A 72,089-nucleotide genomic window follows, 5' to 3' on the forward strand; every position below is an offset into this window, starting at 1 on the left:
CAGCCGGACAAACCTTGTTCAAATCCGTGTAATCCACACACATACGCCAAGTGTTATTCTTCTTAAGCACTAGTACCGGGTTAGCCAACCACTCAGGATGAAAAACTTCAACAATGAACCCAGCCGCCAAGAGCCAGCCACTTCTTCGCCAATGGCTTTACACCTCTCTTCATTAAGACAACAAATAAACTTCTTAACTGGTTTAAACTTCGGGTCAATATTAAGAGTGTTCTCAGCGAGTTCCCTCGGTACACCTGGCATGTCAGAAGGTTTCCATGCAAAGATGTCCCAGTTCTCACGGATGAACTCGATGAGCGCGCTTTCCTATTTCGGATCCAGATTAGCACTGATGCTGAACTGCTTGGATGAATCGCCAGGAATGAAATCAACTAGCTTAGTGTCATCTGCCGACTTAAACATCAAGATCGGGTCATGCTCCGTAGTTGGCTTCTTCAAAGATGTCATACCAGCCGGGTCAACATTATCTTTGTAAAACTTCAATTCCTCTGTTGTGCAGACGGACTCAGCATAGGCTGCATCACCTTCCTCGCACTCCAAAGCTATCTTCCAAATTCCATGCACCGTGATGGTCCCCTTGTGACCCGGCATTTTGAGCTGTAGATAAACATAACAAGGCCTTACCATAAACTTAGCATAAGCGAGCCGTCCAAACGGAGCATGGTAAGGGCTCTTGATCTTCACAACTTCAAAGGTCAATGTCTCAGACCTGGAATCATAATCATCCCCAAATGCAACCTCCAGAGCTATTTTTCCAACCGGGTATGCCGACTTACCAGGCACCACACCATGAAAGACAGTGTTTGACGGCTTAAGATTTTTATCAGTTAACCCCATGTTACGAAAGGTTTCATAATAAAGGATATTGATGCTGCTCCCTCCGTCCATGAGTACCTTAGTGAATTTATATCCTCCAACCTGAGGCGCTACCACCAAAGCCAAGTGACCCGGACTATCAACCCGGGGCGGGTGATCCTCACGACTCCACATAATGGGATGCTCAGACCAATGCAAGTAACGGGGAACTGCCAGCTCAACGTCGTTCACAGCCCTTTTATGGAGCTTCTGGTCCCGCTAGCATAAAATCGTGGTGAAGACGTGGTACTGCCCACTATTCAATTGCATAAACGCAGGTTGGACCGCCTTGGTATTAGATCCGATAATCGACGGATTCCACTTTACACAAGTCCTGATGGACGGCGACAGTGGTCTAAACCTGCTATATCAGGACACAGTCCGCAAAATGGGGATGGATCCAACAAAAATTCGCCATAGCAACACTTCCTTTAAAGGAGTAATGCCAGGCCCGGATGCCCATTGCACGGGTTCTCTCCTGCTAGAAGTCATGTTCGGTTCCCCCGATAACTTCCGCCGCGAAAAGCTAACCTTCCACATTGCCCCATTTTCAAGTGGCTATCAAGCACTACTGGGACGCGAAGCTTTCGCCCGCTTTAACGCAATACCGCATTATGCATCTTTCATGCTTAAGATGCCCGGCCCACAAGGCATCATCTCACTAAAGGGAAACATTGAATGTTCCTCACGCGCAGAAGACTATACGGCTGCCTTGACAGCCACACATTAAAACAGCTTCACCAACAAAAGCATCTAACATGTCATTAAGACCACGGACACGGCTAGGCGAGTCCGGAGCAAACTCATAATTGATCAAGGTTTTTGTAGTCGTACACCCCTGTACAAGGGGCTCCGTATATGTAAAATAAGCGACAATAAGGCTGAATTTTCCCCATCTTGAATTATACTTTGTTTACTTAGTACAACATATATTTCACACGGCTATTCTTCTTTCAACTAAGTTCCTCTCTTTTATAGATGAACACCGTGCTACGCCCGTCCAGGACACGGCGCAACGGAGACACAGGCGCAGACGTGTAGCAGGGACCCGTCCCAAGGATTCTCTTTAGATTAAGACCCTGCGTAAACCTTTTTGATTGTCTCTTGTTGATGCACATTCCCCGGATTCACAGTATAACCGAGGAGGAGGCTGGCGTCTTGGCATGTGGCCACGTCAGAATTTCGCACGTACCTGGACACCAGGGGCTTATTATCATGGGCGCTGCTCAGCCCGTTTTTATAAAGACCAAATACCTTAGGGAGTGTTCGGCGTCGCGAGTTTGGCCTTATATGCATCAGCTCCGAATCATGTCTTTGGTCAAATGTTGGGTTTGCCTGGCTCCTGTGTTTTGCTGCCTTACGTTCCAGTCTATCAGCTAAGGCGGCACCATGAGAATTGTGCCCCGGTTCAGCCAGGCGAGCACCTCAATAGAGAAAGCCGAAAACTGACTGTCATGATATAGCGTGAGACTGGTCAACCACTCAATGACCTATCGGAGTCTTCGGGATTCCTCCGCATTAACGAAGGGCCATTTCCTGGCCAAGCACACACGCGCCCCGAGTTCGGGTGAGCGCGGCGCCACCAGGGGCTATATAGTAGCCCCCCTGTCAAACTCCTATGGTTAAGTGAAAGTGATAAAGCATTATAGTCCGATTGCCTAGTTCGTTGCGCTATCACCTCCTTCATGGACCAAGACGTTGGATCAAGTGTGAGAATGTGCCTTCTGCGAACACCCCCGCATTACATGCGTGGGGGCTGAACCCGACGACTGCCATCTTTCAGATTATATACACATATACCTCAACGGCCGCACAGGAGGCATTATAATACTTGCAGGCACAAGTATAAAAAGCTTCTACAATTCATCCAAATATTGTTTTACAATAATACACGTTATTCAAACATAATATCCTTCGAGCACTATGTCTCTATCAAACGAGCGCCTTGCAGAACTTCCTGAAAATAGTGCTCAACAGGTATTCGGCCTCCGTCCGAATCTTGGGATGCAACAGCGGCGGCCTCATTCTCCGCCCAGTATGTCTTGACACGGGCAAGGGCCATCCGCGCACCCTCTATGCATGTTGACCTCTTCATCGCATTGATATGCGGCACTGCACCAAGGAACTGCTGCACCAAGCTAAAATAACTATTCGGCTTTGGCCTTTCCGGCCACAGATGATTAACGACATCCTTCATGGCGAGTCTGGACAACCTATTCAGTTCGGCCCGTTCGGCCAAATGATCGATCAACGGAAGCGGACGCTCCGGATTGTTGAACTGTGACCAGAAGAGCTTCTCCACTTCGCTATCTTTCCGATCTCGGAAATGTTCGGTCGCATCAGCGGCACTCGCAGCTAAATCCAGATATGCGTCCGCCGAACTCCACATCCAGTCCAACGGAGCGTATTTAGGATCTCCGAACTTCATCCGCAGCATAAAGGGCTTTCCAGCTGCGATATCTCCGGCCTGACGCAGCTCCTCCTTTATCGCTCTCATCGCAGAACGAGCATCCTTGGCCGCTGTAGTGGCCTTCTCCAGGTCTGTCCGCTCCGCCCGATCTTCTTTTTCAAGAAGCTTGCAGCGGTCAGCAGTGTTCTTTAACTTCACAACCATTTCGGCCATTTCCTTCTTGCTTCAGCAGTGAGCAGCATGTTCGGCATTCAGCTCTTCAATGGCCTTTACGTCAGCCGCATCACTTCTCCTGGCTTGCTCCTTTGCTCGGGCAAGTTCCGCCCGAAGGTTCTCCATGGCAACGACCCCATCTGCATCAAGCGCACACACTGTAAGATACTGGCATCAAGCTCCTCTTACCAGGTGTCTCCGGAGAAATTACATACCTTGTGCCTTGTCAAGCCGCTTGTTGACAAGCGCGATGTCCGCATCTTCCACGTCAAGTTGCCGCGTTATCTCGGCAAATTCATGAGTCCAGCTGGCCACCGGACACTTCGCCACCTACATAGGAAGGCGGTAAAATTACACCTGGGACTATGATCCTCTGTGTGTTGTCATCTTCGACAACACACAGAGTCTGAGGGGCTACTATCTACACAGGGCGCATCTTATATGCAGAACTGTCAAAAGGTACATCACCTCGCGTACCTCAAAACCTGTCAGTAAACTCCTAATGGCCTCGTGCAACCCGCTTTCAGCAGACGAAATCCTTTCAATTACCATACCCATCAACGTACGATGTTCCTCTGAGATAGACACTCGCCCTAACAGATCCTTCAGTTCATCCGACCGAGCACCAGGCGGTGCCGGACTCGTTCGATGGCCTTTTTCAAAGACCGGACACGAATGGCCTTGGGGTGCATATGACTGCCCTCCAGCCCTGCCGGATTCGTAGAAACCCTCCACAACGATACCTCAGGATCGCCCGCCTCGTAAGGCGGTACGGCAGGGGGAGGCATTCCGCTCTCCATCATCTCCGGAAGAAGATCCCCCGAAGATGAGCTCTGCTGAGAAGGGCTGAGATCCGAACTACAAGGTAAAATTTCAGTTATTTTCCTCAGAAATAAAACAAGGATTTCTCTCATTTTAAATCTCCCCACTCTACTTACGGCTCGGTGGAGGGCTGATCCCCTTAAGGGCGTAGTACGGCCGAGGTATCCCCCGGCACAGGACCCTCTGGCGAAGATTTCTTCCCCGCTTTGAGACCATGGACTCCGGGTCTTCAGAGGCAGTCCTCTTCCTCCCCTGAGTAGAGGAATTTTCGATTCCTCCTTTCCAAACAGCCTCCTTCGGGGAGGAAGCAACTTCTTTGTCCACCCCTTCGCTTTCTTCCGAAGGCACGATCTCCAGCATCCTGGTTAACACGGGATCCGGCGAGGTCTCAGGAAGGGGGGCCGGACACCTGATTAACTTCGCCTTCGCTACCCACTCCTGTTTCAGAGACAACTCCTTTAAGGGTGATGTTGTGATAAATGAACGGATGGTGTGCCCGGGCACAGGGCTACTTACTTGAGTATCCAGACGATTGCAACTCAGACCTGCATCCTCCGTAGAATCCGGACACACTACTTGTGGTTCGAAGAACAATTTGTACATCTCCACGGGCGTCATGCCAAGAAAATGTTGGAGAGCTCGTGGTCCCTCCGGGTTGAACTCCCACAGGCGGAGGGGGCGACGTTTGCAGGGCAGAACTCGGCGAATTAACATAACCTGCGTCACCACGACCAGACTGATGTCTCTTTCTAGGAGATCTCGGATGCGGCCCTGCAACAGGGGCACGTCCTTTCCTGACCCCCAGTCCAGCCCCTTATTGACCCATGACGCCAGTCGTGGCAGGGGATCCGAGCGGAAAGTAGGCGGCGCCACCCACTTGGTGCCCCTGGGAGCTGTGATATAAAACCACTCTTGTTGCCATAAGCTAAACTCCTCTTGAAAAGAGCCCTCGGCCATGGAGCGTCAGCATTCTTGCTTATAACAGCGCCTCCGCACTCCGTGTGCTGTCCCTCGATCATCTTCGGCTCTACTTTAAATGTCTTAAGCCACAGTCCGAAGTGAGGAGTAATATGGAGGAAGGCTTCGCACACGACAATGAACGATGAGATGTGGAGGATGGACTCCGGAGCTAAGTCGTGAAATTCCAGCCCATAATAAAACATGAGCCCCCTCACGAAGGGATCCGTCACGAAGCCTAGCCCTCGGAGGAAGTGAGACACGAACACCACGGTCTCACCAGGCTTGGGAGTAGGAATAACCTGCCCGTGAGCAGGCAGCCTATGCGAGATTTCGCCGGTCAAAAACCTGGCCTCTCTCAGCTTTAGCACGTCTTCCTCCATGACGGAGGAAGGCGTCCATCAGCCTCGAAGGTCGGAGCCGGACATCGTCGAAGGTCCGAAGCGCCTGAAATCTGGGGCCTTGGGTGTTGGAACTCGAGGCGAAGGGCGAATTCGATTGACATCAAAAGGAAGGAGTAAGGCCTTGGTCTCTTTATACGAGGTTGAATACCAAGAGCCCTCCCCGTGACCGTTTGGGACTCGCCTTTGATCGAGGAGACACACCAACAGGCACGATTGGGTTACCCACGCCCGTATTGATGAGAATCCCGGGATAAGGGGACATGATCTCTGCTTCGTCAAGACGTGCCAAGGAAACCGCCTCGCTAAACGCGCTAAGGTGGGACAGTAAAAATGGTTCAAATAAAGGCTTGGATGTGGCGTGATGACACGCTACGGAATACGTTAGCAGATTAGATTTGTGTAAACATTATTCTCTCTATGACAGTATGTGGAACTTATTTTGCAGAGCCGAACACTATCCTTGTGTTCAAAATCTTCTATGAAGTATTCGGAGGAGGAACCCGCCTTGCAATGCCGAAGACAATCTGCGCGCTAGACTCGTCGTCATTGAAGCCTGTTTCAGGGGCTACTGAGGGAGTCCTGGATTAGGGGGTGTCCGGATAGCCGGACTATAACATTTGGCCGGACTCTTGGACTATGAAGATACAAGATTGGAGACTTCGTCCCGTGTCCGGATGGGACTTTCCTTGGCGTGGAAGGCAAGCTTGGCAATACGGATATGTAGATCTCCTCCCATTGTAACCGAGTTTGTGTAACCCTAGCCCTCTCCGGTGTCTATATAAACCGGAGGGTTTTAGTCCATAGGACGAACAACAATCATACCATAGGCTAGCTTCTAGGGTTTAGCCTCTTTGGTCTCGTGATAGATCTACTCTTGTACTACCCATATCATCAATATTAGTCAAGCAGGAGTAGGGTTTTATCTCCATTGAGAGGGCCCGAACCTGGGTAAAAACATTGTGTCCCTTGTCTCCTGTTACCATCCGCCTAGACGCACAGTTCGAGACCCGCCCCCCCGAGATCCGCCGGTTTTGACACCAACAGCTGGTAGCCCCTTTAACCAGGTACGAGTCGTTCCTTCCAACATCATGGTGAAATACTTAGCACATGCAGCATCATCGACATCCAACAACTCCATTGCCATCTCATAACTTTCAATCCATGTTTCAAGGGGTAAGTCAGCTGTGTAGTTGGGCACTTTACGAGGACCCTTCAAATCCTTGGGCAGTTGTACGTTACATAGAGCCGGTACCAAACAAGGTACTCACAAGGATCTGGAAGTCACGCCTAACTCCACCGAAGTTACCGTATGAACCGGAGACGGTTGACGAATTTTCTGAGCCGCCATCTCAGGGTCGCGACATACTCTATCCTGATCCATCAAGGCCTGAGTATTGTGGGGCAGGTCATGTCCACTTGGCGGCTTACGACGCTCCTCGCTGCTTGACACTGCCGAGGAGTCCATGTGTCTGCTATAACTCCGGTTTGGGCGAGGGGTTGAATGGACCCTCTCGCGATTGTAAGAATAAGCTTCCTGCTGCACCAATGTTGCCTGAAGAAGCTCTCTAGCCCTCCGTGTTTCAACCGCAGCTGGAGACTCGCCTTCGACTGAGAGAGCCGCCAATCGCACCGCCACAGCAATCATGTTATCCAAAGGGTTAGAGTAATGACCCAGTGGTGTAGGCACATGTTGTAGCATATTATTCTGACGAGGTAGACCTGTCGTGCGCGGTTGAGCCGATGCTCCAGCCCCAGTCGCAGTTACTGCCCGGTTTACCCCTGGCTGGCCACTGGGCCCTGCACCATGTGTGTTGAAGAAATTTCTTGCCTCGTAAACCGGAGGCAGATGACTTCGGTGCCTTCTCCTCAAAACTTCATTTGACGCGTTTTGATCCAACGAGATCTGGAAGGAATCGGCCTGGATTCTTTGCGCCTGATCCTCCAAGATGGTTCTTTCCGTAGTCATCCTCGCGTCCTCCACCGCCAGATCCTCCTTCGCTTGAGCTATCTCATCTCGCAGCTTCGCAACTTCCGTGTTATGCTGAGCTTGATTGGCCGGGTTAATATCTGTTGTATGTTGTCAAAGTATCCAGTAAATCGGACATGACCTGAGCAGGCGAGCGCACGGGGCCTCCTGCCCCGGCCGCCGTCTACACTGCTGAATCAGAAACCATTGCTGCCGCAGTTGAAGAATTTTGTACTGGCTGCGTACCGGCCATGAAAATCGCGACCCGGTTCGGTGGCTCATAGGGGTCCGGAATACTGTCGCCATCGGAACAGCCCCCAAGCCCGCCGTCCAGCAGTTGATACAATGAAGTAGTCTCGCCCGTGGATGACTCACCATCAGAGTACATCTCTGTCTCACCGCCAAACACGGATCCTTCCTCAAATTTTGCTCCATGGATGAATCCCACGAAGGCACGTTTCATGGCGGGCTGAACTCAGGCAGGTCTCGCATGCTGAGACGTCTCGATGATGTCGGTGCAGATGTCCGGCTCAGGGCCCGGTTCACCAATCTTGCCGATGAAAACGTGGATTCCGCCAAAGGGGACCCAATACCCGTACTCAATTGAGCCGGCCTCGGGGCCCCAGCCTGCATCATCGATGTAGAGCTTGCCACGACGACTCTTGGTCATCCGGCCCACAGCGTAACCCTTGGTCCCTTCGAATTTGCCCTTCAAGAACTCAAAACCATTGTGCGCTGGCCCCACGATGGGCAGCAACTGTCGTGGAATTGGCACGCCAGATGTCCTAGTATGAGGACTTAGTTGTGGAGCCATCGCACTAGGTTAGCTTAAAGGGCTTAAATGGGACAAAGGACACAGGAGTTTATACTGGTTTGGCCCCTTGTGGTGAAGGTAAAAGGCCTACTCCAGTTGAGGTGGTATTGCTTATGTCTCGATTACCAGGGAGCAAATACACTTGACCTAGCTTTCGATCTCTTGTCTCTTGCCCTAAATCACCGTTGGGTCGTCCCTTTATATAAAAAGTTTGACGCCCACCGGCTTTGCACAGTCCCGGCCGGCTCATATAACGTGTCCGGCTCGGTGACCAAATACACATGCCTTACAATACAAGTCATACATATATGGCGGTTTACGCTTATGTGATTTAAGCCGCCTCTGGTCCTTGGGCCTTTTAACGAGTCTTCATAGTGAACCGCCATCCTCAGTGCCTTTATGGGCTTTGTCTTGATAGACTGTCGTGGATTAACCCGACCCCTCCTGGGCGGGTTAACCCAATAGTTACATCTCCAACAGTATTGAAGTGGATGAAGCTAAGGTTGATGCAATTGGGAAAATTCCATGTCCTAAAGATATCAAAGGTATTCGTAGTTTCCTTAGTCATGTTGGCTTCTATAGGAGATTTATCAAAGACTTTTATAAAATTTCTAGAACCCTTACGAATCTTTTGCAAAAGGATATTCCTTTTGTTTGTGATGATGATTATTTAGAAGCCTTTGAAACACTCAAGAAAGCCTTAATTTCTACACCTATTGTTCAACCACCTGATTGGAACTTGCCTTTTGAAATTATGTGTGATACAAGTGATTATGTTGTTGTTGTTGTTCTAGGACAAAGAGTTGATAAGAAACTGAATGTCATTCATTATGCTAGTAAAACTCTACATAGTACTCAACGAAATTATGCTACTACTGAAAAAGAATTCTTAACAGTGGTGTTTTCTTGTGATAAATTTAGACCTTACATTGTTAATTCAAAAGTAATTGTTCACACCGATCATGCTGCCATTAAATATTTTATGGAAAAGAAAGATTCTAAACCTAGACTTATTCGATGGGTTCTCTTGCTACAAGAATTTGATTTACATATCACTGATAGAAGAGGAGCTGAGAACCTCGTAGATGATAACTTGTCTAGGCTTGAAAATGTGCCTGATGACCCATTACCCATTGATGATAGTTTTCCTGATGAGCAATTAGCTGCAATAAATGGTGCTCACAACACTCCTTGGTATGCTGACTATGCTAATTACATTGTTGCTAAATATTTACTACCTAGTTTTAAATATCAACAAAAGAAAAAAATCTTCTATGATTTAAGACACTACTTTTGGGATGACCCACATCTTTATAAAGGAGTAGATGGTATTATTAGACGTTGTGTACCTGAGCATGAACAGGGACAAATCCTTCAGAAATGTCACTCCGGAGCTTATGGAGGGCATCATGCTGGAGATAGAACTGCTCAAAAGGTATTGCAATCTGGATTTTATTGGCCTACTCTCTTCAAGGATGCCTGTAAGTTCGTCTTATCTTGTGATGAATGCCAAAGAATAGCTAATATATTTAAGCGTCAAGAATAGGCTATGAATTATTCACTTGCTGTTGAACCATTTGACGTTTGGGGATTTGATTACATGGGACCTTTTCCTTCCTCAAATGGGTATACACATATTTTGGTTGTTGTTGATTATGTTACTAAATAGGTAGAAGCTATTCCAACCAGTAGTGCTGATCACAACACCTTTATTAAAATGCTTAAGGAAGTTATTTTCCCAAGGTTTGGAGTCCCTAGATATTTACTGACTGATGGTGGTTCACACTTTATTCATGGTGCTTTCCGTAAAATGCTTGCCAAGTATGATGTTAAGCATAGATTTGCATCACCTTATCATCCTCAGTATAGTGGTCAAGTTGAACTTAGCAATAGAGAAATAAAATTAATTTTGCAAAAGACTGTCAATAGGTCCTGAAAGAATTGGTCTAAGAAATTAGATGACACACTTTGGGATTATATAAAAGCATATAAAAATCCTATGGGTATGTCTCCTTATAAAATGGTTTGTGGAAAAGCTTGTCATTTGCCTCTTGAATTAGAACATAAAGCATACTGGGCAATCAAATAACTCAACTATGATTTAAAACTTGCTGGTGAAAAGAGGATATTTGATATTTGCTCATTAGATGAATGGAGAACCCAAGCTTATGAAAATGCCAAGTTGTTTAAAGAAAAATTCGAAAGGTGGCATGATAAGAGAATCCAAAAGCATGAGTTTAAAGTAGGAGAATATGTTCTTTTATACAGCTCTCATTTCAGATTCTTTGCAGGAAAACTCCTCTCAAAATGGGAAGTCCCCTTTGTCATCGAGGAGGTTTATCGTTCTGGAGCTATCAAAATAAATAATGCCGAAGGTACTAACCCTAAGGTTGTTAACGGGCAACGGATAAAACATTATATCTCAGGTACGTCCATTAACACTAAAAGTAGTATTATCCAAACTATGACACTGGAAGAACACATAAAAGAGTCCTTCCAGAACACTCTAGAACCGTGAAAATAAGGAGGTACGTGATACGATAAGTAAACGGACTCCGAAAAATCCGCAAAAATATTTTTTGTTAGTTTTGGAATATTTAGAAAATTAGGAAAATAAGAAACTTCTACGAAGCGTACCCGGGTGGGCTTCCTAGACACCAGGCGCGCCTAGGTGGGTTGTGCCCACCTGGGGTACCTTCCGGACTCCGTTTTTCTACAATTTGCTTGTTTCCCAAGATAAAAAATCTTTATATACCCCCAAACCTATTGACCAATGTATCGCGGAGAAATCTTCAGCTGTCTTCCCTTGCTGTTTTCCTGATAGATCTGAAAATATGTCATCCCAAGATTCTAAGGGTGAAAGCTATGTTCCTGATTTTGTCGCAAACCCCAAGTCCTATGGGGATGGGAGAACTATAGCTAGGCTTCCGAAAAACAAGAAGATGATGAATCAGTTCCTCCTTATTTCAAAAACGAAAGAATAGAGGTATAATGCAAGAGGAAAATAAAGCTAGAGATGGGAAACGATGAATTGAGGATAGACAACTTTATTCTCCGACATAAGCTGGAAAAGGAGAAGAAGGACAAGATCCTTTCTTCATCACCACCACCACCTTCTTCTTCATCACCAAAAGAGAATTGAGTATCGGGTATGGTCACTCCCCTTGGCTTCCGCCAAGCTTGGGCGAGGTGCCCCAGTAAAGTTGCCTTTACTTATTTTGGTTCAATCTTTTGCTTTAGATGAATAAAAGTTCAGTTTGATCCTTTCTTTTCGAGAGTTTGCTTAGTGATCTATCTTTCTAATCTTTTGCTTTAGATGAATAAAAGTTTAGTTTGAGTTTTTGCTTTCTTTATTTTTATGTTGCAACTAAAAGAAAGGAAACAATTAAAAGGAAAGGAAATAAATCACGAAGATCATATGCTAATGTTATGGTAGGTGATGACACCACATAAGGAAAAGTATAAATAGAAAAATTTGTTAGAGATTGACAAACATAACATTAGACAATGATGCAACTCAAGAAAGAATTAATAAGGGAAGAGATGATTCACATATAAATATACTTTCCTAGAAATCTTTTTTGATTGTGAGCCCTCATCAAAATATTATATGCCAAAATTGCTGGCGTTGGACAAGGAAGACAACCTAGTGGTTCATGTTTGTTTATATTCACATAGAAGTCACATTGTCAAATATCCTTTAACATGTGGTGCTTGCCCCATACCTTTGCTAGCCAAAAAATATGCACTAAGTAGAGATACTACTTGTGCATCCAAAAACCCTTAAACCCAAATCTTATTTTCAACAGTCCACCATACCTACCTAAGGATTGAGCAAGATCCCTCAAGTAAGTTGCCATCGACGCAAAAAGGCAATAAAAATTGCTTCTAAAAGTGTGTGTTCATTTAGAGTAAGAGAAAATTGAGTGTTGCACAAACTTGTGATGGTGAAGAATAAAAGTGACAGACTACATAATAAAGGTCGCTATCACAAGGGGCAATGCAACATGACGTTCTTTTGCAATAAGGGGTTGAGCATACAAACAAATAAGCACATGGAAACCTCTGCTTCCCTCTGCTAAGGGCCTATCTTTTACTTTTATGTATTTACTTTTATGCAAAGAGTCAAAGTGTTCACTCTATTCCTTTTTATTTTCTCCTTTGGCAAGCATCATGTGGCGAGGAAAGATCTAGACACATATGTCCAGTTGAATATAGATAGCATGAGTTATTATTTTTGACATCACCCTTGAGGTGAATACGTTGGGAGGCGAAACTACAAGCCCCTATGTTTCTATGTGTCCGGTTGAAACGTTTTGCTCATGTGTACGTGGTGAGTGCTAGCAATCATGGAGGACTATATGATGGTTGAGTATGTGGACTTGCCCAAAGGCTCTGACATGTGACCCTTCCTAAAAAGATGATGAATTGTAGTTGCAAAGTTGACTGAGAACATAGTTTGTTGGTTTCTAATAGAGTTTTTGCTTTATACTTCAATAGTGTGATAAATTATCACTTATTCATGAGAAGTCTATGATAAACGTTCTTTGATAAAAATCTTATGTTTAAGTTTATTGTTGTCATAATAATGAACATGATGCTTTTATGTCCGTATTTTGTTTTTATCGACACCTCTCTCTCTAAGCAAGTGGACATGTTTTTCGACTTTGGTTTTCGCTTGAGGACAAGCGAGGTCTAAGCTTGGGGGAGTTAATATGTCCATTTTCCATCATGTTTTCCTACTGTTATTTATGATGTTTTTATCCATAATAATTCTTTCTTGAGTAATTCTAATGCCTTTTCTCTCATAGTATGCAAGGTATACACAAAGAAGGAGAATTCCGGCAGCTGGAAATCTGGACCTGGAAAAGCTACGTCAGGCTACCTATTCTGCACAACTCCAAACAAGCTGAAACTTCACGGAGAATTTTTATGGAATATGTGAAGAATATTGGAGCAAATAAGGAGGCCCACCAAGTGGGCACAACCCACCTGGGCGCGCCAGGGAGCCCAGGCGCGCCCTGGTGGGTTGTGCTCACCCAGGCCCACCTCTGGTGCCCATCTTCTGGTATATAAGTCATTTTGACCTAGAAAAAATAAGGAGAGGACTTTCATTACGGAGCGTCGCCGTCTCGAGGCGGAACTTGGGCAGGAGCACTTTTTCCCTCCGGCAGACCGATTCGGCCGGGGGAACTTCCCTCCCGGAGAGGGAAATCATCGTCATCATCATCACCAACAACTCTCCCATCTTGGGGAGGGCAATCTCCATCATCATCTTCAACAGCACCATCTCATCTCAAACCCTAGTTCATCTCTTGTGTTCAATCTTGTTACCGGAACTATAGATTGGTGCTCGTGGGTGACTGGTAGTGTTGATTACATCTTGTAGTTGATTACTATATGGTTTATTTGGTGGAAGATTTTATGTTCAGATCCAATACGCTATTTAATACCCCTCTGATCTTGAGCATGATTATCATTTGTGAGTAGTTACTTTCGTTCTTGAGGTCACATGATAAATCATGTTGCAAGTAATCATGTGAACTTGGTATGTGTTTGATATTTTGATACTATGTATGTTGTGATTCCCTTAGTGGTGTCATGTGAATGTCGATTACATGACACTTCACCATATTTGGGCCTAAGGGAATGCATTGTGGAGTAGCAACTAGATGATGGGCTGCGAGAGTGACAGAAGCTTAAACCCCAGTTTATGTGCTATTCCGTAAGGGACTGATTGGATCCAAAAGTTTAATGCTATGGTCAGAATTTATTCTTAATACTTTTCTCGTAGTTGCATATGCTCGCGGGAGGGTTAATCATAAGTAGGATGTTCGTTCAAGTAATAACAACACCTAAGCACCGGTCCACCCACATATCAAATTATCAAAGTAGCAAACACGAATCAAACCAACATGGTGAAAGTGACTAGATGAAAATCCCATGTACCCTCAAGAACGCTTTGCTTATCATAAGAAACCGTTTTGGCCTGTCCTTTGCCTCAAAAGGATTGGGCTACCTTGCTTCACTTTCGCTACCATTATCGTTACTTGCTCGTTACAAATTTTCTTGCTATCAAACTACTCTGCTACTTACAATTTTAGCACTTGCAGACATTACCTTGTTGAAAACCACTTGTCATTTCCTTCTGCTCCTCGTTGGGTTCGATGCTCTTACTTATAGAAAAGAGCTACAACTTATCCCCTATACTTGTGGGTCATCACTTACCATACCATGGGATTACTTGATGCCTCTCGGTACATCTTCTACGCTTTGTGTGTTGATCAACTTGAATCACTCTCTCTACTTAGTCTTGATCAACCTTGAATCTTTCAAACTCTCTTCATTAGATGATTTCTTGAAGGTAAACATGAATGATCACACAATCTTCTTCTTCAAGACATGCATGCAATACGCTCAACACTCACATGACCAATCTTTGGATACTTCCTTAATAGCACCTTGGTCAACTCATAAACTCCTTAAAACCAACACATGGACTTCAAGAAATGCCTGTGGACAAATCCTTCAAATATAACTCAATGCAACCATTAGTCCATAGATAATGTCATCAATTACCAAATCCACACATGGTGGAACCACATGTTCTTTCAACGCTCCAAGAAAAACACATATCATGTGGTGAATAAAAATATAGCGTCAAGTAAATTTACCGATAGACGAAGACGAAAGAGGAGATGCCTTCCGGGGTACCCCAAGCTTAGGCTCTTGGTTGTCCTTGAATATTACCTTGGGGTGCGTTGGGAATCCCCAAGCTTAGGCTCTTTCCACTCCTTATTCCATAGTCCATCAAATCTTTACCCAAAACTTGAAAACTTCACAACACAAAACTCAATAGAAAATCTCATGAGATCCGTTAGTATAAGAAATAGAATCACCACTTTTGGTACTGTTGTGAACTCATTCTTTATTTATATTGGTGTAATATATACCGTATTGCAACTTCTCCATGGTTCATACCCCCCGATAATACCCATAGATTCATCAAAATAAGCAAACAACACATAGAAAACAGAACCTGTTAAAAACAGAATAGTCTGTAGTAATCTGTAACTCACGAATACTTCCATAACTCCAAAAATTATGAAAACTTAGGACAACCTGGGAAATTTGTATATCAATCTTCTGCAAAAATAATCAGTATTTTTATCATGCTTCTGTTAAAAATGAGAATTATTTTCCTAGGCACAAAAGTATCTTTTTTCAGCAAGATCAAATCAGCTATCACTGTAAGCCATGCCAAAGGTCTTACTTGGCACAAACAATAATTAAAACACAAAAAACATCTAAACAGAGGCTAGATGAATTATTTATTAGAAAACAGAACCAAAAAAGCAAGAAGAAAAATAAAATTGGTTTGCCTCCCAACAAGCGCTATTGTTTAACGCCCTTAGCTAGGCACAAAAATATAGATCTAAGTATTGTCATCTTTGGTGTGCAATCCATAAATAGCTCTCATAATAGATTCATATCATCATATGGCAACTTAATTTTCTTTATTGGAAACGGTTCCATGCCTTCCTTAACGGAAATTGAAATCTAATGTTTCCTTCTTTCATATCAATAATTGCACCAATCGTTCTAAGGAAATATCTACCAAGAATTTTTTTTTGACTGGATGGTCTACTAAGAATAATAGGACATGTAGGATTGCAATCTATATCAAGAACAATGAAATCAACGGGCACATAATTCCTATTTGCAACAATAAAAACATCATTAATCCTTCCCATAGGTTTCTTAATAGTGGAATCCGCAAGATGCAAATTTAAAGAACAATCATCAAATTCATGGAAATCTAACACATCACATAAAGTTTTTGGAATCGTGGAAACGCTAGCACCCAAATCACACAAAGCATGGCACTCATAATCTTTAATCTTAATCTTAATAGTAGGTTCCCACTCATCATAAAGCTTTGTAGGGATAGAAACTTCTAATTCAAGTTTTTCTTCAAAAGATTTCATCATAGCATCAACAATATGTTTAGTAAAAGCTTTATTTTGACTATAAGCATGAGGAGAATTCAACATGGATTGCAACAAGGAAATACAATCTATTGAAGAACAATTATCATAATTAAATTCCTTGAAATCCAAAAGAGTGGGTTCATCACTACTTAAAGTTTTTACCTCTCCAACCCCACTTTTATCAATTTTTGCATCAAGATCTATAAACTCAGAATAATTGGGATGCCTTCTAGCAAAAGTTGACTCATCTCCAGTCCCATCTTTATCAAGATTTATATTAGAAAACAAATATTCAATAGGAGTCGCATCAATCACTTTAAGATCTTCATCATTATTTAAAGACTCTGGTTTAGCGGTTATTTTTTAATAAGGTAGCTTGTTTATCAGAAATCCGGCCTACTAACTTTTCCAGATGAGAAAACTGAGATTTCAAACCATAAAATTTCTTAGGCATATCATCGAGCTCTTTATTCATATAGTCCATCAAAGTTTTCTTCTCCTTAAGCTCGTTACTAAAGAAATTATTATGCTCAAATTGTAAAGACATGAAGCTCCTAACATTATTTTCAATTTCTTCCAACCTTCTAGAGTAAGGATCAAAATTCTTGGGTTGAGCCATAAGGGCAAGCAAACATGCCAATACACGAGCAAACAAAAGGCAAACGAAAAGACGAACGGAAGAAGGGCGAAGAAAAGGCAAATCTTTTCGAAAATCTTTTTAGAAGTGGGGGAGAGGAAAACGAGAGGCAAATGGAGAATAATGTAATGCAAGAGATGAGAGTTTATGATGGGTACTTGGTAGGCTTGGCGTAGATCTCCCCGGCAGCGGCGCTAGAAATTTTTCCTACTACTTCTTGAGCTTGCGTTCATTTTTTCCTTAAAGAGGAAAGGGTGATGCAGCACAATAGAGATAAGTATTTCCCTCTGTTAAGAACCAAGGTATCAATCCAGTAGGGGAAACACGCAAGTCCCGAATAGGTGCACCTGCACAAACAATCAAACACTTGCACCCAACGCGGTAAAGGGGTTGTTAATCCCTTCACAACCACTTGCAAAGGTGAGATCTGATAGAGATAAATAGAACTGAACAAAAGAATATTTTTGGGTTTTTTGGTTTATAGATCTGAAAACAAAAGATTGCAAAATAGTAGATCGGAAACTAACATGATGGAAAATAGACCTGGGTGGCATAGGTTCACTAGAGGCTTCTCTCTTGAAGGCGAATAATACGGTGGGTGAAAAAATTGCTGTCGAGCAATTGATAGAAAAGCGCAAAGTTATGATGATATCCAAGGCAATGATTATGCAATATAGGGATCACGTCCGTGTCAAGTAGACCGACTCCTGCCTGCATCTACTACTATTACTCCACACATCGACCGACTCCTGCCTGCATCTAGAGTATTAAGTTCAAGAGAACATTGTAATGCCTTCAGTAAAATGACATGATGTAGAGGGATAAACTCAAGCAATATGATGAAAACCCCATCTTTTTATCCTTGATGGCAACAATACAATACGTGCCTCGCTACCCCTACTTTGTCACTGGGTGAGGACACTGCAATATTGAACCCAAAACTAAGCACCTCTCCCAGTGCAAGAAAAACCAATCTAGTTGTCCAAACCAAACCGATAATTCGAAGAGAAATACAAAGATATCAAATCATGCATATAAGAATTCAGAGAAGATTCAAATAATATTCATAGATAAGCTGATCATATATCCACAATTTATCAGATCTCGATGAACACACCGCAAAAGAAGATTACATCGGATAGATCTCCAAGTACATCGAGGAGAACATGGTATTGAGAATCAAAGAGAGAGAAGAAGCTATCTAGCTACTAGCTATGTACCCGTAGGTCTTTGGTAAACTACTCACGCTTCATCGGAAGGGCTGATACGTCTCCAACGTATCTATAATTTTTTATTGTCCCATGTTGTTATATTATCAATCTTGGATATTTTATAATCATTTTATAGTAATTTTATATCATTTTTTGGTACTAACCAATTGACATAGTGCCAAGTGCCAGTTCCTATTTTTTCCATATTTTTTAAATCGCAGAAAATCAATATCAGACAGAGTCCAAATGCCACAAAACTTTATGGAGATTTTTTATGGACCAGAAGGAACAAGTTGGGCCCTGGTAGCACCTGGGGGGTCCCGAGGAGGGGACAACCCACCAGCGCGCGCCAGGAGGCCCAGGCGCGCCCTGGTGGGTAGTGCCCACCTCGGGTGCCCCCCGGTTCGCCTCTTTGCTCTATAAATACACAAATATTCCCAAAACCCTAGGGGGTCAACAAAATATTCATCGAGCCACCGCAGAGTCCAGAACCACCAAATCCAATCTAGACACCATCTCCGATGGGGTTCACCACCTCCATTGGCGCCTCTCCGATGATGCGTGAGTAGTTCTTTGTAGACCTTAGGTTCTGTAGTTAGTTGCTAGATCGCTTCATCTCTCTCTCTTGATTCTCAATTCTCTTGGAGATCCATATGATGTAACTCTTTTTGCGGTGTGTTTGTTGGGATCTGATGAAATTTGAGTTTATGATCAGCCATATCTTTTTATATCCATGAAAGTTATTTGAGTTTCTTTGATCTTTTATATGCATGATCTCTTATAGCCTCGTATTTCTTCTCCGATATTTGGGTTTTGTTTGGCCAACTTGATCTATTTATCTTGCAATGGGAGGAGGTGCCCGGTAGTGGGTTCGATCTAACGGTGCTTGATCCCTGTGACAGAAAAGGGAACCGACACGTATGTAACGTTGCTACTAAGGATAAAAAGACGGGATATATATCTAAGCAATACATAAACGGATCTTGTCTACATCATGTCATCATTCTTATTGCATTAGTCCGTTTTTCCATGAACTTAATACAGTAGATGCATGCTGGATAGCGGTCAATGTGTGGAGTAATAATAGTAGATGCAGGCAGGAGTCGGTCTACTAATCTTGGACGTGATGCCTATGTAAGGATCATTGCCTGGATATCGTCATATTTATTTGAGGTTCTATCAATTTCCCAACAGTAATTTGTTTACCCACCGTTTGCTATTTTTCTCGAGAGAAGCCACTAGTGAAACCTACGGCCCCCGGGTCTTCTTCCTCATATATTTTCTTGCGATCTACTTTTCCTTTACATTTTTATTCAGATCTATTAAACTAAAAATAAAAAAAATACTTTGCTTCAATTTATTTTATTTGTGATCTATTATTTCAATCTACTACAATTTTCTGGCATCGTTACCCGAAAGGGATTGACAACCCCTTTAACACGTCGGCTTGTGAGGTGTTGTTATTTGTGTGCAGGTGTTGTTTACGTTGTGTTGCTTAGTTCTCCTACTGGTTCGATAAACTTGGTTTCTTCACTTGGGGAAATACCTACCGTCGTTGTGCTGCATCATCCCTTCCTCTTTGGGGAAATACTGACGTAGTCCTAGCAGACAAGAGCTTTTCTGGCACTATAGTCAGAGAGCGATCAAGGGCAATAGAGTTGATGTAGATGCCCTCCGTGATCGAATCCCCCTCCGGCAAGATGCCAGAAAAGGCCCCAAGATGGGAACTCACGGGAACACAAGGTTGCGGCGATGGAAAAGTGTTTCCGTGGATGCTTCTGAGGGTTTTGGATTATATGTGAATATATAGGACGAAGATCTAGGTCAGGGGGTCACCAAGGGGCCCACAAGGTAGGGGGCACCCGCCACCCTTGTCGCCACCTCGTGGCTCTTCTGACTTGCACTCCAAGTCCCCTGGTGTCTTCTGGTCCAAGAAAAATCATTGTGAAGATTTATTCCGTTTGGACTCTGTTTAGTATTCCTTTTCTACGAAGCTCAAAAACAAGGAAAAAACATAAACTGGCACTGGGCTTTAGGTTAATAATTTAGTCCCAAAAATATTATAAAATAGCATATTAATGCATATAAAATATCCAAAATAGATAATATAATAGCATGGAACAATAAAAAATTATAGATACATTGCAGACGTATCATGGAGGATGGTTGATGCTGACGAAGACGAAAGATCCCCCTCTCCGGAGCCCCGAACGGACTCCAGATCTGGCCTCCCGATGACGAACAGGTGGCGGCGGCTCCGTATCGTAAAATGCGATGAAACTTCCTCTCCAAAATTTTTCTCGAGAAAATAGGAATTTATAGAGTTGGAGTTAGGGTCAGCGAAGCCTCGAGGGGCCCACTACCCGCCAGGGAGCGCTAGAGGGGTTGGCGCACCTTGGTGCCTAGTGGGCAGTGATATGTCCATTTTGCATCATGTTTTTCTACTATTATTTATGGTGTTTTATTCAATATAACACTATATGGAGTAATTCTAATGCCTTTTCTCTCATAATATGCAAGGTTTACACAAAGAGGGAGATTTCCAGCAGCTGGAATTCTGGACCTGAACAAGCTATGTCAGAGATACCTATTCTTCACATCTCCGAATGAGCTGAAATTTTACGAGATTTATTTTGGAATATATAATAAATGTTGGAGAAAAGAAATACCAAAGGGGGCCACCCAGGTGCCCACTAGGCATGAGGGCATGCCTGCCCCCCTGGCGTCCCTGGTTGGTAGTTGGCCCCTTGGCCAGCCTCCAATGCCCATCTTCTGGTATATAAGGTCATTTTCCCTAGAAAAAAATAAGGAGAGGACTTTCGGGATGGAGCGCCGCCGTCTCAAGGAGGTACTTGGGAAGGAGGACTTTTGCTCTCCGGTGGAGCGATTCCGCCGGGGATACTTCCCTCCGGGAGTGGGAAACAAAAGATATCGTCATCATCTACAATGCTCTCCTCATGGGAGAGTCAATCTCCATCAACATCTTCAACAACACCATCTCATCTCAAAACCCTAGTTCATCTCTTGTGTTCAATCTTTGTATCAAAACCTCAGATTGGTACCTATGGGTGACTAATAGTATTGATTACATCTTGTAGTTGATGCTAGTCGGTTATTTGGTGGAAGATTATATGTTCAGATCTATTATGATATTCAATACCCCTTTCTCCTTGAGCATGAATATGTTGTGTGAGTAGTTACTTTTGTTCTTGAGGACATGGGAGGAGTCTTGTCATAAGTAATCATGTGAATTTGATATTCGTTCGATATTTTGATGATATATATGTTGTGATTCCCTTAGTGGTATTATGTGTGAACATCGACTACATGACACTTCACCATATTTTGGCCTATGGGAATGCATTGTGGAGTAGTTATTAGATGATGGTTTGCTAGAGTGACAAAAGCTTAAACCATAGTTTTTGCATTATTCCGTAAGGGGCTGATTTGGATCCATATGTTTAATGCTATGGTTGGATTTTATCTTAGTCCTTGTTTCGTAGTTGTGGATGCTTGCGAGAGTGGTCAATCATAAGTGGGAGGCTTGTTCAAGAAAGAACAGCACCCAAGCACTGGTCCACCCACATATCAAATTATCAAAGTAGCGAACGTGAATCAAACAAACATGATGAAAATGACTAGATGAAATTCCCGTGTGTCCTCAAGAACGCTTAGCTTACTATAAGAGACTGTTTTAGCCTGGCATTTGATACAATAGGATTGGGCTACCTTTCTGCACCTATTGTTACTATAGCTACTTATTAGTTGTTACAAATTATCTTGCTATCAAACTATCTGTTACCGACAATTTCAGTACAATTAATCCCCTATATTAGTTGGGTTCGACACTATTACTTATCGAAAGGACTACGATTGATCCCCTAAACTTGTGGTTCATCAAGACTCTTTTCTGGCACCGTTGCCGAGGAGTGAAGCGCTCTTGGTAAGTGAAAATTGGAAGGAAAAATTTATATAACATGCTAAAATTCACTATTACTTGTTACTATGGAAAACAATCTTTTGAGGGGTTTGTTCGGGGTATCTTCACCTTGACCGGAAGTAAATAGAGTTGCTCCTCAACCTACTACACCTACTGAAAATATTGGTTATGATATCCTTTCGGGTATGATAGAGAAACTGCTAGCTAATCCTTATGTAGGAGATGGAACACTACATCCTGATATGCACCTAATCTATGTGGATGAAGTTTGTGGATTATTTAAGCTTGCGGGTTAAGAAGAAGGTTTTCCCTTTATCTTTGGGGGTGAGAATTGGCATGGTATAGGCTATGTGATGATATTGCAGCTTGGGATTGGAATCAATTGAAATTGGAATTTTACCAAAAGTTTTATCCTATACATCTAGTTCATCGTGATCAGAATTATATATATACTTTTGGCCTCGTGAAGGAGAAAGTATCGCTCAAGCTTGGGGGGGGCTTAAATAGATACTATTTTCATGCCCCAATCATGAGCTCTCAAGAGAAATTATTAAACAAAAAAATTATGCTTGGCTTTCTTATGATGATCAATCCATGCTCGACACTTCTTGTACTAGTTCTTTTATGAATAAGACTATTGAATTCAAGTGGGATCTTTTGGAAAGAATTAAGCGCACTCTGAAGATTGGGAAATCGACGAAGGTAAAGAGTCTGGTACAAAGCTTGAGTTTGATTGTGTTAAATCTTTTATGGATACCGATGCTTTTCACAAGTTTAGCACAAAATATGGACTTGACTCTCAAATAGTGGCCTCTTTTTGTGAATCATTTGCTACTCATGTTGATCTCCCTAATGAGAAGTGGTTTAAATAGCATCCCCCTATTAAAAAAAGGAATCATGAACCGGTTATAGTTTAAAATGAAACTATCATTTATAATCTTGACCTAGTTGTGCCTACCGCTTATATTGAAAACCCACCTTTCCTTGTTAGGATGAAGGAACATGCTAACGTATCAACTGTGGTTAACAAAAAGTAATATTAGAACACCTAGACCTTCTGAACAAATTAAAGTAGAACCTAGTATTGCTATGGTTAAAGATCTCTTGGTCGATAATATTGATGGGCATGTTACTTATTTCTGTGATGAAGCTGCTAGAATTGCCAAACGAGATATTAAAGATAAGAATAAACTCGTTGTCGGCATGCCAGTTGTCTCAGTTAAAATAGGAGAGCATTGCTATCATGGTTTATGTGATTTGGATACTAGTGTGAGTGCTATGCCTTTTACTTTATATCAAGAAATTATGAATGATGTAGCACCCACTGAAATAGAAGATATTGATGTTACTATTAAACTTGCAAATAGAGACACCATCACACCACTTGGGATTGGTAGAGATGTTCATGTCTTGTGTGGGAAAATAAAATACCCTACTGATTTTCTAGTTCATGGTTCTCCACAAGATGACTTTTGTCCCATAATAATTGGTAGACCTTTCTTGAACACTATTAATGCTAACATAGATTGCCATGCAAGAAATGAAATAGATAAAATATTTCCTGCTTGATTATATTGAATTGTATAGGATGATTACAGAGTCGATGTACCATAAGATCATATGAACTAAACCCTAGATGAGTAGGATGATGGTTGTTCTTCTAGGCTCTACGAACTAATCCCTCTGCTTTATATAGGCACCAGGGGACTATGGTTACATGCGGTCGGTTATGACGAAGTAATAAACATGTCAATTCTCTTATCGTGACTTGGAGGACACACCACGGCTTCAAAGGTTTACTGTCCGGATACAGAGTCACCTTATAGCTCGGCCTTCAGGAGGTTTGATAACCCACAAGTATAGGAGATCAGTTGTAGCCTCTTTCAATAAGTAAGAGTGTCGAGATCAATTGTAGCCTCTTTCGATAAGGTAAAACCCAACCATAGCATTAAACTATCAAGTCCTCTTTACTCCCATACGCAAACAACCTACTTAATTGGGTTTGTGCTTTTGTCACTCACGCCACCCACCAAGCAAACCATGAACATATCGCAAACCCTACAGTGGGGATCCCTCACACTTGCACGACACGGAGATCACCATAGGACAGCACCAAAAATAAAACATGCAACTCAAACCAATCACGATCATCAATCAACCCATAGGACAAAAAGGATCTACTCAAACATCATAAGATAGCCATACATCATTGGGATATAATATATAGCTTTGAGCAACATGTTTAAGTAGAGATTACAGCGGGGAGAAGGGGTGTTACACCGCTGCATAGAGGGGAGAGAGTTGGTGATGACGGCGATGAAGTTGTTGGTGTAGATCGTCGTCACAATGATGGCCCCAGCGGCGTTCCGGTGCCACCGGGAGAGAGGGGGTAAGAGCCTGTTGGGGATCGTAGCAGAAATTTAAAATTTTCTACGCATCACCAAGATCAATCTATGGAGTAACCTAGCAACGAGGGGAAGGAGAGTGCATCTACATACCCTTGTAGATCGCTAAGCGGAAGCGTTCAAGTGAACGGGGTTGATGGAGTCGTACTCGTCGTGATCCAAATCACCGTTGATCCTAGTGCCGAACGGACGGCACCTCCGCGTTCAACACACATACAGACCGGTGACGTCTCCTACGCCTTGATCCAGCAAGGGGAGAAGGAGAGGTTGGGGAAGACTCCATCCAGCAGCAGCACGACGGTGTGGTGGAGGTGGAGGAGAGCGGGACTCTAGCAGGGTTTCACCAAGCACTACAAGAAACGAGGAGGAAGAGGGGTAGGGCTGCGCCAACAGGGGGAAGGACTTCATGTGTTGGGTTGCCCCTTTGCCTCCACTATATATAGGGGGAGAGGGAGGGTTGTGCCCCCACCTAGGGTTTCCACCCTAGGGGTGGCGGCAGCCCCAATCCCCATCTGGGGTGGCGGCCAAGTGGGGGGGAGAGGGAGGCGCACCAGGCATGGGCCTTAGGGCCCATCTGCCATTAGGGTTTGCCCCCTCGTCCCCTTAGGCGCATGGGACTTGGTGGGGAGGCGCCCCAGCCCACCTAGGGACTGATCCCTTCTCACACTTGGCCCATGTATGCCTCCGGGGCCCGTGGCCCCTCCCGGTGGACCCCCGGACCCCTCCGGTGGTCCCGGTACACTACCGGTGATGCCCGGAACACTTCCGGTGGCCAAAACCATACTTCCTATATATCAATCTTTACCTCCGAACCATTCCGGAACTCCTCGTGACGTCCGGGATCTCATCCGGGACTCCGAAAAACATTCGGTAACCGCGTACATACTTTCCCTATAACCCTAGCGTCATCGAACCTTAAGTGTGTAGACCCTACAGGCTCGGGAGTCATGCAGACATGGCCCAGACAACTCTCTGGTCAATAACCAACAGCGGGATCTGGATACCCATGTTGGCTCCCACATGTTCCACGATTATCTCATCGGATGAACCACGATGTCAAGGATTCAATCAATCCTGTATTCAATTCCCTTTGTCCAGCGGTACGATACTTGCCCGAGATTCGATCGTCGGTATCCCGATACCTTGTTCAATCTTGTTACCGGCAAGTCTCTTTACTCGTTCCGTAACACATCATCTCGTGATCAGCTCCTTGGTCACATTGTGCACATTATGATGATGTCCTACCGAGTAGGCCTAGAGATACCTCTCCGTTTACACAGAGTGACAAATCCCAGTCTCGATTCGTGCCAACCCAACAGACACTTTCGGAGATACCTGTAGTGAACCTTTATAGCCACCCAGTTACGTTGTGACGTTTGGCACACCCAAAGCACTCCTACGGTATCCAGGAGTTGCACAATCTCATGGTCTAAGGAAATGATACTTGACATTAGAAAAGCTTTAGCATACAAACTACACGATCTTTGTGCTAGGCTTAGGATTGGGTCTTGTCCATCACATCATTCTCCTAATGATGTGATCCCGTTATCAACGACATCCAATGTCCATGGTCCGGAAACCGTAACCATCTATTGATCAACGAGCTAGTCAACTAGAGGCTTACTAGGGACATGGTGTTGTCTATGTATCCACACATGTATCTGAGTTTCCTATCAATACAATTCTAGCATGGATAATAAACGATTATCATGAACAAGGAAATATAATAATAACCAATTTATTATTGCCTCCAGGGCATATTTCCAACAGTCTCCCACTTGCACTAGAGTCAATAATCTAGTTCATATCGCCATGTGATTAACACTCACAGGTCACATCGCCATGTGACCAACATCCAAGAGTCTACTAGACTCAATGATCTATGTGATAAACACTCAAAGAGTTTTGGGTTTGATCATGTTATGCTTCTGAGAGAGGTTGTAGTCAACGGGTCTTGCCATATTCAGATCCCTATGTATTTCGCAAAACTTTATATCATAGATGCTGCTACCATGTTCCACTTGGAGCTATTCCAAATTGTTGCTCCATTATACGTATCCGATATCTCTACTCAGAGCTATCCGGATAGGTGTTAAGCTTGCATCGATGTAACTCTTTACGTCGAACTCTTTATCACCTCCATAATCGAGAAACATTTCCTTATTCCTCTAAGGATAATTTTTTGACCGCTATCCGGTGATCTACTCCTAGATCACCTTTGTACCCTCTTGCCAGACATGTGGCAAGGCACACATCAGGTGCGGTACTTCAGCATGGCATACCGTATAGAGCCTATAACAAAAGCATAGGGGACGACCTTCGTCCTTCCTCTTTCTTCTGCCGTGGTCAAGCTTTGAGTCTTACTCAACTTCACACCTTACAACTCAGGTAAGAACCCCTTCTTTGACTGATCTATTTTGAACTCCTTCAAAAACATGTCAAGGTGTGCGTTCTTTAAAAGTATCATCAGGCGGTTTGATCTATCTCTATAGATCTTGATGCCCAATATGTAAGCAGCTTTATACAGGTCTTCCTTTGAAAAACACTCTTCAAACAACCGTTTATACTTTCCAGAAATTCTACATTATTTCGGATCAACAATATGTCATCCACATATACTTATCAGAAATGTTGTAGTGCTCCCACTCACTTTCTTGTAAATACAAGTTTCTAGCAAACATTGTATAAACCTAAAAGCTTTCATCACTCCATCAAAACATATATTCCGATTCCGAGATGCTTTCTCTAGTCCATATAAGGATTGCTGGAGCCAGCATACCTTTTAGCATCCTTAGGATCGTCAAAACCTTTTATTGTATCACATACAACTTTTCTTACGAAAACTGGTAAGAAAACTTGTTTTGAAATCCATCTGTAAGATTTCATAATCGAAAAATACAGCTAATGCTAACATGATTCCGACGGACTTAAGCATTGCTACGGGTGAGAAATTCTCATCGTAGTCAACTCCTTGAACTTGTGAAAAGACTCTTTCCCACAAGTCGAGCTTCATAGACGGTAACATTACCGCCCACGTCCGTCTTCTTCTTAAAGACCCATTTATCTCAATGGCTTGCCGATCATCGGGCAAGTCCACCAAAGTCCATACTTTGTTCTGATATATGGATCCTATCTCGGATTTCATGGCTTCTAACCATTTGTCGGAATACGGGCCCACCATCGCTTCTCCATAGATCGTAGGTTCATTGTTGTCTAACAACATGATATCTAAGACAGGATTACCGTACCACTTAGGAGTAGTACATATCCTTGTCGACCTACGAGGTTCGATAGCAACTTGATCCGAAGCTTCATGATCACTATCATTAACTTCCTATTCAACAGACGTAGGCGCCACAGAAAACATCTTTCTGTGTTGCGTCACTCTCTGGTTGAAGTAAAGGTTCGACAACCTCATCAAGTTCTATCTTCCTCCCACTCAATTCTTTTGAGAGAAACTCCTTCTCGAGAAAGGACCCATTCTTAGCGACAAACAATTTGCCCTCGGATCTGAGATAGAAGGTATACCCAACTGTCACCCTTGGGTATCCTATGAAGATGTGTTTGTCCGCTTTGGGTTCGAGCTTCTCCGGCTGAAGCCTTAAGCATCGCATCCCCAAACATTAAGAAACGACAACTTTGGTTTCTTGCCAAACCAATGTTCATATGATGTCGTCTCAATGGACTTAGATGGTGTCCTATCTAAAGTGAATGCAGCTGTCTCTAACGCATAACCTCAAAATGAAAATGGTAGATTGGTAAGAGACATCATAGATCGCACCATATCTCATAGGGTTCGATTACGACGTCCGGACACACCATTACCTTGTGGTGTTCTAGGTGGCTTCAACTGTGAAACAATTCCACAATGTCTTAAGTGATTGCCAAACTCATAACTCAGAAAATCCCCTTTTGATCAGATCGTAGGAACATGATCTTATTGTTATGATGATTCTTAACTTCACTCTGAAATCGCTTGAACTTTTCAAACGTTTTAGACTTGTGCTTCATTAAGTAAATATACCTATATCTACTCAAATCGTCAGTGAAGATGAGAAAATAGCGATATCCACCGCATGCTTCAATTCTCATTGGATCACACACATCTGCACGTATGATTTCCAACAAGTCACTTGCCCGTTTCATTGTACCTGAAAACGGGGTCTTAGTCATCCTGCCCATGAGGCATGGCTCGCATGTGTCAAGCGATTCAAAATCTAGTGACTCCAAACATCCATCGATATGGAGTTTCTTCATGCATCTTACACCAATATGACCTAAGTGGGAGTGCCACAAGAAAGTGGTACTATCATTATTAACTCTACATCTTTTGGCGTGAACATGTGTATCACCACGACCGAGATTCAATGAACCATTCACATAGGGGTGCATGACCATGAAAGGTATCATTCATGTAAACAGAATAACCATTATTCTCTAACTTAAATGAATGACCGTATTGCAATGAACATGATCTAATCATATTCATGCTCAACGTAGACACCTGATAACATTTATCTAGGTTCAATACTAATCCCGAAGGCAGATGGAGCATGCGATGGTGATCTCATCAACTTTGGAAACACTTCCAACACACATCATCACCTCGCCCTCAGCCAGTCTCTATTTAGTCCGTAGCTTTTGCTTCAAGTCACCAATAATAGTAACTGAACCGGTATCCAATACCCAGGTGCTACCAGGAGTACTAGTGAGGTACACATTAATAACACGTATAATTTTGTTGAAGTTGCCAGCCTTCTTATCTACCATGCATTTGGGGTAATTCCGCTACCAGTGACCGTTCCCCTTTACAATAGAAGCACTTAGTCTCGGGTTTGGGTTCAACCTTGGGTTCCTTCACTGGAGCGGCAACTGGTTTTCCATCCATGAAGTTTCCCTTCTAGCCCTTGCCCTTCTTGAAACCAGTGGTCTTGTTAAACCATCAACACTTGATGCTCCTTCTTGATTTCTACCTTTTGCGGTCTTAAGCACCGCGAACAGCTCCGGGATCAACTCCATCCCTTGCATGTCATAGTTCATCACGAAGATCTAGTAGCTTAGTGATAGTGGCTAGAGAACTCTATCAATCACTATCTTATCTGGAAGTTTAACTCCCACTTGATTTAAGTGATTGTAGCACCCAGACATTCTGAGCACATGCTCACTAGCTGAGCTATTCTCCTCCATCTTGTTGGCAAAAGAACTTGTCAGAGGTCTCACACCTCTCAACACGGGCATGAGCCTGAAATCCCAATTTCAGCTCTTGGAACATCTCATATGTTCTATGGCGTTCAAAACGTCATTGGAATCCCGATTCTAAGCCGTAAAGTATGGTGCACTAAACTATCAAGTAGTCATCAGGATGTGTCTGTCAGGTGTTCACAACATCCACAGACGATGTTGTAGGGGTTTGCACATCGAGCGGTGCATCAAAGACGTAAGCCTTCTGTGTAGCAGTGAGGACACTCCTCGGACTATGGACCTAGTCCGCATCATTGCTTACAATATCTTTCAACTTAATCTTTCTCTAGGAACGTATTGAAACAGGGAGCTACAACGTGAGATATTTATCTACAACATATTTGCAAAGACAATTTAGACTATGTTCATGATAATTGATTTCATCTAATCAAATTATTTAATGAACTCCCACTCAGATAGACATCCCTCTAGTCATCTAAGTGAAACATGATCCGAGTCAACTAGGCCGTGTCCGATCCTCACGTGAGACGGACTAGTCAACATCGGTGAACATCTTCATGTTGATCGTATCTTCTATACGACTCATGCTCGACCTTTTGGTCTTCCGTGTTCCGAGGCCATGTCTGTACATGCTAGGCTCGTCAAGTCAACCTAAGTGTATTGCGTGTGTAAATCTGGCTTACACCCGTTGTATTCGAATGTTAGAATCTACCACACCCGATCATCACGTGGTGCTTCGAAACAATGAACCTTCGCAATGGTGCACATTTAGGGCGAACACTTTTCTTGAAATTTTAGTGAGCGATCATCTTATTTAAGCTACCGTCGTTCTAAGAAAATAAGATGTAAAACATGATAAACATCACATGCAATCAAATAGTGACATGATATGGCCAATATCATTTTGCTCCTTTTGATCTCCATCTTCGGGGCTCCATGATCATCGTTGTCACCGGCATGACACCATGATCTCCATCATCGTGTCTTCTTGAAGTTGTCTCGTCATCTATTACTTCTACTACTATGGCTAATGCTTTAGCAATAAAGTAAAGTAATTACATGACGTTTATGTTGACATGCGGGTCATAAATAAATTAAGACAACTCCTGTGGCTCCTGCCGGTTGTCATACTCATCGACATGCAAGTCGTGATTCCTATTACAAGAACATGATCAATCTCATACATCACATATATCATTCATCACATCCTTTTGGCCATATCATATCACAAGGCATGTGCTGCCAAAACAAGTTAGACGTCCTCTAATTGTTGTTGCAAGTTTTTACGTGGCTGCTATAGGTTTCTAGCAAGAACGTTTCTTACCTACGCGAAAACCACAACATAATCTGCCAATTTCTATTTACCCTTCATAAGGACCCTTTTCACCGAATCCGATCCAACTAAAGTGGGAGAGACAGACACCCGCTAGCCACCTTATGCAACTAGTGCATGTCAGTCGGTGGGACCAGTCTCACGTAAGCGCACGTGTAAGGTCGGTCCGGGCCGCTTCATCCCACGATGCCGCCGAATCAAGATAAGACTAGTAACGACAAGTAAATTGACAATATCGACGCCCACAACTGCTTTGTGTTCTACTCGTGCATAGAAACTACGCATAGACCTAGCTCATGATGCCACTGTTGGGGATCGTAGTAGAAATTTAAAATTTTCTACGCATCAGCAAGATCAATCTATGGAGTAACCTAGCAACGAGGGGAAGGAGAGTGCATCTACATACCCTTGTAGATTGTTAAGCGGAAGCGTTCAAGTGAACGGGATTGATGGAGTCGTACTCGTCGTGATCCAAATCACCGATGATCCTAGTGCCAAACGGACGACACCTCCGCGTTTAACACACGTACAGCCCGGTGACGTCTCCTACGCCTTGATCCAGCAAGGGGAGAAGGAGAGGTTGGGGAAGACTCCATCCAGTAGCAGCACGACGGCGTGGTGGTGGTGAAGGAGCGCGGGACTCCAACAGGGTTTCGCCAAGCACTACGAGAGACGAGGAGGAAGAGGGGTAGGGCTGCGCCAACAGGGGGAAGGACTTCATGTGTTGGGCTGCCCCTTTGCCTCCACTATATATAGGAGGAGAGGGAGGGCTGCGCCCCCACCTAGGGTTTCCACCCTAGGGGTGATGGCAGCCCCAATCCCCATTTGGGGTGGCGGCCAAGTGGGGGGGGGGAGAGGGAGGCGCACCAGGCATGGGCCTTATGTTGGGTTTCGTAGTAATTTCAAAAAATTTCCTACGCACACGCAAGATCATGTGATGCATAGCAACGAGAGGAGAGTGTTGTCTACGTACCCAACGCAGACCGACTGCGGAAGCGATGACACGACGTAGAAGAAGTAGTCGTACGTCTTCACAATCCAACCGATCAAGCACCGAAACTACGGCACCTCCGAGTTCGAGCACACGTTCAGCTCGATGACGATCCCCGGACTCCGATCCAGCAAAGTGTCGGGGAAGAGTTTCGTCAGCACGACGGCGTGGTGACGATCTTGATGAACTACAGCAGCAGGGCTTCGCCTAAACTCCGCTACAGTATTATCGAGGAATATGGTGGCAGGGGGCACCGCACATGGCTAAGGAATCGATCACGTGGATCAACTTGTGTCAACTTGTGTGTTTAGAGGTGCCCCTGCCTCAGTATATAAAGGAGCCAAGGGGGAGGGTGCGCCGGCCAGGAGGAGGAGGCGCAGGAGGAGTCCTACTCCTACCGGGAGTAGGACTCCCCTCCAATCCTATTCCAACTAGGATTCCCAAGGGGGAAAGAGGGAGAGGGGTGGCCGGCCACCTCTCCTAGTCCTAATAGGACTAGGGGAAGGGGGGAGGCGCGCAGCCCCCTTGGGCTGCCCCTTTCTCCTTTCCACTAAGGCCCATGAAGGCCCATGTGGTTCCCGGGGGGTTCCGGTAACCTCCCGGTAATCCGGTAAAATCCCGATTTCACCCGGAACACTTCCGATGTCCAAACATAGGCTTCCAATATATCAATCTTTATGTCTCGACCATTTCGAGACTCCTCGTCATGTCCGTGATCACATCCGGGACTCCGAACAACCTTCGGTACATCAAAATGCATAAACTCATAATATAACTGTCATCGTAACCTTAAGCGTGCGGACCCTACGGGTTCGAGAACAATGTAGACATGACCGAGACATGTCTCTGGTCAATAACCAATAGCGGGACCTGGATGCCCATATTGGCTCCTACATATTCTACGAAGATCTTTATCGGTCAGACCGCATAACAACATACGTTGTTCCCTTTGTCATCGGTATGTTACTTGCCCGAGATTCGATCGTCGGTATCCAATACCTAGTTCAATCTCGTTACCGGCAAGTCTCTTTACTCGTTCCGTAATACATCATCTCACAACTAACATATTAGTTGTAATGCTTGCAAGGCTTATGTGATGTGTATTACCGAGAGGGCCCAGAGATACCTCTCCGACAATCGGAGTGACAAATCCTAATCTCGAAATACGCCAACCCAACATCGACCATTGGAGACACCTGTAGTACTCCTTTATAATCACCCAGTTACGTTGTGACGTTTGGTAGTACCCAAAGTGTTCCTCTGGTAAACGGGAGTTGCATAATCTCATAGTCATAGGAACATGTATAAGTCATGAAGAAAGCAATAGCAACATACTAAACGATCGGGTGCTAAGCTAATGGAATGGGTCATGTCAATCAGATCATTCTACTAATGATGTGACCTCGTTAATCAAATAACAACTCTTTGTTCATGGTTAGGAAACATAACCATCTTTGATTAACGAGCTAGTCAAGTAGAGGCATACTAGTGAAACTATGTTTGTCTATGTATTCACACATGTATTATGTTTTCGGTAAATACAATTCTAGCATGAATAATAAACATTTATCATGATTATAAGGAAATAAATAATAACTTTATTATTGCCTCTAGGGCATATTTCCTTCACCTTAGGGCCCATCTGCCATTAGGGTTTGCCCCCTCTTCCCCTTAGGCACATTGGCCTTGGTGGGGAGGCGCCCCAGCCCACCTAGGGGTTGGTCCCTTCTCACACTTGGCCCATGTATGCCTCCGGGGCCCATGGCCCCTCCCGGTGGACCCCCGGACCCCTCCGGTGGTCCCGGTACACTACCGGTGATGCCCGGAACACTTCCGGTGGCCAAAACCATACTTCCTATATATAAATCTTTACCTCCGAACCATTCCAGAACTCCTCGTGACGTCCGGGATCTCATCCGGGACTCCGAACAATATTTGGTAACCGCGTACATACTTTCCCTATAACCCTGGCGTCATCGAACCTTAAGTGTGTAGACCCTACGGGCTCGGGAGTCATGCAGACATGGCCGAGACAACTCTCCGGTCAATAACCAACAGCGGGATCTGGATACCCATGTTGGCTCCCACATGTTCCACGATGATCTCATCGGATGAACCACGATGTCAAGGATTCAATCAATCTCGTATTCAATTCCCTTTGTCCAGCGGTACGATACTTGCCCGAGATTCGATCGTCGGTATCCCGATACCTTGTTCAATCTCGTTACCGGCAAGTCTCTTTACTCGTTCCATAACACATCATCCCGTGATCAGCTCCTTGGTCACATTGTGCACATTATGATGATGTCCTTCCGAGTGGGCCCAGAGATACCTCTCCGTTTACACAGAGTGACAAATCCCAGTCTCGATTCGTGCCAACCCAAAGACACTTTCGGAGATACCTGTAGTGAACCTTTATAGCCACCCAGTTACGTTTTGACGTTTGGCACACCCAAAGCACTCCTACGGTATCCGGGAGTTGCACAATCTCATGGTCTAAGGAAATGATACTTGACATTAGAAAAGCTTTAGCATATGAACTACACGATCTTTGTGCTAGGATTAGGATTGGGTCTTGTCCATCACATCATTCTCCTAATGATGTGATCCCGTTATCAACGACATCCAATGTCCATGGTCAGGAAACCGTAACCATCTATTGATCAACGAGCTAGTCAACTAGAGGCTTACTAGGGACATGGTGTTGTCTACGTATCCACACATGTATCTGAGTTTCCTATCAATACAAGTCTAGCATGGATAATAAACGATTATCATGAACAAGGAAATATAATAATAACCAATTTATTATTGCCTCTAGGGCATATTTCCAATAGAGCCCCCCTCCTTATTCTTCTTCCTTGACCTTCCCCCTAGATGGGAGATGGGTTTCCCCTCTGGTCCATGGCCTCCATTGCGGCGGAGGGGCAGGATCACCTCCGAGATTGGATCTCTATCACTCTCTCTCTCTCTCTCTTTATGTGTGTGTGTGTGTGTGTGTTTCCTTCTGTTTCTGCACTCCCTGCTTTTGGCCTTTCACCGTTTCATAAATGCCCGAAGATCCGTAACTCCGAGTAGGATGAAATTTTGAAAAACAATTATCCGGATATTCGCTTTCTTGCGGCGAAAGAAGGGAACCAACCGCCTTATGGGGTGGCCACAAGGGCCCAGGGAGCCCCCCTGCCTTGTGGCCCCCTCGGGCATCGTCTCGCGTTGATTCCACTTCCCAAAATTCACATATATTCAAAAAAATCTCCATAAGTTTTTATCCCGTTTGGACTCCGTTTGTTATGGATTTTCTATGAAACAAAAAAAACATGCAACAAACAAGAACTGGCATTGGGCACCGGATCAATATGTTAGTCCAAGAAAATCATATAAATTGTTGCCAAAAGTATGTAAAAGTTGTAGAATATTGGCATGGAACAATAAAAAATTATAGATACGACGGAGACGTATCAGCATCCCCAAGCTTCATTCCCGCTCGTCGTCGAGTAGGTAAATGATAAAAAAGATATTTTTGATGTGGAATGCTACCTAGCATAATCTTGATCATATAATCTAATCATGGCATGAATATTAAGGCATGAGTGATTCAAAGCAATAGTCCATCATTTGACATTAAGATAATGATACTTCAAGCATACTAATAAAGCAATCATGTCTTCTCAAAATAACATGGCCAAAGTAAGTTATCCCTATAAAATCATATAGTCTGGATATGCTCCATCTTCATCACACAAAGTATTTCATAATGCACAACCCCGATGACAAGCCAAGAAATTGTTTCATACTTTTAATGTTCTCAAGCCTTTTCAACTTTCACGCAATACATGAGCGCGAGCCATGGATATAACACTACAGGTGGAATAGAATATGATGGTAGAGGTTGTGTGGAGGAAACAAATGTTAATAAAGTCGCACATCGACGCGGCTAATCAACAGGCTATGTAGATGCCCATCAATTGATGTCAATGCGAGGAGTAGGGATTGTCATGCAACGGATGCACTAAGAGCTATAATTGTATGAAAGCTCAAACTGAAAACTAAGTGGGTGTGCATCCAACTTGCTTGCTCATGAAGAACTCGGGCATTTGAGTTCCCATCATCGGAATATAAAAGCCAAGTTCCATAATGAAAGATTCCCACTAGTATATGAAAGTACCAACATAGGAGACTCTCTCTATGAAGAATATGGTGCTACTTTGAAGCACAAGTGTGGTAAAAGGATAGTAGCATTGCCCCTTCTCTCTTTTTTCTCTCATTTTTTGTGTTCTTTTTTCTTTTTTCCTTTTTAGGCTCTCTCTTTTTTTGGCCTCATTTTTTCTGTCCGGAGTCTCATCCCGACTTGTGGGGGAATCATAGTCTCCATCATCCTTTCCTCACTGGGACAATGCTCTAATAATGATGATCATCACACTTCTATTTACTTACAACTCGATATCTAGAACAATATGACTTTATATTAATGCCTCTCGCAGTGTAGCAGGATGTACAATGATCTAGCATAGCAAAGATATTAAAAAACAGACAAGCCTTGAAAATATCATGCTAGCTATCTTGCGATCGTGCAAAGCAATATGACAATGAATGCTCAAGTCATGTATATGATGATGATGATGGAAGTTGCATGGCAATATATGTCGGAATGGCTATGGAAATGCCATGATAGGTAGGTATGGTGGCTGTTTTGAGGAAGATATAAGGAGGCTTATGTGTGATAGAGTGTATAGTATCACGGGGTTTGGATGCACCGGCGAAGTTTGCACCAACTCTCAAGGTGAGAAAGGGCAATGCACGGTACCGAAGAGGCTAGCAATGATGGAAGGGTGAGAGTGTGTATAATCCATGGACTCAACATTAGTCATAAAGAACCACATACTTATTGCAAAATTTTATTAGCTATCGAAACAAAGTACTACGCGCATGCTCCTAGGGGGATAGATTGGTAGGAAAGGACCATCGTTCGTCCCCGACCGCCACCCATAAGGAAGACAATAAAAAACAAATCATGCTCCGACTTCGTCACATAACGGTTCACCATACGTGCATGCTTCGGGAATCACAAACTTTAACACAAGTATTTCTACCAGTCCACAATTACTCACAAGCATGACTCTAATATCACCATCTTTATATCACAAAACTATTGCAAGGAATCAAACATATCATATTCAGTGATCTACAAGTTTTATGTAGGATTTTATGACTAACCATGTGAATGGCCAATTCCTGTCAACTCTCTAAATAGATATAAGTGAAGCAAGAGAGTTTAATTCTTTCTACACCAGATATGCCCATGCTATAACCAATATAAGTGAAGCAAAAGAGCATTCTACAAATGGAGGTTTTCTATGTGTAGAGAAACAGGCAATCCAAACTTCAAATGATATAAGTGAAGCACATGAAGCATTCTATAAAGCCATGCTCAAAAGATATTAGTGAAGTGCAAAGAGTAGTCTATAAATCAACCAAGGACTATCACATATTAGCATGGTGCATTACTAAAAGAAAAATAAAAATCACATGACGCTCCAAGATTTACGCATATCATGTGACGAATAAATATATAGCTCCAAGTAAAATTACCAATGATTGTTAGAAGAAAGAGGGGAAACCTTCCGGGGCATCCCCAAGCTTAGTTGCTAGGGAGTCCTTGAATATTACCTTGGGGTGCCTCGGGCATCCCCAAGCTTAGGCTCTTTCCACACCTTATTCCTTCATCCATCGTGATCTCACCCAAAACTTTGAAAACTTCAATCACACAAAACTTAACAAAACCCTTGTGAGATCCGTTAGTATAATAAAGCAAATCACCACTTCAAGTTGTGTTGAAAACCCATTCGTATTTTATTTTCGAATTGTAGCTACTATATTATAGCTTCTCCATGGCTTGTACCATCGATAAAATCGATAGTTTCATCAAAACTAACAAAATAATGCATCAAAAACAGAATCTGTCTTAAACAGGACAGTCTGTAGTAATCTGAACATCTACCATACTTCTGTAACTCCAAAAATCCTGAAAAATTAGTAAAAACTAAAAAATTGTATAGAAGTACTGTGCAAAAAGTTTCAGAAACATTTAATGTTCCAGTAAAAAATTAAAATTCATGCACTACAGCCAAAGTTTCTGTTTTTGCACTGCACTAACCAAATAAGCAATGTAATCATCCTTGTCGGTGTCAAAATCGGCGGATCTCGGGTAGGGGGTCCCGAACTGTGCATCTAGGCCGGATGGTAACAGGAGGCAAGGAACACGATGTTTTACCCAGGTTCGGGCCCTCTTGATGGAGGTAAAACCCTACATCCTGCTTGATTAATATTGATGATATGGGTAGTACAAGAGTAGATCTACCACGAGATCAAGGAGGCTAAACCCTAAAAGCTAGCCTATGGTATGATTGTTGTATGATGAAGCTGTCCTACGGACTAGAACCCTCCGGTTTATATTGACACCGGAGAGGGTTAGGGTTACACAAAGTTGGTTACAATGGTAGGAAATCTTGAATATCCGCATCGCCAAGCCTGCCTTCCACGCCAAGGAAAGTCCCATCCGGACACGGGACGAAGTCTTCAATCTTATATCTTCATAGTCCTGGAGTCCGGCTGAAGGTATAGTCCGGCTACCCGAACACCCCCTAATCTAGGACTCCCTCAGTAGCCCCTGAACCAGGCTTCAATGACGACGAGTCCGGCGCGTAGATTGTCTTCGGCATTGCAAGGCGGGTTCCTCCTCCAAATTCTTCATAAAAGTTTGTAAACACCAAGAGTAGTGTCCAGCTCCGCAAAATAAGTTTCCACGTATTGCCACAGAGAGAATAATATTAACACAAATCTAATCCGCTGACGTATTCCGTAGCATGACATCACACTACGGCCAAGCCTTTATTCGAATCGTTTTCACTTTTCCACCTCAGCGTGTTTCGAGGCGGTTTCCTTGGCACGTCTTGTCAAAGCAGAGATCGTTGTTGACACCGGATTTTGGCAAGGAACAAGAGGCAAGTAAGATGGCCTCAAGTGAAAGAGTTTTAAGCATGAAAAGTTTCAGGCCGCCGAGTGGAACAACTTTGATTTTTAAGTCATCGACATCCGACCTCATCTCAGTGGCCGAAGCTGTACCCCGAGTGACAAAATTTAATGTTCTGAGTGCTTTTCGGCCGATTACGCCCTCAATATGGCCTCAGATGAAGGAGTGCTCTGAAGGAGTTGTCTTCGTCTCGTCGAGGCGATCGATTTTCATATATAAATCATCTCAATCCGAGTTTATATGCAAAAGTTATAGTCAATACGGTCTGGACAGGCCAGAGACCAAAATATTACGCTTGACACCAGACACATGTTAATGAGTGTCTGATGCAATGCGTGAGCAATTCGGCCTTCAAGACGGCCTTGAATTGAAAAACCTTCAACACAAGAAAGTTTCGTCTCGTCAAGCCGATCGATTTTCATATATAATTCTTCTCAATCCGAGGTCGTATGAGACCTGGGGAGACAAATCAAGATCAGGCTATGTTTACGGTCGAGTGAAAAGCTTATCATCTGAGTGAAAACTTACCGGTCGAGTGTAAGCTTACCTTTCGAGTGAAACCTTACCGGTCGAGTGAAAGCTTACTTTTCAAGGGAAAACTTACCGATCGAGTGAAAGTTTGACATCCGAGTGAAAACTTACCGGTCGAGTGAAAGCTTACCTTTCGAGTAAAACCTTACCGATCGAGTGAAAGCTTACTTTTCAAGGGAAAACTTACCGGTCGAGTGAAAGTTTGACATCCGAGTGAACTTATTATCATCTGAGTAAAGATATTACCGTCGGAATTAAAACTTGCCGATCGAGTAAGAGATTGCCTTTCCGAGTGAAAATATAGTCATCCGAGTGGAAATATGATCATCCGAGTGAAATTGTCCTCCAGGTAAAGATATTCCGAGTGAAAACCTACCGATCGAGTAAAAGGTCGAGTGAAAACTTATCGATCGAGTAAAAGATTGGCTTCCGAGTGAAAATATAATCCGAGTGAAGTTATTCCGAGTGAAAAGATTACCTTCGGAATGAAAACTTGACGTTCGAATAAGATATTGCCTTCCGAGTGAAATATAGTCATCCGAGTGAAAGATTGTCTTCCGAGTGTAATTATAGTCATCCGAGTGAAAGATTGTCTTCCGAGTGAAAGACTCTAACATCCGAGTGAAAAGGTCCAGTCGGACGAAAAACTCTAATATCCGAGTGGATGAGCTCGGATCCGAGTGAAACTGAAGATGTGCCCGAAAGGTAATCCAGATGACCTCGGATGGAAAAGTGATCAACACGGAAGTTGTGCGTATCATCAAGACGGTAAACTTTGGTTTTGGAGTCATCATCATCAAAGATAGTATATGTCCTACAAGTTCACTATGAGACTCGGATAATCCAGTCTACTGCAAGACCGAGTCCGACTGGAAGGTAAAGATGACCTCGAAGAGTATTCAAGATGGCCTTATTTGAAAAAGTAATCAACATGAGAGTTGTTCGTATCATCGAGGCGCACAAGTTTGATATTTGGGCCATCTTGATCGGAGATCATATGCAAGCTCGACGGCCCGTGCAAGAAGGAAGACAGAGTTTGGGCCAGATTCAGACTGAATCCGAGTTGGAATAGAACTAGGACTCTAGGATGCGAATTGATGTAATTTTTCTTGTAAGGAAAGCCTAGATGAATCCTTTACTTATGGGAAGTCCAGCCGCCTCTTATATATGTTGGGGGTGACGGCCGATTGAACAACACCAATCGAACCAATCAATCTATTACACTTTTGTGTTCATCTATCTTTATCCCCTGCCCTTGTATCTTTCTTTCTCGTTCTTCGTTCGTTCTTCGCATTGGAGGGCAGCGATCCACGAGGCTCTAGGGGCGAGCGAATCGACCTAGGGCAGCCCATAGCCGCCGCGAGCCCTGACGGGGTCCCTCCCGGGCAAGTGGGGCTTCGGGTCTACAAAAGCGCCCGCCGACTGTCTTGCGTATCGCGCTGTCGGTCGGGTCTCCTTCGACGTGAGCTGCGGTGCATCACCCCCGGCGTCGAGGGTACACGTGACGTGTTCGTGTGCGAACAATCGTGTCCCCTTTATTTACGGGATTCTCATCAATACGGACGTGGGTAACCCAACCGCGCCATTTATCATGGCGCTTGGGAGGCAAATGAGTTTTACTAGGCTGGTGGGGACGCATAGTCGCATCCGCTCATATAAGGGGATAAGGATCCACCTTTTTACCTACGCCCTCTTCCTCCTTTGCCTATCCATCTTCTGCACACCTGAGCTCCAGCGCCCAAGCCCGCACTTCCTACCTCAACCTTCTCCAACAATGTCCGGAGCGGGAGGCAAGTGGATGGTCTCCTCTGTCACAGAGGGCCATGTCAAAAGGCTAAGGAAGGCCGGATACCTGTCCAAAGACATCACGCACCGGCTTCCTGAGGAGGGGCAGCTTCTCCCCACCCCAAGGCCCCATGAGAGGGTAGTATTTCTTCCCCACTTCCTCCGCGGACTGGGTTTTCCTCTCCACCCATTTGTCCGCGGGCTCCTGTTCTACTATGGCCTAGATTTCCACGATCTGGCCCCGAACTTCATCCTCAATATCTCGGCGTTTATCGTCGTGTGCGAGGCTTTCCTCTGCATCCGCCCCCATTTCGGCCTCTGGCTCAAGACCTTCAACGTTAAGCCAAAGGTGGTGCGCGGCAACTAGGCGGAGTGCGGAGGTGCCATGGCGGGCAAAATAGCCAACGTCCTATGGCTCGAGGGCTCCTTTGTGGAGACCTTGATGGGGTGGCGGTCAGGGTGGTTTTACATCACCGAGCCACGCGATCCGAAGTGGATCGCAGCCCTTGAATTCCGATCCGGACCCCCTACGCGGCTCACGTCCTGGAAGGAGACGGGCTTGTCGTGGGGCGATGAAGAAGAGGTGACCGGACTGCAAAAATGCATCCAGTCCCTGGTGAACAAGCAACTCAAGCTTGTCAACGTAGTCCAGGTCATGCTCGTCCGCCGAATCCTTCCGTGTCAAGAATGGGACTTCAATTTGTGGGAGTTCAACCCGGCGCAGCACCGAACTCTGAGCAGGCTCTTCGACACAACGTACGAAGATGTCTGGAAGGGGCTAACCAAAGGCACCGAGGCTCCCACATCCGCCTCTGAAGACCGCGGATTCAGCTCGCAGCATCCTGCTGGCGAGGTAAAATATTTTCATCTTTTATAGGATGTTAAGTTTTCTTCATAGTTTGACTCTATGCGGGATCTAAACTCCCTCACCTTTGATAGGATTGGCAGGCGACGTCCGGACTGATTAACTGTCCAGCTCCCTTGCCCGAAGACCCAGCCCCTGCTATCCTAGTGAAGCTGCTGGTTCCGGCACCTTATGTGGTGCCAGAGAAGAAGGCCAAGAAGAAGAAGGCCACGGGGACTCGAAAGAGTTCCCGGCATATGGTGGTCTCGGACTCGTCGTCCGACGAGTCTGAGACGCACTCCTCCCGTGAAGACGAGGAGGAGGAAGAAGAAACCTCTCCCCCTCCAGCGGGGGGAGGAAAGAAGAGGAAGGCCACCCCAGTAGGGGAGGCCGAGGGGTCCAAGAAGAGGAAAACCCCTCCGCCGGACTACGCCACCGACGCCGACGAGGACGAAGAGGAGTGGCCGTACAGGGCCAAGCGTCCGGCGAAATCGTAAGTATTCGATACCAGAGTAACTCATGATATTCCTTTTGTGGCACAGCTTTCCCTAATGTCGAATATAATCATGCAGCCCGCCCAAGGACGGGCTCGACGAGTCATCGAGTGGCTCCCTGGATTCATCGGACGTGAATTCGGTTCCGCCCGCTGCCTCCCCATGTGCTACGGATGACGCCGAAGTGGCGTTGTGAAAAGCTCCGGGGCAAGAGGAGGCGGTCCAGGAGGAGCCGCGAGGTGACCTGCCGGACTCCAGGAGTGAAGGGGACAAGACCCCCCCAGGGCTCCAAGGCCGGCTTTAAGCCGGACACCACACCGGAATCATCAATGGTTCCGGACCGCGACAGGCGAACTCCTGCCAAGAGGAGCAAGCCTATTGAGCCGGCGTCCTCCGTCCAACCGGAGGCGCCGGACAATCTGCTGGAGGTGCTTAAGGGCGCCTCCATCGACGAGGAGCACCGTACCATCATGAGTACGGTGGTCCAGAAGGTTCGGTCTGCCAAAAGCGGACTGACTGAAGCTTGTGCTAGCCTTCTAACAGGCTTCGAGGTAATTAAAAATATGTAAAAATATTACCGCATAGACAGTAGCCCCTGATGCTCTATTTGGCGTTCGAAAAGAAAAGCCGAATAGAGGATCTATTAAATATCACAGGAGTCTAACTAAAAAAGGAGTCAATATACGTATGCAGGCTTCGCTGCTGGCCATCGCCGCACTGACTGCGGATGTGGGTGCCCTGAAGCAGGGCCTCGAGCGGACCGAGCAAGAGCTCGGCCTTGCCAAACGGCAGCTCGAGGAGAAAGAAGGTAAGAGATACCTTATAGAAAAAATGCCTATAAGAAGACGCAATTGCAAAAAATGATAGGAGTAAACTGCTTATTGTAGGGGCCACAACTGAGGTGGCGACCCTCAAGGAGGAGCTGTCCGAGGCCAAGAAGAGAGCGGCCACGGAGCGCACCGAGCGGGAGAAATTTGGGGCGCAGGTCGGCGAGGTGCAGCAAGAGCTTCAGGCTCTCATGAAAAAACATGAGAGTTTGGAGCTCGACTCGAAGATGCGAGCGTCCGAGCTTGCCGTGGCCCTTAGAACTGCCAAATCTACCAAGGCCGAAGCCCAGAAGGCCCTCCAGGAATTGGATGCGGTGAAAAAGATAGCGGCGGGTAAGGCATTCTCTATGCAAAGCAGACATATAAAAGTAAACTACTTGTTACTTACCCGAATCCGGAGCTCTCCAGGGGCATTCGCAGATCTTCCCCGCAGCGTATCCGATGCCGCCGCATTCTACCGAGCCGAGGAAGGCAGCTCAACGGAGAAGGTGTTCTAGTCTCAGTACGCTGAGGGCGGACACCTTGTGCCCTTGAGAGACCAGCTGAAGCAGCTGGTCGAGCTCCACAAGGCGGCCGAACAGGCCCTGAAGGGCTTCATAGTTCGGCTGTGGCCTGGAGAGGCCCTGCCTGGGAGCTACTTCGGACTGGTGAGGCGGCTGGTGGAGGCTTGTCCAAGGCTCGAGGTCATCAAGCGCTCCGTCTGCATCGAAGGTGCTCGTAGGGTCCTTGCCCATGCAAAGGTGCACTGGGGTAAGCTGGACGGTGAGAAGCTTGTGAGGGACGGGCCGCCGCCGGGGAAGGAGAATCGCAAGCCCGAGAACTATTACAAGGATGTTCTGGCCGGTGCCTGCCTTATGGCGGATGAATGCACCAAGGATGTAATTTTTGAATGAACTCGCTCGTGTTATCCTGTGCGCTGAAAACTTGTTCATATGCGCTAAGCAATGCTTGAATTTAAAATATTACTTTCTATGCGGCCGTTTATCAAAAAATTGAGAGATGGCCAGTCGTCGGTTTCTGCCCCCATGCCACTAGTGCTGGGGTGTTTGGGATAAACCTGAGCGCTCTTTTTCCCATGATTGGGTCCGTCGAGGGAGGCGCTCAGCACAACGAACAAGGCAATCAGACTATAATGCTTGAACACTCTCACTTAGCCATAGAACTTTATAATTTTAAATTTCGGCGAAGCCCCTTCTTTAAGGACTCGAAAAACCTCTCGAACAGCGACCGGTCTCTCGCCTCATCATGACAGTCAGTTTTAGATTTCTCTACTGAGGTGCTCAGCCCAGCTCAACTGGGGCACAATCGCAGTAGTTCTCCTAGTGCTACCTTAGCCGATATAGTGGAACGTAAGGCACCAAAACATAGAAGCCGGGCAAACCCAACTATTGACCCAAATCATGATTCGGAGCCGATGCATATAGTGCTATAAGTTCGGGGTGCCGCACTTGTGAAAGTGTACGGACTTCTCACGCCGTATTGATGGGTACTGAAGCCCCTGGCGTATTTTTGCCGTACCGCAGTGTACGGATGCAACATGTTATTGATAAACATATATATAAAAAGAGGATAATGCAAAAAATAGACAAAAAGCTATGCATTGTTTATAGAAAGGCTGCTATGAAAGCGGAACGATACAAATAGTGCGATAAGCAAAAGAAATTGGACTATTTAACATGTCCTGGCCAGGGGCAGGCCACGGAATTGTATTAAAAAACAGGTATACTGCTAGCAATAGAGACCACCTGGGAGTTCCATAATGCGGCGTGGCTTGTCTGCTTTCCTGGATCTTGCATCGTTTTTGCAGCAGTTGAATTGCCGAACGGGTCATCCGAAGTATGGAGTCTTGAGTAAGAGAAAAAAAGAAAAAAAGGAATCCGGCAGCCCCTGGTGCGGTTTAAGCCGTATTTCGGGCGTGCCGTGATAGTGCCCCTTCCCCTGTGCCCATGGTATTTCAAGAGCGTAGTTATGTACGCGAAGCACTGGTTTCGCTATATCACGAGGGCTAGGGTTGGGGCCGCATTGCTACGATAGCTCAGAACGTGCCAGGCGGTCTTGTTGTAGGGTACTCCGGGCGCGCTTGACAGTGTCCGGCCTTTTGAAGGCCGAACTGGAGAACTGCCATAGAGGCTGCTTTGTACTTCTGCTGCGAGCGCTGCTGTGTGCTCCTCCGTTCGGAGGGAGCGTTCAGTGTTCCCATTGACCGTGATTACTCCTCTAGGGCCTGGCATCTTGAGCTGGAGGTATGCATAGTGCGGTACCGCGTTGAATTTTGCGAATGCGGTTCCCCCGAGTAGTGCGTGATAGCCACTACGGAACGGGACTATGTCGAAGATTAACTCCTCGCTTCGGAAGTTATCCGGAGATCCGAAGACCACTTCTAGTGTGACTGAGCCTATACAGTTGGCTTCTACACCTGGTATGACACCTTTAAAGGTCGTTTTGGTGGGCTTGATCCTCGAGGGATCTATGCCCATTTTTTGCACTGTATCCTGGTAAAGCAGGTTCAGGCTGCTATCGCCGTCCATGAGGACTCTTGTGAGATGAAATCCGTCAATGATTGGGTCTAGAACCAATGCGGCGAAGCCGCCGTGACGGATGCTAGTGGGGTGGTCCCTTCGATCAAAGGTGATCGGGCAGGAGGACCATGGGTTGAACTTTGGGGCGACTGGCTCCATCGCATATACGTCCCGTAACGCATGCTTCCGCTCCCTCTTGGGGATGTGGGTTGCGTATATCATGTTCACCGTCCGCACTTGCGGGGGAAATCCCCTCTGTCCACCGTTGTTCGGCGACCTGGGCTCCTCCTCGTTGTCGCTATGCAGCCCCTTGTCTTTGTTTTCGGCTCTTAACTTGCCTGCCTGCTTGAACACCCAACAATCCCTATTGGTGTGATTGGCTGGCTTTTCGGGGGTGCCATGTATCTGGCACAAGCGGTCGAGTACTCGGTTCAAACTGGACGGGCCCTGAGTATTTCTTTTGAATGGCTTTTTTTGTTGACCGGATTTGTAGCCTCGGAATCCGGCATTAACTGACGTATCCTCGTTGCTGTCGCTGTTAACGTGGCGCTTTTGTTTGTTCCGACGCGACCTGTCGCTTTTACCAGGGTTCTTGGTTAAATTGTTGCTGCGGGCTAGCCAGCTGTCTTCTCCCATGCAAAAGCGGGTCATGAGTGTCGTGAGGGCTGCCATAGATTTCGGCTTTTCCTGTCCCAGGTGCCGGGCAAGCCACTCGTCACGGATATTATGCTTGAAGGCCGCTAAGGCCTCTGCGTCCGGACAATCGACTATCTGGTTTTTCTTTATTAGGAACCGTGTCCATAATTGCTTGGTCGATTCCTCTAGCTGCTGAATTATGTGGCTTAGGTCATTGGTGTCCGGTGGTCGCACATAAGTGCCCTGGAAGTTGTCAAGGAATGCGGCTTCCAGGTCCTCCCAAGAACCGATTGAGTCTGCTGGCAAGTTGTTAAGCCAATGCGGGGCCGGTCCCTTAAGTTTGAGTGGGAGGTATTTGATGGCATGTAGATCATCACCGCGGGCCATGTGGATATGAAGGAGATAATCCTCGATCCATACCGCAGGATCTGTTGTGCCATCGTACGATTCGATGTTTACGGGTTTGAAGCCCTCAGGGATTTTATGATCCATTACTTCATCTGTGAAGCATAGTGGGTGTGTGGCGCCTCTGTATTGGGCTATATCACGACGCAGCTCGAAGGAGCTTTGTCTGTTGAGTTCGGCCTGGCCGGATTTATTGCATCCGGAGTGACGATCACCGTCACGTGCCGTGGGGCGCCTGCGCGATCCGTAGATCGATCTTGTTTGCCTTGCCTTGTCCTCCAGTGTGTCGCGCAGGTCAGGCGCATTTTCCCATGCCTTAGTATGCTTGACGCGGTGTCGGGGCATGGCTTGAGTGGAGGGCCAAGAGGCCTCTCTGTCGTGGCCACGAGGTGGCCGGTCGGCCATGTCATGCGCTGGTGATGTAGGTGCTTCCTCCTCTAGTCGGGGTAGCAGCCTGCGCTTTGGGTAACTCTTGGAGGGGCGTTCGAGTTCATACTCTTCGGCCGCAAGGACTTCAGTCCATCTGTCAGCTAGCAAATCCCGATCAGCTCTAAGCTGTTGCTGCTTTTTCTTGAGGCTGCTTGCCGTGGCCATAAGCCTGCGTTTAAAATGCTCTTGTTCGGCGAGATCCTCTAGCACGACGAACTCGTCGTCGTCGAGGCTTGCCTCGTCTTTGGAGGGAGGCGTGTAATTATCGTTCTCAACCTCTTGGTCCGCCGCCCTCTCGTGAGGGTTGGCTTCTCTGTCCTCCTGTGCTGAATCTTGTTGGAGGGGGTGTTCTTCGGTGCTATCCGGAGTAGTATTATCTCCCGTGCCGGAATCACCGTTTTTGCTTTGGCGGGATTTAGAGCGGCGCCGCTGACGCCGGCGCTTGGGCTGTTTCTTAGAGGTATCGTCCCCCGCTGTTCCATCGCCATCTCCATCCTTTGGAGTGTCCACCATATATATGTCATATGACGAGGTGGCCTTTCAGCGCCCTACAGGTGCTGGTTCTTGTTTGTCTCCTGCATCGTCGTCCATGCCGTCAATGTCTTCGGAGTCGAAGTCAAGCATGTCAGTTAAGTCGTCGACAGTGGCTACGAAGTGGGTGGTGGGTGGGTTTTGAATATCTTCATCGTCCGTATCCCAACCTTGCTGACCGTAGTCCGGCCAGGGCTCTCCTGATAAAGAGAGAGACTTTAGAGAATTCAGGATGTCGCCGAAGGGCGAGTGCTGAAAGATGTCCGCGGCGGTGAACTCCACTATCGGCGCCCAATCGGATTCGATCGGCAGGGGCGCGGGGGGCTCGGAGTTTGGAGAGGAATCCGGCTCCTCAGAGTCACGGGCCATGCGGAGTGCGGGGCTGGAGTTCGGCTCGATCGCCTTTGAGATCGCATCCCCTGAGGCGGCGTCCAACCGTTGATCCTTGATCGGCGCAGTAGGCTCTGAATCAATGGTCGGAACCGATGCGTGTGCGGATTCCAAGGCGCTGTTCGGTGGCAGAGCTATATCATGCCCGTCGAGATAGTGCGGTGCGCTTGGCTGTGGCTTGAAAACGTCGAAGATCAAGTCCCCGCGGATGTCAGCCGTGTAGTTTAAGCTTTCAAACCTGACCTGATGGCCAGGGGCGTAGCTTTCGATCTGCTCAAGGTGGACAAGCAAATTGGCCCGCAGTGCGAAGCCGCCGAAGATGAAGATCTGTCCGGCGAGAAAAGTCTCACCCTGGAGTGCATCGTTGTTGGTGATCGAAGGAGCCATCGGGCCTAAAAGCGACGACACAGAAGAACTCTCAATGAAAGCACCAATGTCGGTGTCAAAACTGGCGGATCTCGGGTAGGGGGTTCCGAACTGTGCGTCTAGGCCGGATGGTAACAGGAGGCAAGGAACACGATGTTTTACCTAGGTTCGGGCCCTCTTGATGGAGGTAAAACCCTACGTCCTGCTTGATTAATATTGATGATATGGGTAGTACAAGAGTAGATCTACCATGAGATCAAGGAGGCTAAACCCTAAAAGCTAGCCTATGGTATGATTGTTGTATGATGAAGTTGCCCTACGGACTAGAACCCTCCGGTTTATATTGACACCGGAGAGGGTTAGGGTTACACAAAGTCAGTTACAATGGTAGGAAATCTTGTATATCCGCATCGCCAAGCTTGCCTTCCACGCCAAGGAAAGTCCCGTCCGGACACGGGACGAAGTCTTCAATCTTGTATCTTCATAGTCCTGGAGTCCGGCTGAAGGTATAGTCCGGCTACCCGAACACCCCATAATCCAGGACTCCCTCAATCCTAGAGGCAAATATTGGCACATTGTTTTTATAATACAATGGATTTGTTCAAGGGGATAATTATTTTGTTGAAAAGTTTATGTAATCAAGGTTTGCAAAGTTTCCATGGGCATGAACAAAGTTCAAGGAGCTCCCCCAATTCAATGGTGCTCATCTTTCTTAGTTTCACCTTGCTTTTTGAAAAGTTTTAGATTCGCCACTTTATTTTTTGTTTTAAAACTATATAAAAGCACACAACAGAATAAAATGACTCTCTAAAACTTCTGGGTTGTCTCCCTGGCGGTGCTTTCATTAAAGTTGTTAAGCTAGGCATATAGTGCATAATTAATGGATCCACCCGGATCCCAAGGTATATCAAAGCCAATTTTAATTAACAATGATTTGTGATTTAGAAGTGAGCACAAAGTAACATATATGCAACATCGAATTCTAACTCTCTTCCTATGCATCGGCATGTTATAAAAGAACAATTGATGCACACAAAGTAAAGGCCAATACATATCATAAACTGTTTCTTGCAATTTTATTGTATTGGAAATATAGAGAGGTGGAGATGTAGTTCCTTGATAACCCACAAGTATAGGGGATCGCAACAGTTTTTGAGGGTAGAGTATTCAACCCAAATTTATTGATTCGACACAAGGGGAGCCAAAGAATATTCTCAAGTATTAGCAGTTGAGTTGTCAATTCAACCAGACCTGGAAACATAATATCTGCAGCATAGTGTTTAGTAGCAAAGTAATATGATAGTAGTGGTAACGGTAGCAAAAGGTAACAGTAGTAAAAGTAATGTTTTTGGTATTTTGTAGTGATGATAGCAATAGCAACAAGAAAGTAAATAAGCAAAGAACAATATATGGAAAGCTCGTAGGCAATGGATCGGTGATAGAGAATTATGGCGGATGTGGTTCATCATGTAACAGTCATAACCTAGGGTGACACAGAACTAGCTCCAGTTCATTGATATAATGTAGGCATGTATTGCAAATATAGTCATACGTGCTTATGGAAAAGAACTTGCATGACATCTTTTGTCCTACCCTCCCGTGGCAGCGGGGTCCTTACGGAAACTAAGGGATATTAAGGCCTCCATTTAATAGAGAACCGAAACAAAGCATTAACACATAGTGAATACATGAACTCCTCAAACTATGGTCATCACCGGTAAGTATCCCGATTATTGTCACCTCGGGGTTAACGGATCATAACACATAATAGGTGACTATAGACTTGCAAGATAGGATCAAGAACACTCATATATTGATGAAAACATAATAGGTTCAGAGCTGAAATCATGGCACTCGGGCCCTAGTGACAAGCATTAAGCATAGCAAAGTCATATCAACATCAATCTCAGAACGTAGTGGATACTAGGGATCAAACCCTAACAAAACTAACTAGATTGCATGATAGATCCCATCCAACCCATCACCGTCCAGCAAGCCTATGATGGAATTACTCACGCACGGCGGTGGGCATCATGAAATTGGTGATGGAGGATGGTTGATGATGACGATGGCGACGGATTCCCCTCTCCGGAGCCCCGAACGGACTCCAGATCAGCCCTCCCGAGAGGTTTTAGGGCTTGGCGGCGGATCCGTATCGTGAAACTCGATGATTTCTTCTCTCTGATTTTTTTCTCCCCAAAACTCAAGTAGGAGTCGGAGAGGCAACAGGGGGCCCACAAGGTAGGGGGGCGCGCCCTAGGGGGGCAGGCGCGCCCCTCACCCTCGTGGAGAGACGATGGCCCCTTGGCCTTCATCTTTGGCAGGTACTTTTCTTATTTTCTGAAAAGTGGCTCCGTGAAGTTTCAGGTCATTCCGAGAACGTTTGCTCCTGCACATAAATAACACCATGGTAATTCTGCTGAAAACAGCGTCAGTCCGGGTTAGTTCTATTCAAATCATGCAAGTTAGAGTCCAAAACAAGGGCAAAAGTGTTTGGAAAAGTAGATACGTTAGAGACGTATCAACTCCCCCAAGCTTAAACCTTTGCTTGTCCTCAAGCAATTCAGTTGATAAACTTAAAGTGATAAAGAAAAACTTTCACAAACTCTGTTTGCTCTTGTTGTTGTAAATATGTAAAGCCAGCATTCAAGTTTTCGGCAAAGATTATAACTAACCACATTCATAGTAACGCATAGGTCTCAAGTTTATTCATATCAATAGCATAATCAACTAGCGAACCATAATAATAAATCTCGGATGCAAACACTTTCTCAAAACAATCATAATATGATATAACAAGATGGTATCTCGCTAGCCCTTTCTGAGACCGCAAAACATAAATGTTGAGCACCTTTAAAGACCAAGGACTGACTAGACATTGTAATTCATGGTAAAAGAGATCCAGTCAAGTCATACTCAATGTAAACTAACAGTAATGAATGCAAATGACAGCGGTGCTCTCCAACTGGTGCCTTTTAATAAGAGGATGATGACTCAGCATAAAAGTAAATACATAGGCCCTTTGCAGAGGGAAGCAGGGATTTGTAGAGGTGCCAGAGCTCGGTTTTGAAACAGAGGTGAATAATATTTTGAGCGGTATACTTTCATTGTTAACATAACAACCAAGAGATGGCGATATCTTCCATGCTACACACATTATAGGCGGTTCCCAAATAGAATGGTAAAGTTTATACTTCCCCTTCCACCAACAAGCATCAATCCATGGCTTGCTCAAAACAACGAGTGCCTCCAACTAACAAGAGTCCCAGGGGGAGTTTTGTTTGCAATTATTTTGATTTAGTTTGCATAAAGCATGGGACTGGGCATCCCGGTGACCAGCCATTTATCTCGTGAGTGAGGAGCGGAGTCCACTCCTCTTGAGAATAACCCGCCTAACATGGAAGATACAGACAGCCGTAGGTGATACATGAGCTATTCGAGCATAGAAAATAGGATATTTATTTGAAGGTTTAGAGTTTGGCACATACAAATTTACTTGGAACGGTACGTAGATACCGTATATAAGTAGGTATAGTGGACTCATGTGGAATAACTTTGGGGTTTAAGGGATTGGATGCACAAGCAGTATTCCCGCTTAGTACAGGTCAAGGCTAGCAAAAGAATGGGAAGCAACCAGCTAGAGAGCGACAACAGTCATGAACATGCATTAAAATTAATCAACACCGAATGCAAGCATGAGTAGGTGTGACGCCCGGATAATTAGGCTACAGTAATCCCCCGTTAACGATGCCACGTCACTTTGATTACTGTTAGTAATCTCGTGTTAGTTCGAAACTGATTCAAATTCAAATTCAAAATCAACCAAAGAATAAAAACCTTTCAAAATTTAAGACAAAATGTTCGGGGTGAGCAAATAAATGCCTAGGAATTTATGGTGTGGGATCCATGCCTTTATAAAAGACCTAAATACTTAAAATGAATCAAAACAGAAAAGAAAATAAATAAAGAAAAGATAATACAAAAAAAACAGAAAATAAACCAAAATATATATATATATAAAAGGACCCCCCACTGGGCCAGACGGCCTAGCCGACTAGGCCACCACCGGCCCAACTGGGCAAAGGCCCAGCCGGCCACCCCCCCATAACCCCACGCCCCCGGAACCCTAACCCCACCCCGTCACCCCACTCACCCCCCCACTCCCCACTCGCTCCCCCCCACCCCCCCTCGCGCTGGATCTGGATCGGGAGGAGCCTGATCCCCTTCTCCCTCGCCCGGCCCCCAACACCCGTCGACCGTCGCCGCCTCCCCCCCCCCCACCGGCGCTTGACCCCTGGATCCCGACCACCGCCGCCCCGTCGCTCGTCCTCACCCCCTCCTCGCCGGACGCCGTGGACGCGACCGTCCCGCCGCTGCCGAACGCCTCCTTCGTCCTCCTCCTCGTCGGTCTTCCCCGACCGCCCCCGAGCCCACTGCCCCGTTGCCCTACTCCCCCCCCGTGAGCTTCCCCCCCCTTCGCCCTCCTCTCCCCCTAGGTTGCCTCGGCCATCGCCGCTCGACGCGCTCCGGCGCCACCGTCGCCCGCGCCGGGCCGTCCCGCCCCCGGCCCCTCCCCGCTCCCCCGTGCGGCTCCCCTGCCGCGGCCGCCGCGCCCTTCCCCCCTGGTCGCCTCGGCCACGTGCACGGGCACCACCGACCGCGCCATCGCCCCGCCTCGCCTCGCGCCACAACCGCTCGCCGTCCCAGCCCCGCTTCGGTCGCCGTCGCGGCCCCTGGCCGCCGGCGCTCGCGCCCAAACGCCCCGGGGCTCCGCTCGGTTGCAGCCCCGTTTGGCCCGCGCCCATTAGCCCCTGGTGGCTCGGATGAGCCACTGACTAGGGGGCCCCACGCCCAGAATAAAAATAAATATAATAAAAATAAAAATAATTAATTAATTAATTAATTAATTAAGGAATTAATTAAGTTAATTAATCCTATTTAATTAATCTAATTAACTAGTTAGTTTAATTAAACAGTAATTAGATTAGTTAATCCTAATTAGACTAAAACAGTCAATGGCGAACGGGACCCACATGTCATTTGACCAGTCAACGCCTCTGTTAACTGCTGACATCATGCTGACGTCAGCGTACACTGTTCTGGATAATGTTGGGTTTAAATAAATAATTAAAATCAGAAAATGATTTAAATCTTTAAAAAATCATATCTTTTAATCCGTAATTCGGATGAAAAAAACTTTGTACATGAAAGTTGCTCAGAACGACGAGACGATTTCGGATATGCAACCCGTTCGTCCGCCACACCCCCCTAACCTATCGAGCTCGCAACTTTCCCCCCCTCCGGCTCCTCTGCCCGAAAACACGGAACCCCGGGAATACTTCCCGGATGCTTCCCCCCTTCACCGGTATCACCTCCTACCGCGTAGAACACGTCTAGCTCTGCCTGTTATCCTGTTATGCACTTGCTTGCTATGTATTTACTGTTTCTCCCCCCTCTTCTCTCCGGTAGACTACGAGACCGACGCTGCTGTTGACCGGTTCGACTATGGAGTTGACGACTCCTCTCTCTTGCCAGAGCAACCAGGCAAGCCCCCCCTTTGATCACCAGATATCGCCTACTCTTCTCTATACTGCTTGCATTAGAGTAGTGTAGCATGTTACTGCTTTCCGTTAATCCTATTCTGATGCATAGCCTGACATTGTTGCTACACCTGTTGATACCTTACCTGCAATCCTAAATGCTTAGTATAGGATGCTAGTTTATCATCATTGGCCCTACATTCTTGTCAGTCTGCCTTGCTATACTATCGGGCCGTGATCACTTGGGAGGTGATCACGGGTATATACTATACATACATACATACTATACAGATGGTGACTAAAGTCGGGTCAGCTCATTGAGTACCCGCAAGTGATTCTGACGAGGGGGCTGAAAGGACAGGTGGCTCCATCCCTGTAGAGGTGGGCCTGGGTTCCCGACGGCCCCCGACTGTTACTTTGTGGCGGAGCGGCAGGGCAGGTTGAGACCACCTAGGAGACAGGTGGGCCTGGCCCTGTTCGGCGTTCGCGGATACTTAACACGCTTAACGAGATCTTGGTATTTGATCTGAGTCTGGCTACGAGCCTATACGCACTAACCATCTACGTGGGAGTAGTTATGGGTATCCCGACGTCGTGGTATCAGCCGAAGCACTTCGTGACGTCAGCGACTGAGCGGCGCGCGCCGGGTTGGACTGCGTTAACGCAACTTCCTTTGTAATGGAGGTTGCTAGGTCTGCTCACCGGCCGCGTACGCAACGTGCAGGTGTGCTCAGGGCGATGGGCCCAGACCCCTGTGCGCTTAGGTTTAGACCGGCGTGCTGGCCTCTCTGTTGAGCCTAGGTGGGGCTGCGACGTGTTGATCTTCCGAGGCCGGGCATGACCCAGGAAAGTGTGTCCGGCCAAATGGGATCGAGCGTGTTGGGTTATGTGGTGCACCCCTGCAGGGAAGTTAATCTATTCGAATAGCCGTGATCTTCGGTAACAGGACGACTTGGAGTTGTACCTTGACCTTATGACAACTAGAACCGGATACTTAATAAAACACACCCTTCCAAGTTCCACAGACAACCCGGTGATCGCTTTTCTACAGGGCGACGAGAGGAGGATCGACGGGTAGGATTATGCTACTGCGATGCTACTGGAGATGCTTCTTGGAGATGCTACTTGGAGATGCTACTTGGGGGACTTCAGTCTACTCTCTTCTACATGCTGCAAGACGGAGGCTGCCAGAAGCGTAGTCTTCGACAGGATTAGCTATCCCCCTTTTATTCTGGCATTCTGCAGTTCAGTCCACCGATATGACCCCTTTACACATATACCCATGCATATGTAGTGTAGCTCCTTGCTTGCGAGTACTTTGGATGAGTACTCACGGTTGCTTTCTCCCCCCTTTTTCCCCTTTCTTTTCTTTCTGGTTGTCGCAACCAGATGTTGGAGTCCAGGAGCCAGATGCCACCATCAACGACGACCCCTACTACACAGGAGGTGCCTACTACTATGTGCAGCCCGCTGACGACGACCAAGAGTAGTTAGGAGGATCCCAGGCAGGAGGCCTGCGCCTCTTTCGATCTGTATCCCAGTTTGTGCTAGCCTTCTTAAGGCAAACTTGTTTAACTTATGTCTGTACTCAGATATTGTTGCTTCCGCTGACTCGTCTATGATCGAGCACTTGTATTCGAGCCCTCGAGGCCCCTGGCTTGTATTATGATGCTTGTATGACTTATTTTATTTGTAGAGTTGTGTTGTGATATCTTCCCGTGAGTCCCTGATCTTGATCATACACATTTGCGTGCATGATTAGTGTACGATTGAATCGGGGGCGTCACAGTAGGATATAATCCACCATGAACATAAATATCGTGAAGGCTATGTTGATTTTGTTTCAACTACATGCGTGAACATGTGCCAAGTCAAGTCACTTAAATGATTCAGAGGAGGATACCACCCTATCATACCACATCATAACCATTTTAATAGCATGTTGGAACGCAAGGTAAACCATTATAACTCATAGCTAATCAAGCATGGCACAAGCAACTATGATCTCTAGTTGTCATTGCAAACATGTTTATTCATAATAGGATGAATCGGGAACGATGAACTAATCATATTTACAAAAACAAAAGAGGTCGAGTTCATACCAGCTTTTCTCCTCTCAGCTAGTCCATCATATAACATAATAATTGCCTTTCACTTGCATGACTGAACAATGTGAATAATAATAGTGCACGTGCATTGGACTAAGCTGGAATCTGCAAGCATTCAATAAACAGGAGAAGACAAGGCAATACGGGCTCTTTTGTCAGATCAATAATAATGCATATAAGAGCCACTTTAACAATTTAATTATGGTCTTCTCCTATCGACCCCCAAAGAAAAGAAAAGAAATAAAACTATTTACACGGGAGAGCTCCCAACAAGTAAAAGAGGAACAGGAAATCTTTTTGGGTTTTCTTTTTAATTACTACTACAAGCATGGAAAGTAAACTAATTAAAAGCTACAACTAATCTTTTTGGTTTTTCTTAAGGTTTATTAAACACACAAGAAGAAAGCATAAAAAGGAAAATAAACTAGCATGGATGATACAATGAAAAAGTATGAGCACCGACATCTAGCAATGAGTGTGAACATAAATGTAATGTCGGTGGGAAATACGTACTCCCCCAAGCTTAGGCTTTTGGCCTAAGTTGGTCTATGCCCACGGCTAGCCTGGAGGATATCCATAATAGTAGTTGGAGTTGTACTGCGAAGAAGAAGAGGAAGACTCAGCTTGCCACTGGCTGACAATCATCTCCGGATCCCACTGGTAATTAGACTGTCGTGAAGGATCAATTTGTGGTTCCGGCTCTGGCTCCTCAGCTGATCCAGGGTTCCGGTAGGCATGAATATCCTTCAACGGAACAAGGTACATGCCTACAGACAAATCAAACAAAGAAGGAGCAGGCAGGGTAATAGTCTCAGAATGGTGTTTATTAAAGAACAATTGATATTTAAGTTCTCCTTCCCTATTATTAACAATAAAATCATGCGCCACCATACTTTTATAATCTAAATAAACACGAAGCAGCACTTTTTATTCCTTCTCAGAATACCTAATAGGTATGTTAAAATGTGCAGCTAGGCGTGAGGCATAGATGCCTCCAAAGATGGGGCCCTTGGTACGGTTCAGACTTAACCGTTTGGCAATAATGTCGCCCATACTAAAAGTGTTATCACTGTATAAAGCTTGGAGCAAAATAATAATATCTAGGATACTAAGGTTTCCACAGTTTCCGCGACCAATTAAGCAACTACTAGCAAATAATGCAAAGTAACATAAAACAGGAAAATGTATGCTAGTGATTCGTGCATCGGAAACCTTCCTTGTTTCCCCTATAGTGATAGTATCAATAAACCCCTCCACATCATCACGATGTGGTTCTTCTATCTTGCCCTCAAAGGGGACTAACTAAATCTGACAAAAATCATAAAGCGGCATCTCCTTATGCTCATCATATAAATGAAACTCCACCGTAGGTGTTGAGTTCCTAGAATGAAAATGAAAGTTTTTCACAAAGGTATTTGTGAGTAAGAGATATTGATCGCATTGGTCGTGGAGGAAAGCGGTGAGGCCTGCATTATGAGCCAATTCATGAAAGTCTTCATAAATCCCGGTTGCTCTCAAGAAATCCACGGAAGGCCCTTCACACGCCCGAACCTCCATGGTGCGGGGCATATTATACTTAGGCTTTGGTGCCTTTTCCTTCGAGCTTTGGCTCGATGAGCCCCTCAAAAGTCTCCTCATCATTTTTTGAAAAATTCTGAAATTTTTAGTAACTTCAAAATAAAAGTAAACCAAACTCAATAATATTGATAGCAACTACTCCTACAAGTGCCTAGGGCCTATATCATGCATCAAAACTACTTTTGACCATATAAATTTGACATGCAAGCTCAAGAACAGGGTCACCTAAGCAACACAAATTTGCAATGAATAAAGAACTAGAACAAAAACTAATTGGACCAATGGAGGAGTCACATACCAAGGAACAATCTCCCCAAGCAGTTTTGTGAGAGGTGCTTTGAGCAAGGAGATCGAAAATGGCAGCAAAATGAGCTAGAACTCGTGCTTGAGCTGGTTATTCGTGTTTGTGGGAGAAAGATGAAGTGTGTGGGTGTAGGAATAAGTGGAGGAGGCGCGCCCTCCACCCTCGTGGGCAGGTGGTTGACCCCCCTGGTGTGTTCTCAGTTCCATAAATCATCAAATATTCTAGAAAAAAATCATATTTAAATTTCAGGGCATTTGGAGAACTTTTATTTTCAAGGTATTTTTATATTGCACGGATAATCAGATAACAGACAAAAAAATATTTATTTTTATTTTATTTAGTATAAATAACAGAAAGAAAAAGTAGGGTACAGAAGGTTGTGCCTTCCAGTTTCATCCATCTCATGATCATCAAAAGGAATCCACTAACAAGGTTGATCAAGTCTTGTTAACGGACTCATTCCGAATAACATGGAACCGGAGAAATTTCGAATAACACTATGTTACCTCAACGGGGATATGCACATCCCCAATAATAAGAATATCATATTTCTTCTTAACAATAGGAAGAGGGAATTCAAAACCTCCAAATATAATCAATGGCATTTTTCCAATAGAGTTGATACTATGAACTTGAGGTTGTTTCCTCGGAAAGTGTACTGTATGCTCATTACCATTAACATGAAAAGTGGCATTGCCTTTAGTGCAATCAATAACATCCCCTGCAGTATTCAAAAAGGGTCTTCCAAGAATAATAGACATACTATCATCCTCGGGAATATCAAGAATAACAAAGTCTGTTAAAATAGTAACGTTTGCAATTACAACAGGCACATCCTCACAAATAACGACAGGTATAGCAGTTTATTTATCAACCATTTGCAAAGATATGTTAGTAGGTTTCAACTTATTCAAATCAAGTCTACGATATAAGAGAGAGGCATAACACTAACACCGGCTCCATGATCACATAAAGCAATTTTAACATAGTTTCTTTTAATGGAGCATGGTATAGTGGGTACTCCTGGATCTCCAAGTTTCTTTGGTATTCCACCCTTAAAAGTATGATTAGCAAGCATGGTGGAAATTTCAGCTTCTGGTATCTTTCTTTTATTTGTAATAATATCTTTCATGTACTTAGCATAAGGATTGGTTTTGAACATATCAGTTAATCGCATATGCAAAAGATAGGTCTGATCATTTCAGCAAAGCACTCAAAATCCTCATCATCCTTTTTATTGGATGGTTTGGGAGGAAAAGGCATGGGTTTCTGAACCTAAGGCTCTCTTTCTTTACCATGTTTCCTAGCAACAAAATCTTTCTTATCATAACGTTGATTCTTTGATTGTGGGTTATCGAGATCAACAACAGGTTCAATTTCTATGTCATTATCATTACTAGGTTGAGCATCATTGTGAACATTATCATTAACATTATCACTAGTTTCAGGTTCATTACCAGATTGAGTTTCAGCATCAGAAATAGAAATATCATTTGGATTCTCAGGTGTTTCAACAATAGGATCACTAGAAGCATGCAAAGTCCTATCATTTTTCTTTTTCTTCTTTTTAGACGAACTAGATGCATCTATATTATTTCTCTGAGAATCTTGCTTTATTCTCTTAGGATGGCCTTCAGGATACAAAGGTTCCAGAGTCATTCTACTAGTTCTAGTAGCCAGTCTAACAACATTATCATTATCTATACTATTCAATTCATTGAGCAAATCATTTTGAGCTTTAAGTACTTATTCTACTTGAGTGGTAACCATAGAAGCATGTTTACTAATAAGTTTAAGTTCACTTTTAACATTAGCCATATAATCACCCAAGTGTTCAAGCATATTTGAACTGTTTTTCAATTGTCTAACAAAATAAGCATTAAAGTCTTCTTGCTTAGCCATAAATTTATCAAACTCATCTAAGCATGGGCTAGCAAACTTAGTAAATGGGATTACAACTTTATCATATCTATAGAGAGAATTTACCTTTACTACCTGTGTCGGGTTATCAAGACCATGAGTTTCTTCAATAGGTAAAGGATTAAGATTATATGTTTCTTCAACAGGCGGTAAATTAAGACCATGTATTTCTTCAATATGAGGTAAATTCTTAACATCTTCAGCTTTAATACCTTTTTCTTTCATAGATTTCTTTGCCTCTTGCATATCCTCAGGACTGAGAAATAGAATACCCCTCTTCTTCGGAGTTTGTTTAGGAATAGGCTCAGGAATTGGCTCCAGAGGTGTACAATTATTTTCATTTGTCAACATATTATTCAATAGAATTTCAACTTCATCCGGTGTTCTTTCCCTGAAAACAGAACCAGCACAACTATCCAGGTAATCTCTGGAGGCATCGGTTAGTCCATTATAAAAGATATCAAGTATTTCATTCTTCTTAAGAGGATGATCAAGCAAAGCATTAAGTAATTGGAGAAGCCTCCCCCAAGCTTGTGGGAGACTCTCTTCTTCAATTTGCACAAAATTATATATATCACTTAAAGCATCTTGTTTCTTATGAGCAGGGAAATATTCAGTAGAGAAGTAATAAATCATATCATGGGGACTACGCACACAACTAGGATCAAGAGAATTAAACCATATCTTAGCATCACCCTTTAATGAGAACGGAAATATTTTAAGGATATAAAAGTAACGAGTTCTCTCATCTTTAGTAAACAGGGTAGCTATATCATTTAATTTAGTAAGACGTGCCACAACAGTTTCAGATTCATAACCATGAAAAGTATCAGATTCAACCAAAGTAATTATATCAGGATCAACAGAGAATTCATAATCCTTATCAGTAACAAAGATAGGTGAAGTAGCAAAAGCAGGGTCAGGTTTCATTCTAGCATTTAGAGATTGCTTACTCCATTTAGCTAATAATATTTTGAGTTCAGTTCTATTTTGGCACGCTAAAATAGCTAAAGAAGCTTCTTGATCAAAGACATAACCCTTAGGAATAACAGGTGATTCTTCATCATCACTTTCATTAGTATCATCAGATTCAATATTTTCAATCTCTCTAGCCCTAGCAAGTTTTTCATCAAGAAAATCATAAAGTGGCATAGTAGTATCAGGCATAGAGAAAGTTTCATCACAAGTATCATGCATAGAAGAAGTGGCATCATCAATAACATGCGACATATCAGAACGAATAGTAGAAGCAGGTGTAGGTGTCCCAAACTTACTCATAACAGAAGGTGAATCAAGTGCAGAGCTAGATGGAAGTTCCTTACCTCCCCTCGTAGTTGAGAGATAGATCTTGGTTTTTGGATCTCTCAAGTTCTTCATAATGATAAGCAGATATATATCCCAAGTGACTCAAAGAATAGAGCTATGCTCCCCGGCAACGGCGCCAGTAAATAGTCTTGATAACCCACAAGTATAGGGGATCGCAACAGTTTTCGAGGGTAGAGTATTCAACCCAAATTTATTGATTCGACACAAGGGGAGCCAAAGAATATTCTCAAGTATTAGCAACTGAGTTGTAAATTCAACCACACCTGGAAACTTAATATCTGCAGCAAAGTGTTTAGTAGCAAAGTAATATGATAGTAGTGGTAATGGTAGCAAAAGGTAATAGTAGTAAAAGTAATGTTTTTGGTATTTTGTAGTGATGATAGCAATATCAACGGGAATGTAAATAAGCAAAGAAAAATATATGGAAAGCTCGTAGGCAATGGATCGGTGATAAAGAATTAGGTCGGATGCGGTTCATCATGTAACAGTCATAACCTAGGGTGACACAGAACTAGCTCCAGTTCATTGATATAATGTAGGCATGTATTCCAAATATAGTCATACGTGCTTATGGAAAATAACTTGCATGACATCTTTTGTCCTACCCTCCCGTGGCAGCGGGGTCCTTATGGAAACTAAGGGATATTAAGGCCTCCTTTTAATAGAGAACCGGAACAAAGCATTAACACATAGTGAATACATGAAGTCCTCAAACTACGGTCATCACCGGTAAGTATCCCAATTATTGTAACTTTGGGGTTAATGAATCATAACACATAATAGGTGACTATAGACTTGCAAGATAGGATCAAGAACACTCATATATTGATGAAAACATAATAGGTTCAGATCTGAAATCATGGCACTCAGGCCCTAGTGACAAGCATTAAGCATAGCAAAGTCATAGCAACATCAATCTCAGAACATAGTGGATACTAGGGATCAAACCCTAACAAAACTAACTTGATTACATGATAGATCCCATCCAACCCATCACCGTCCAGCAAGCCTACGATGGAATTACTCACGCACGGCGGTGAGCATCATGAAATTGGTGATGGAGGATGGTTGATGATGACGATGGCGACGGATTCCCCTCTCCGGAGCCCCGAACGGACTCCGGATCAGCCCTCCCGAGAGGTTTTAGGGCTTGGCGGTGGCTCCGTATCGTAAAATGCGATGATTTATTCTCTCTAATTTTTTTCTCCCCGAAACTCAATATATGGAGATAGAGTTGGAGTCGGATAGGCAATAGGGGGCCCATGAGGTAGAGGGCGCGCCCTAGGTGGCAGGCGCGCCCCTGATACGTCTCCGTCGTATCTACTTTTCCAAACACTTTTGCCCTTGTTTTGGACTCTAACTTGTATCATTTGAATGGAACTAACCCGGACTGACGCTGTTTTCAGCAGAATTGCCATGATGTTGTTTTATGTGCAGAAAACAAAAGTTCTCGGAATGATCTAAAACTCCACGGAATATATTGACCCCGCGTTATAGAAATCGCCATCACCTCGACTATTGAAAATCCGGACTGGGCAAGCATTTTGATCTTGCCCAGTAGCAAGCTGATCTCCGCGCTATCCTCTTCCTCGAGGCTCCGAGGACGCCAGCTATGGCGCTTCTTCAGCGGAGCATTTGAAAACTCGGGGAGGCCTATGCGGAAGGGGTCGGGTAGAGTGACGTCGTCGATGTAGAACCATTCGGAAGTCCACTCTTCGGGAGTTTACTTCGGCGTGCCGGACAGGTATCCGGTCCCATCAATGCGCCACACTTCGGCTCCTCCCACTTCAAAAATTGATCCACCTTGATTGCGAGGGACGAGGCAGAACAGTCTTCTCCATAAATCAAAATGGGCCTCGCAACCCAGGAATAGTTCACATAGGGCGACATAACCCGCGATGTGGAGGATGGAGCCGGGGGTAAAATTGTGCAGCTGGAGGCCATAGTACTCCAGCGGCCCTCGAAGGAATGGGTGAATTGGAAACCCCACTCCCCTCAGCAGATAGGGGATGAAGCACACCCGTTCTCCCGCAGACAAATTGGGAAAATCCTCTGCCTGGGTTTTGCCGTTGAAGGAGGCCAACCCTGCTCGAACAGGGACCAGATCTGATGGAGGGAGAAATCCATGTGTTTGCAGCTCCGCCAATCGGCTATGGGACACAGAGCACCTCTCCCACTCGCCTCTCTCTAGGTTGGAACGGGAAGAGGAGCTGGGATTGTTGGCCATGTTGGAATGGTCTTGCCTGGAGGTCTCTGAGGATTTTCTCCGCTTGGTGCCGAAAGGATCTGAGATCCCATCTCATTAAATAGATGCTCTTCCTTGCAGGATTGGGGTGTTATTTGCAAAAAATACCCTGACTGTCTGCATTCGCTCGACACGTGGAAAACGAGGACATTAAGCGCGCAGAAGCCGAGGGGAGACATCAAATCTATGGCCGAATACACTACTTAGAAATCATTAAAAGAGGAACCTGCCTTGCAATACCGAAGACAATTTGTGTGCCGAACACCTCCCTATTGAAGACTAGTTCGGGGGCTATGAGGGAGTCCTGGACTAAGGGGTCCTCGGGCGTCCGGCCTATTACCTATGGGCCGGACTGATGGGCTGTGAAGATATGAAGACCAAACATTGTACCCGTGTCTGGATAAGACTCTCCTTGGCGTGGAAGGCAAGCTTGGCGAACAACTATGAAAATTCCATCTTATGTAACTGACTCTATGTAACCCTAGATCCCCCCGGTGTCTATATAAACTGGAGGGTGTAGTCCGGAAAGGAGAGACTCAATACCGTACTCATGCAGGCTAGACTTCTAGGGTTTAGCCACTGCGATCTTGTGGTAGATCAACTCTTGTAATACTCATGCACATAGCAATCATCCTTTGGTAAGCGTGAAGGTCGATTAAACTATGTATGAGTTGAAGAGTTACTCTCATTAGAAGGTGGGAACGGGTAGCTAATCTGCTCTTCCTCCTTTTGTTCTTCGTTCTCCTCGTCATCTTTTTCACCTAATGAGCTCACAATGTCATCAATTTCTTCTTCCATAGATTCCTGCAAAATATTAGTCTCTTATTGGACTGTAGAGACTTTCTCAATAAACGCATCAATATCTGAATTATATTCATAATTCTCATAGAAATATTTAAGTATAGCATAATTTTCAGGTCTGTAAATAGCATCATCAAGATTTTCGCACTTTTCAAACAAAGATTCAATTTCATAAGCACCCTTAAAAGCAATGAATTCTTCTATTCGTTCCACATCATAATAATCATATATACCATTAGCATAAGAAGCTAAGGTTTCATTATCGTTAAATTTGCATGAAAAGGGAAGGTGTGTAGCCTTCATCCTAGAGCAACAAGTATAATCATATCTCGAGCATAGTTGCCAAGCATACCAATGCAACAAATGAATTTGATCCCATAATAATTTCCCTTTTTGAGTCAAGCAATAATCCCTAAAGTATTCACATTGATCCGACGTGTCTCCCATTGGTACGTCCATTTTGCGTCATGCTTTTATGTTAATATTTATTGCATTATGGGCTGTTATTTCACGTTATGTCACAATACTTATGGCTATTCTCTCTTATTTTACAAGGTTTACCATGAAGAGGGGGAATGCCGGTAGCTGGAATTCTGGCTGGAAAAGGAGCAAATATTGGAGACCTATTCTACGCAACTCCAAAAGTCCTGAAACTCCACGGAATATATTAAAATAAATAAAGAAAAATCGTCGCCAAAGATGAAGGCCAAGGGGCCCACACCCTACTCACGAGGGTGGGGGCGCGGGGAGGGACGCGCCCCCCTACCTCGTGGGCCCCCTGGTGGCTCTCCGACGCCCATCTTCTCCTATATGAAGTCTTTCGATGAGAAAAAAATCATGCAACCATTCGGGACGAGACTCCGCCGCCACGAGGCGGAACCTTGGCGGAACCAATCTAGGGCTCCGGCAGAGCTGTTCTGTTGGGGACACTTCCCTCCGGGAGGGGAATATCATCACCATCGTCATCACCAACGCTCCTCTCATTGGGAGAGGGCAATCTCCATCAACATCTTCACCAGCACCATCTCATCTCCAAACCCTAGTTCATCTCTTGTATCCAATTCTTGTCTCTATGTCCGGGATTGGTGCTAGTAGGTTGCTAGTAGTGTTGATTACTCCTTGTAGTTGATGCTAGTTGGTTTACTTGGTGGAAGATCATATGTTCAGATCTTTATGCATACTATTACCCCTCTGATTATGAACATGAATATGCTTTGTGAGTAGTTACGTTTGTTCCTGAGGACACGGGAGAAGTCTTGCTATTAGTAGTCATGTGAATTTGGTATTCGTTCGATATTTTGATGAGATGTATGTTGTCTAACCTCTAGTGGTGTTATGTGAACGTTGACTACATAACACTTCACCATTATTTTGGCCTAGAGGAAGGCATTGGGAAGTAATAAGTAGATGATGGGTTGCTAGAGTGGCAGAAGCTTAAACCCTAGTTTATGCGTTGCTTCGTAAGGGGCTGATTTGGATCCATATGTTTCATGCTATGGTTAGGTTTACCTTAATACTTTTGTTGTAGTTGTGGATGCTTGCAATAGAGGTTAATCATAAGTGGGATGCTTGTTCAAGTAAGAACAGCACCCAAGCACCGGTCCACCCACATATCAAATTATCAAAGTACCGAACGTGAATCGTATGAGCGTGATGAAAACTAGCTTGACGATATTCCCATGTGTCCTCGGTAGCTCTTTTCCTTATATAATAATTTTTCCGGCTTGTCCTTTGCTACAAAAAAGATTGGGCCACCTTGCTGCACCTTATTTACTTTTGTTACTTGTTGCTTGTTACAATTTACCTTATCACAAAACTATCTGTTACCACTTATTTCAGTAATTGCAGAGAATACCTTGCTGAAAACCGCTTATCATTTCCTTCTGCTCCTCGTTGGGTTCGACACTCTTACTTATCGAAAGGACTACGATAGATCCCCTATACTTGTGGGTCATCAAGACTCTTTTCTGGCGCCGTTGCCGCGGAGTGTAGCGCCTTTGGTAGGTGGAATTTGGTAAGGAAAAATTTATATAGTGTGCTGAAATTTTTTGTCACTTGTTACTATGGAAACTGAATCTCTGAGGGGCTTGTTCGGAGTATCTTCACCCCGTCCAGTAGAGCAAAGAGTTGCTCCTCAACCTACTGAACCTATTGAAAATTAAACTCCTTTTGCATTTCCTTCAGGTATTATGGAAAAACTGCTGGCTAATACTTTTACAGGAGATGGAATAAGCATCTGACGAGCATCTACGCTATTTGGATGATATTTGTCGATTATTTAAGCTTGCAGGTATACCAATGATGTTGTTAAGAAGAAGGCTTTCCCTTTATCTTTGGAGGGAGACGCATCGACATGGTATAGGCTATGTGATGATACGAGATCATGGAACTATAAAAGAATGAAATTGGAATTTCATCAAAAGTATTACCCTATGCATCTTGTTCATCGTGATCGCAATTATATATATAATTTTTGGCCTCGCGAAGGAGAAAGCATCGCTCAAGCTTGGGGGAGGCTTAAATCAATGTTATATTCATGCCCCAATCATGAGCTCTCAAAATTCACAATTCTCCAGAATTTTTATGCTCGGCTTTCTGATAACAATCGCACCATGCTCGATACTTCCTGTGCTGGCTCTTTTATGATGAAGAGTATTGAATTCAGATGGAATTTATTGGATAGAATTAAACACAACTTTGAAGATTGGGACCTCGACGAAGGTAAGGAGTCAGGTATGACACCTAAGTTTGATTGTGTTAAATATTTTATGGATACCGATATTTTCTGTAAGTTTAGCACTAAATATGGACTTGACTCTGAGATAGTAGCTTCTTTCTGTGAATCTTTTGCTACTTATGTTGATCTCCCCAAGGAGAAGTGGTTTAAATATCATCCTCTCATAGAAGTAAAAGTAGCTGCACCTATTAAAGTTGAAGAAAAGACCATCACTTATAATGATCCTATTGTTCCCACCTCTTATGTTGAGAAACCACCTTTCCCTGCTAGAGTAAAGGATCATGCTAAAGCTTCAACTGTTGTTCGTAAAAGCAATACTAGAACTTATACACCTCCTGAGCAAGTCAAAGTAGAACCTAATATTGCTATTGTTAAAGATCTCTTGTCTGATAATATTGATGGGCATGTCATTGAATTCTCTGGTGAAACTGCTAGAATTGCTAAACCCTGTGATAGAGATAAACATAGACCTCTGGTAGGCGTGCCTGTTATTTCTGTTAAAATAGGAGATCATTGTTATCATGGCTTATGTGATATGGGTGCTAGTGCTAGTGTTATACCCATTGACTTATATAAAGAAATTATGCATGATATCGCACCTGCTGAGTTAGAAGATACTGATGTTACAATTAAACTTGCCAATAGAGATACTATATCTGCAATGGGAATTGTTAGAGATGTTGAAGTCTTGTGTGGGAAAACCAAATATCCCGCTGACTTTCTTGTTCTTGGTTCTCCACAAGATAGCTTTTGTCCCATTATTTTTGGTAGACCCTTCTTGAATACTGTTAATGCTACGATAGACTGCAAAAAGAATATTGTTACTGTTGGCTTGGATGATATGGTTCATGAGTTTAATTTTTCTAAATTCAGTAAACAACATCGTGAGGAAGAATTACCTAGTAAGGATGAAATTATTGGTCTTGCTTCTATTCCTGTACCTCCTAGTGATCCTTTAGAACACTATTTGCTAGACCATGAAAATGATATGTTTATGAATGAAAGAAAGGAAATAGATGAAATATTCTTTAAACAGGAACCTATTCTGAAACACAATTTGCCTGTTGAAATCCTAGGGGATCCTCCTCCACCCAAGGGTGATCCCATTTTTTAGCTTAAACCGTTGCCTGATAATCTTAAGTATGCTTATCTTGATGAAAAGAAAATACATCCTGTTATTATTAGTGCTAACCTTTCAGAGCATGAAGAAGAAAGATTATTGAAAACTCTGAAGAAGCACTGTGCCGCTATTGGATATACTCTTGATGATCTTAAGGGAATTAGTCCCACTCTATGTCAGCATAAAATAAATTTGGAAGCGGATGCTAAACCAGTATGTGATCCTCAACGACGTTTGAATCCTAAAATGAAAGAAGTGGTAAGGAAGGAAATACTCAAGCTTCTGGAGGCAGGTATAATTTATCCCATTGCTGATAGTCAATGGGTAAGTCCTGTCCATTGTGTCCCTAAGAAGGGAGGTATTACTGTTGTCCCTAATGATAAAGATGAATTGATTCGTCAAAGAATTATTACAGGTTATAGGATGGTAATTGATTTCCGCAAATTAAATAAAGCCACTAAGAAAGATCATTACCCCTTACCTTTTATTGATCAAATGCTAGAAACATTATGCAAACATACACATTATTGCTTTCTAGATGGTTATTCTGGTTTCTCTCAAATACCTGTGTCGGCTAAAGATCAATCAAAGACTACTTTTACATGCCCTTTTGGTACTTTTGCTTATAGACGTATGCCTTTTGGTTTATGTAATGCACCTGCTACCTTTCAAAGATGCATGATGGCTATATTCTTTGATTTTTGTGAAAAGATTTGTGAGGTTTTCATGGACGACTTTTCCGTCTATGGTTCCTCTTTTGATGATTGCTTGAGCAATCTTGATCGAGTTTTGCAGAGATGTGAAGAAACTAATCTTGTCTTGAATTGGGAAAAGTGCCACTTTATGGTTAATGAAGGTATTGTCTTGGGGCACAAAGTTTATGAAAGAGGTATTGAAGTTGATAAAGCCAAGGTTGACGCTATAGAAAAGATGACATGTCCCAAGGACATCAAAGGTATAAGAAGTTTCCTTGGTCACGCCGGATTTTATAGGAGGTTCATTAAGCACTTCTCAAAAATTTCTCGGCCTCTCACTAATTTATTACAAAAAGATGTACCATTTGTCTTTGATGATGATTGTGTAGAAGCATTTGAAATACTTAAGAAAGCATTAGTCTCTGCACCTATTGTTCAGCCACCTGATTGGAATTTACCCTTTGAAATTATGTGTGATGCTAGTGATTATGTTGTAGGTGCTGTTCTAGGGCAAAGAGTTGATAAGAAATTAAATGTTATCCATTATGCTAGTAAGACTCTAGACAATGCTCAAAGAAATTATGCTACTATCGAAAAGGAACTTTTAGCAGTTGTGTTTGCTTGTGATAAATTCAGACCCTATATTGTTGATTCTAAAGTAACTATTCACACTGATCATGCTGCTATTAAATATCTTATGGAAAAGAAAGATGTTAAACCTAGACTTATTAGATGGGTTCTCTTGCTGCAAGAATTTGATTTGCATATTGTTGATAGAAAAGGAGCTAAGAACCCAGTTGCAGACAACTTATCTAGGTTAGAGAATGTTCTTGATGACCCACTACCTATTGATGATAGCTTTCCTGATGAAAAATTAAATGTCATAAGCACTTCTCGTAGCACTCCATGGTATGCTGATTATGCTAATTATATTGTTGCTAAATTTATACCACCTAGCTTCACATACCAACAAAAGAAAAAGTTCTTTTATGATTTGATACATTACTTTTGGGATGACCCACATCTTTATAAAGAAGGAGTAGATGGTGTTATTAGAAGTTGTGTACCTGAGCATGAACAGGAACAGATCTTACGCAAGTGTCACTCCGAAGCTTATGGAGGACACCACGCTGGAGATAGAACTGCACATAAGGTATTGCAATCTGGTTTTTATTGGCCTACTCTCTTCAAGGATGCCCGTAAGTTTGTTTTATCTTGTGATGAATGTCAAAGAATTGGTAATATTAGTAGACGTCAAGAAATGCCTATGAATTATTCACTTGTTATTGAACCATTTGATGTTTGGGGCTTTGATTATATGGGACCTTTTCCTGCCTCCAATGGATACACTCATATTTTAGTTGCTGTTGATTATGTTACTAAGTGGGTAGAAGCTATTCCAACTAGTAGTGCTGATCATAACACTTCTATTAAAATGCTTAAGGAAGTTATTTTTCCGAGGTTTGGAGTCCCTAGATATTTAATGACTGATGGTGGTTCACACTTTATTCATGGTGCTTTCCGCAAAATGCTTGCCAAGTATGACGTTAATCATAGAATTGCATCTCCCTATCACCCATAGTCTAGTGGTCAAGTAGAATTGAGTAATAGAGAGCTCAAATTAATTTTGCAAAAGACTGTTAATAGGTCTAGAAAGAATTGGTCCAAGAAACTTGATGATGCATTATGGGCATATAGAACTGCATATAAGAATCCTATGGGTATGTCTCCGTATAAAATGGTTTATGGAAAAGCATGTCACTTACCTCTCGAACTAGAACATAAGGCATATTGGGCTATTAAAGAGCTTAACTATGATTTCAAACTTGCCGGTGAGAAGAGGTTATTTGATATTAGCTCACTTGATGAATGGAGAACCCAAGCCTATGAAAATGCCAAGTTGTTTAAAGAAAAAGTTAAAAGATGGCATGACAAAAGGATACAAAAGCGTGAGTTTAATGTCGGCGATTATGTATTGCTATACAACTCTCGTTTAAGATTTTTTGCAGGAAAACTTCTCTCTAAATGGGAAGGTCCCTACGTTATCGAGGAGGTCTATCGTTCCGGTGCCATAAAAATCAAAAATTTCGAAGGCACAAATCCGAAGGTGGTAAACGGTCAAAGAATCAAGCACTATATCTCAGGTAATCCTATAAATGTTGAAACCAATGTTATTGAAACCGTAACCCCGGAGGAATACATAAGGGACACTTTCCAGAACATTCCAGACTCCGAAAAGGAATAGGTATGTGGTACGGTAAGTAAACCGACTCCAAAACAATTTTTAAGGCAATATTTCTCCATTTTGGAATATTTAAAAAATATAAAAATAGGTAGCAGTCCAGGGAGGACACGAGCCCTCCACGAGGGTGGAGGGCGCGCCCTACCCCCCTGGGCGCACCCCCTACCTCGTGAGCACCTCGTGTGCCCTCCGGACTCCATTTTCCTGCATGATACGTATTTTGGTCGGTAAAAATTCATTATATATTCTCCCGAAGGTTTTGACCCCCGTATCACGCAAATATCCCTTGTTTTCGTTTCGAGCTGTTTCCGTTGCAGATTTGAGAATTCCGGAGACTCGATCATCCTTCTATGAGGGTGAGCCTATGCCATGGAAGGGGACGACAAGCTTGCGTCATCAACAACACCTCCACCTCCAACAACAAAGAAGGAGACCTCATCACATGGGTATGGGCACTCCCCTTGGCAACTGTCAAGCTCGGGGGAGGTGCCCCGGTATCGTATCACCATCACAACTC

The sequence above is a fragment of the Triticum aestivum genome, chromosome 6A (genome assembly GCF_018294505.1).
Source record: "Triticum aestivum cultivar Chinese Spring chromosome 6A, IWGSC CS RefSeq v2.1, whole genome shotgun sequence".
Classification (NCBI taxonomy): domain Eukaryota; kingdom Viridiplantae; phylum Streptophyta; class Magnoliopsida; order Poales; family Poaceae; genus Triticum; species Triticum aestivum.